This window comes from Prionailurus viverrinus, chromosome B2 (genome assembly GCF_022837055.1).
Source record: "Prionailurus viverrinus isolate Anna chromosome B2, UM_Priviv_1.0, whole genome shotgun sequence".
NCBI classification, from domain to species: Eukaryota; Metazoa; Chordata; class Mammalia; order Carnivora; family Felidae; genus Prionailurus; species Prionailurus viverrinus.
In genome coordinates this window covers 133,520,283-133,592,371 of record NC_062565.1, presented here as the reverse complement: position 1 = coordinate 133,592,371, position 72,089 = coordinate 133,520,283, and the positions used below count along the sequence as shown (strand labels likewise).

General features: G+C 43.6%; 1 protein-coding gene across 2 annotated transcripts; it reads right to left on the bottom strand.

The window, feature by feature from the left end:
* Window positions 1-13,342: 13,342 nt before the first annotated feature.
* SAMD5 (sterile alpha motif domain containing 5) lies at window positions 13,343-70,007 on the bottom strand. Of its 2 annotated transcripts, XM_047859239.1 has the most exons (3): window positions 69,328-70,007; window positions 20,135-20,241; window positions 13,343-17,622 (listed from the first exon to the last, which is right to left on the bottom strand). In XM_047859239.1, exons 1-2 carry the CDS (start codon window positions 69,781-69,783, stop codon window positions 20,143-20,145), a joined length of 555 nt encoding a protein of 184 aa, XP_047715195.1. In that variant the 5' UTR covers window positions 69,784-70,007; the 3' UTR covers window positions 13,343-17,622; window positions 20,135-20,142. The 2 variants fall into 2 exon arrangements, with proteins under 2 accessions (XP_047715195.1, XP_047715196.1); XM_047859240.1 differs by lacking the exon at window positions 20,135-20,241.
* Window positions 70,008-72,089: the final 2,082 nt, after the last annotated feature.

The following is a 72,089-nucleotide window of genomic DNA, read 5'->3' as shown; positions in this document are numbered from 1 at the left end:
TCCTCCCCTCCAGAGCCATCATTTTCCAAGAGGTTGGCTACACTTGCTGTCTCTTACCCTCACCTCCCACCCAGCCCTCAATGCCATGTCACTTCTTCTTCCCAGAGTCTGTGCTTTCCACGTCATGAGGCTTAATCTAATGGATACTCTTCATTCTTACCTTGGCCCTTCTGCCGTGTGTGACACTGTCGAATATTCTTTTTCATAGAATTTTCTCTTCTTTTGGTTTTCGTGAATGTTTTCTCTTGGATTTTTCCTCTTACCTGGTTCCAAGCTCCCGTTCCTCACTCATCGCACAAATGTTGATGCAACGGCTACGTTCTGTCATTCAACCTTTCCTCTTTTCCCTCTGCACACTATCCCTGGACCATCTTATCCATCCCTCTGGCTTTAGTTAGTACATGACAATTACCCCCAACTATTTATCTCCAGAACAGATCATTCGCCAAAGGTGCAGACTTATGGGCCACTTCCAACCACCCATCTCACCATAATGACCTCAGACTCAATGCGTCCAAAATGGAGTTCATCCCTTTTCTGGCCCTGCAAACAGATTCCATCTCTGGTGTCCCGTTCGTGAATGAATGCACCATTTGTAGAGGTGTCTGCAAAGTCATACATGGTCCCTCCCTCTCCTTCACCCCCACATCCGTTAATGAGGAGTCCGTGACAGGGACCCATATTATTTTTCAGGGTACGCTTTTGTCTAAACAGAGCTATTTCTTGTCTCTTGCAATTCTTATCCTCAGGCATTCTGTTTGGAGAGAGAGGGAAAAGAAACTGGTCTTTTCCTTGACTAGAGAATGGCACGAGGTAGATGAAAAGAAAGAGCCACAGTGGAGCTTTACCCCTGAGGTGGCATCTCTTTCTTGCCTGTCCTATGACTACAAAGCCATATGCAGACCAGGCATGACCAGTATGCCATTTTCCTGCTCCTAGATCTAGGTGAGTATTAAAAAAAAGAAAAAAAAATCATAGGTTTGCTGCAAAAAAATAATTCCAGGTACTTTAAAACGTAGAGAAAATGCACGAATTTGCCCAATATATGATTGTCAAAGAAAAAGAATACAAAATTAGATATTTTTATGAACATCCAGACCTGTACTAATATATTACCACTAGCTACAACAATCTATTTAAATTGAAATTAATTTAATTAAGTGTGATTTATTCATTTCTTGGGGTGCCTGGGGGACTCAGTTGGTTAAGCATACAACTTCGGCTCAGGTCACGAGCTCATGCTTTGTGGGTTTGAGCCCCACGTCGGGTTCTACTCTGACAGAGCCTGGAGTCTGCTTTGAATTCTGTCTCCCTCGCTCTCTGCCCTTCCGTCACTCACATTCTGTCTTTCTAAAAAATAAACATTAAAACAAATTTTTAATAAAATAAAATTGCATCCCTCAGTTGCACGAGCCACATCCCAAATGCTCAGTTGTCACATATGTAATGGCTACTATATTGGGCAGTGCAGAATAAAACATTTCCACCACTGCAGACAGTGCTACATGATGGTACTGGTCTAGACTAATATAATTAGAGAAATAAGAATGCTACATAGGGGCGCCTGGGTGGCTCAGTCGGTTAAGCGTCCGACTTCAGCTCAGGTCACGATCTCACAGTCCGTGAGTTCGAGCCCCGCGTCGGGCTCTGTGCTGCTCTCAGTCCAGAGACTGGAGCCTGCTTCCGATTCTGGGTCTCCCCCTCTCTCCGCCCCTCCCCCATTCACGCTCTGTCTCTGTCTCTCAAAAAATGAATCAACATTAAAAATAAAGAATGCTACCTAAAGTAAAGGGGGGTAGGATATAATGAGAAGAGAAGGTCAGTGGTAGATTCGCAAAGAGCCGCACCCTTGGCCTTTATGGTCTCAGGAGAGGCGCTCACCACAAGGAGGAGGTCTTGGGGGACGCCCAGGGAAGGACTGCCCATGGATGCACAGAATGACAGCGTTCAGAAAAGCTTGAATGAGACTAGTCCGGATATTACCGCCCACTGGTTCGTCCTCAGACAACTTCACTGCCCTCCCCCAAGGCCCGAGCAATGGGTGTCACTGCTGGGGTCAGGCACTCAGAAGAATGGCTGCTGGTTCTGAGGTACCAAGACTCTGCTAACAAGTACACCTGAAGGGGCGGTTTGTGCCTGATTGGCGATTGCGTGCATTCGGCTCTTCCGTCATAACCAGAATGTCGTGTATTTGCATTTTGACGTGCCTCAGTGAGTGAACAAGAAAGCAGTAGCCACCACCAAATAGCCACACCTATATTTCATTACAAATGCAGTCTCCACGATGGCAGGATTTAGGCCTAGTTCCTCCTAGCACTCAGAACAGTGCCTGGCACACGGAAGGAGTCAGTACACATTTGTCACATGGAAAATACTTTGGGCATGCAAATACCATCAGTCATATACCTCAAGAAAAAAGAAAATAACAATACCCAGCCTATAAAATAAAGCACATCCTCTTAGTAAATCTGAGAATCGGAAACCTGCTCCCAAGCTCTGAGAGATGTATCTTCCCTCTTACTCACCTACTCATCCTAGACTCCAGAGCCACTGGCCAACGTCCATTCTTCCACAAAACAACCATGCAATTCTATCCCTTTAGGTGTTTGCTCATGCGGCTCCCCCATCTGGAAATCCCTCCCTCCTTCAATAGTTCACAATCCGGTCCACCTTTGAAGGAAGGTGACTACTCACCTACATGATATACATCTTCTCTTTACTTCTGCCGTTGGGTACTAGGAATTTATCTGGCACCGTCATCGCGTTTTCATGGAGCTTGAGTTGAGTTCTCCGCACATCGTCTCCTCCTCCACAAGGTAAATCCTTTGTTCATTCCTCCTTGGGTGCCCTCGGAGCCCAGCACGGTACCTGCCGGGCACACCGCCCAACAATTTCTTCTCTAACGGGAGCATTTAGGAATTGGTTGGGCCTCCGTCCATCACACAGTCTTAATAGCGTATTGGTCAAACATGAAAATGAATTATGACGACAAACGCAATTATTGGTCACTTACTGTATGCAAAGCACGGCACAAATAGTTCATATAGTCCCCACAGAGGCCAGGTAACTTGCCCAAGGCCATGTGATTTAGGTGGCAGAAAGCAACTCAAATCCCTGTCCCACCCCTTCTTTTCCACACCTGCTTGATCATCTGTAGTAAGTATGGCCTCATTTATTTGTTTTCACTTTGTTAACATTATTCTGGATGCTATTATACATAGCATGTATGGATATGAGTGATTATTACCCACAAATAACTTTCAATCTCTGCCATATGCTTTCCTATGATTATTAACTCCCAAATTTTTAGAAACATTTTTACTACAAAATGCGAGCTACAACCTGTTAATATTTTCTCATTTGCCAGCCAACATTACCATCAAGGGAAACATCGGATTAATTTTTTTTCTACAACTAGGTAATTCCTCAGAATCATTTTTGAATCATGCAAAGAATAAACTCGTCCGTTATTGTACAGATATATTTATTCTCATATAAATTTTTAGAACTGATATGATTTCAAAGCTTCCTCAGGATCTCCAATTGCCCAGAGCAAGTTACCCTCCTAACTTAAAGAGCATTCTTTGGGAAACAAGGTGGAAATGGACACACTACATTTGTTGCTCAGTATTATTTCCTATTTACGAAGCCACATAAATTATAAATAGACACGGAATAGTCTACTAAAAACACAACTAAGTAGCGTAGTATCAAAATAATTAAAGCTAATAATTGAACCTAACTATTAGTTCGAGTCAAAAGATCCAAAGGAAAGATTAAAAAAACTTGGGGCTCCTGGCTGACTCAGTCAGTAGAGCATGAGACCCTCGATCTTGGGGTTTTAAGTTCGAGCTCCATGTTGGGTGTAAAGATTACTTAAAAATAAAAAACTTGGGGGGGGGGGGCGCCTGGGTGGCTCGGTCGGCTAAGTGTCCGACTTCAGCTCAGGTCATGATCTCACCATTTGTGGGTTCGAGCCTGCATCGGACTCCGAGCCTGGAGCCTGGTTCGGATTCTGTGTCTCAGTCTCTGTCCTCCCCTCCCCTGCTTGCACTCGCTCTCTCAAAAATGAATAAATAAAATAAAATAAAATAAAATAAAATAAAATAAAATAAAATAAAATTAAATTAAATTAAATTAAATTAATAAATTTTTACCGTTTATTTATTTTTGAGAGAGAAAGAGAGAGAGAGGGAGAGCAAGAAGGGCGTGGGGTAGAGAGAGGGAGACAGAGGATCTGAAGCAGGCTCTGCACTGGTAGCACAGAGCTCGACGCGGGGCTCGAACTCACACACCGTGATCTCATGACCTAAGCTGAAGACAGAGGCTTAACCAACTGGGCCAATCAGGCGCCACAAAAAAATCTTCTTAAAAAATTATAAAACAGTGGGGTTATAAACATCTGACAGGCACTAAACTAAATGTGTGGTTCTTTCTTGGCCTTTCTTACTCTCTCAGTTGTGTACGAATTCACTCCACGAAGCAGGCTTTGTACAAATGTTTCAACTTCTCCCAGTGGTAAGACACAGTCAGAGGCTCTGCCTCCTTCCTGACACTGCATTCAACAGACCTATTATCTTTGTAGATTGGACCTTTGTAATAGGGCACTCGATGCCAGAATACATCCCTCATTGGCTTATTTTTTTCTAATTATCAGTTGAAATTACACTAGAGTTTATGACACAAAAACACTACACACGAGATTTACATATACACATATATATTCAGTCGTTACATGCTTGTTTTGTTAACTCATTCATCAAAATTACATACAGCCTGGCTATTTTCTTTACTGAAAATGGCTACTTTGGTTTATATCAATGTTGTCTCTGGGGATTTTGAGCGTAAGTACAGATTTAATTTTTCATTCAAAAATCACTTTTGTGCCAATTCTTTCCTCACACCTCCCAAATGTAGGAAACTGCCAAGATTTTCAGAAAATATATTTACTCATTCTTGGAATGTACTTGGAAGGAGATTAAAGTATGGAAAAATAAAAGCAGATAAATAGGATTTGTGGGCTAAAAGAGATATATTTAGTTCATTTTGTTGTCAAGTTCAAGAAAGAGAGGAAAAATAGGAAGGACGGAGGGAGGGAGGGAGAGAGGGAGGGAGGGAGGGAGGGACGGTAGTAGGGAGGTAGGGATGGAAGGAAGAAAGGAGGGAAGGAAGAGAGGGAGGGAGGGAGGAAGAAAGGAAGAAAGAAAAGAAGGAGGGAGGGAAGGAAAGAGGTAGGAAGGAAGGAAGGAAGGAAGGAAAGAAGGAAGGAAGAAAGGAAGGAAGAAAGAGTTCCATAATTTGAGCAGCAATTCTAATGTTTCTCAAAACTATACCTTAATCAATTACATCCATCAAATTATTACAGAAACTTGTCTTAACATGTATATAAATATTACCCTATTTTGTATTCGGTGGAGGCAATGAAATAATTTTCCAACGGGAGTATTTCTCATGCAGACACTGGAATTTTATTCAGATAAGACTATTGGAAGTTATGGTTTGTTATGTATCCAACTGGATAGTTATGATTCTTTAAAATACAGAAGATATTATGTAGTCTCACCCAGAGGCCCACTAAAAAAAATAATCTGGCCACTAAATTCCTTCAGTTTAGTCATCATGGAGAATATTTCCAGGGAGTAGAAAGTACCGAGCATTGGTATAAAGCTGCCTACTCATTTTTCTAATTAAAAACAAGCCAAAAAAAAAAAAAAAACACCACCACCAACAACAAACAACCCAACAACTTTTAAACATTGTCACTTAAGACAAAACAGGGAGAATCAGTCTGTGTAACCGAAATGGATTGGAGGTGGGAGGGGGGGAGCTTTAAAAATTCCAAAATGCTCATTTTCCTCTCAGAATCCATAAGGCGATTTCAAATGGCAATTTCACACTCTTTAGGGAATGGGAGAAGAAAAGGCAATTTAAATCAGTGTGATAAAAATTAGTTTCCATTTCAAGCACCTGATAATATGCAATATGCTGTATCCATAATATGACTGGTGCCCACTGGAAGTCTTCCTCTCACAAATTCTAAGGACATCTAGGATAGCAGAGGTGAAGTGAACTTCCTAAGGTATTTAGCTCTGAGCCTTAGTTCCTGACCTGTAGAATGGAACAGGAACAGTAACTACTTTATTGGGTTATTTTATGAGGCTTCAACGGAATTTGTATAGAACTTGATCTGCCTTGTGAGTGTACTTGTGGGGTTTTTTTTGTTTGTCGGTGTTTGGTTTTTGTTTTCATAAGGTCACCTAGTAGGGAGTTTAGAGTTTCTTTCCTCCTGGTCTCAAGGCCCCGCCCTCTTTCCACTATACCGCACATACGCTGAGCACAAAGAACGGGAGCCCAAACTCCCGGAGACATTTAGAAACTCCAAACACTTTCACAGGATTCCAATATTTAAAGGCCAAATAATAAAGTTTTAGCTGTCACGTGGAATTCTAATTACAAGAGAGAGTTTCTCTTACCCTAAAGCATGAGTGAGAACAAACCCCTACTTCCAACAGTAGGCATGTATACTGGTGCTCTATCATCAGCCATCATTATTAAAAATTGAAATACCCAACACACACACACACACACACACACACACACACACACACACACGGAATATTACACAGCCAGAAAAAAAGGAGATCTTGCCATTTGCCACAATAGGGATAGACCTAGAGGGTGTTATCCTAAAGGAAATAAGTCATACCAAGAAAGACAAATACCATATGATTTCACTAATAGGTAGCATCTAAAAAAACAAAACAAATGAATAGCAGATAAAAGGCAGACTCGGGCCTATAAATACAGAGAACAAACCAATGATTGCCAGAGGGAAGGGGGTACAGGGATGGGCAAAATGGCTGGAGGAGAGTGGGAGATACAGGCTCCCAATGATGGAACAAATTAGTCACAAGAATAAAGGCACAGCGTGAAGAATATAGTCAATGATACCATAATACCATTGTATGGCGACAGATAGTAGCTACACTCGGTGGCCAGTGTGGCACACATAAGAGAAATTGAATCACTACGTTGAACCCCCTGAAACTATAGTAACATCATGTGTCAACTATACTCAAAGATAACACTTTTTTTTTTCAACGTTTATTTATTTTTGGGACAGAGAGAGACAGAGCATGAACAGGGGAGGGGCAGAGAGAGAGGGAGACACAGAATCGGAAACAGGCTCCAGGCTCCGAGCCATCAGCCCAGAGCCCGACGCGGGGCTCGAACTCCCGTACCGCGAGATCGTGACCTGGCTGAAGTCAGATGCTCAACCGACTGCGCCACCCAGGCGCCCCAACACTTTTTTTTTTAATTAAAACACCCAGATAAATTATTATCATTCCCTGGGGCAAGGTGCTAAATTCTATAAAATAATTGTTAAATCATTGTTTAAAGACTTCCCACAAGCCAGCGATGTCCGTGTAACACAGACTTCAGTAAGCCAAGTATTACCAATATGTAATATGTGTCTGTGGGATAAATCACGTCAGAGACGCACTGGAGAACAACGCGTCAACTACACGGGCTCAACTACAAAAAGAAACAAAAGACGTTCTTATTCTGGGTCCCAGTCATTCGAATTTTGTTTGAGACAAAATTACTGCTACGTAATTATCAACAAAGTAGGAGGGCAGAAGGTAAAATGAGATGGGCGGGCAAAATCCCCTTGTAACTTGAGAGACCAGCGTATTTCATGGACACACGTTTTCCCAAACACGTATGAAACCAGGGTGGAGAACAATACGTGGAGAACTACAGTCGATTTTGACCAGCAGCGAGTGAGGTCGTGGCCACGTATGCACGTGTGCAAATGTGCCTGCCATTCCTGGGGACGTGACTGCCAAGCCACAAGCCCACAACATTTCGGCTGACGAACCATTTAATAACCATTTGAGGAAAGAATCGGTTCCTGTCTGAAAACCTGCAGACAACTTCCGGTAAGATCAACAAAAGTGCCCGCATCCAAACTCATAGACTGATTTGGATGAGATCCAGAAGTGACAAGGCGCTCGGGGCGGCTACGTCGACAGGGCTCCTGCTGGCCAGATGGTGACACCATGGGGACAACAGGAGCAGGGACTGGAGGGACCTGAGTCGAAAGTGATTCAGAAGACTGTCTAAAAAAAACCTCATAGGATTGCCTCACATTTACTTAGTGATCTTTTATGTTTATGTATGTCTGAGTGATAAATCATAAACATCTGTGTGTAAATATATCTAAGCTAGTTCTTTCGAGAAGTTGAAAACAAAAATCCTAATTGAGGGGCGTCTGGGTGGCTCAGTCGGTTGAGCGTCCAACTCTTGACTTCAGCTCAGGTCATGACCTCACGATTCTTGGGATGGAGCCTGAGTCAGGCGGTGTGCTGACAGCCTGCATCCTGCTTGGGATGCTCTCCCTTTCTCTCTACCCCTCCCCTGCTCGCGATCTCTCTCTCTCTCTCTCTCTCTCTCTCTGTCTGCCTCTCAAAATAAATAAATAAACATTTTTTAAAACAAAGAAGAACAAAATCCTAATTGAAAACCATGCCGTGTAAGAGTTGGGCTGGAGGACTTCCTCTTGCTCAAGGGCACACGCTGGTGGTCTTGCCCTCTTGGGTCTCTCAGACTTGACGAAATGCAACGTATTTCCTACCTTCTTCACCTAGTCTGCTGACCTCCCAAACACCCTCTTGTAGGACAAACCCTGCTCTTGTCAATCTGCCCTCTCCTACTTCTTAATTTCTGATCCTCACGTTTCGTCTCATGTTAAATTTGGCCCCATAAAACATAAGTACAGGTTAAGAGGACAGGCTTAAACTTACACTGTTGAGATTCAAATTCCAGTGTTCCCAATTAATGGCTGTGTGGCCATTAATTCACAAAATCCGTCTTTACCTCAGCTCCCTCATCTGTAGAATGGGAATAATGATGGTATCTACCTCACAGGGTGACTGTAAAGGTTAAAGGAGAAAATACACGTAAAGTGCCTTGAACTGTCCTGGGCACACGTTAAATGTCCTTTTAAGTGTTGGCAGTTCTACTTTTTTTGAGAGAGAGAGAGAGAGAAAGAGAGCGCACGCGTATTCAAGTGGGAAAGGGGCAGAGGATTCGCAGGGGGCTCCGTGCTGACAGCAGAGACCCCCAGGCAGGGCTCAAACTCGAGAACCACGAGCATGTGACCTGAGCCGAAGCTGGACGCTTAACCCACTGAGGTGTCCCCGCCATTGTATTGTTTAATGTGGTTGTTTTGTCATCAATTCTGGAATGCGAGCTCTTTTTCTGACTTATCTTGAAAACAATTCAAGCTCACGAGTCGGAAAGCTCTCCCCTCTGGCCCAGGCCTCCCCTTCCCACCTGCCAAAGACACTGCCTTGCTGACTGTGGGGAGGACTCCTACTTCTCCAACACCAGACCCTCTGTGGGTTCTCTTCCTCGTTGGCGTGTTCACCTTCCACAGGACCTCTTTGAGGGGGTGTTATCAACCTCACTTTTCTGGTGGTGCAACGGACTGGCAAGGACTCAGTAACCTAAGGTCACTAAGGTTGCGATTTGCATCCCGGGTCTCGTGAGTCCAGAACATTCATGCTCTTCCCTGCCTGCCACCTGATGCATGCACATCCACGGGGCCAAAGAAAGACAAGGCATGTTACCACTGTATACTTGCCGGTTTCTGCTTACATGGTAAGCAGTCATGACAATACTCAGCAGCTCTGTGGGATTCAAACCCAGATCCGAACATCCTGGACCGACACTTCTTAATTTCTTCACCTTTTTTTTTGGCCTTCGTATGGGTTAGAAAGGAGGAGTAACCTTTAAGAAGAAATAACTATTTCCAGGGACAGAATCATGCGTTCACATATTTACGTTAAATATAGCTAGAAGGGGAGCGTGTCCAAAATGCAATCTAACAGAGAAGTTAATGTTTATGTAGGGAAGGTATCAGGATATGTTCGCATTTTGTCTAGCAGCATACCATACGCTCGCGTGGATGCCATGAATACATTAAACATAGTTTGATTATTTTTAATTGCAGGAATTGATTGCTATTTTATTAGCTTTAATTGCAGGAATAGATGATACCCCTCTCACAATTCAGATTAAAACAAAAATAGGGCCAAAAGAAAATTGTAATTCAAATAAGCGTGTCATTTTAGTATTTTCATGTGCCTTCACAAATTGCCATATTTAATACCTGCTGGCACAAGAAAACCTAAATGAGTATGTAAAATTTTATTTTTAGTGTTTTATTTTATATTAGAGAGAGAGACAGAACATGAGCAGGGGAGGGGCAGAGAGAGATGGAGACAGAATCTGAAGCAGGCTCCTGGCTCCGAGCTGTCAGCACAAAGCCCGATGCGGGGCTCGAACCCACAAGCAGTGAGATCATGACCTGAGCCGAAGTCGGACACTCAACCGACTGAGCCACCCAGGTGCCCTTGTAAAATTTTATTTTATAAATTATTTTCATTTATAGTTTTATCCAAAGGACAACAGGAAAGTCAGAGGCCCTGAAGAACAACAAAATCCCACCCCAAGGTGAACTTCTGATAAAGAGAAGCTTGGTTTCCAGGGTTTTGAGGTGAAAGGCAAGTTCTCCTCTAAACACAAAGGCCACAGGTTTCCTCCCTGTTCTCAGAAACCAGGAAACGCCCTGCTAGAACCAACTGGCACAACTTCAGGTTCGGTCTCCTTAGGCTTTAGTCCTTCACTCATATGTCAATGTCACTGAGCACCTGCAGTGTCCCCCAAAATACACAGGAACTACGGAAGTATGGGGAACACTAGTGGGGACAAATCAAATGAGCACAGAGCCTCGTGCAAGCCACGGTAAAAACCAGACCGTGTCACTCCATGACTTTTCTGCTGAAGAATGTGAAGTTGTACAGATAACTGTCGCCTAACCCCTCCGTGGCTGTGTCTACGTGATGCTGGGCCCTGGACACATTTACAGACCAGAGAGCAGCGAAGGTATAAAAAGTATGGGACTAGACAGCTACTCACCAGGAAAACCAAAGCTGCATTGAGGGCTTCCGATATATAGGTCGGGATTTAGAAAAAATGAAACGTATCTTCTTCACCCGAAATGGCTACTTTTGTACATGTGGTTACGTAGACTAATTTCCAAAATGAAGTGGATGTTAAATTGATCGAGCTCAACGGATGGAATGCATGCTGAAGATCTACAGTTCACCATCGGTGCCCATTATTCAACCAAGAAACAGATGAGATTCCACAGACATCCTGTTACTGGAACATGGAGAGATTTGAAAGTGGAGGAAGTTGGCCAAAAAAGTGTCCATAATTACACGAATACACTCTGTCCTCGGGGTAACTCTGGGAGGGGAAAAAAGGTAAATTTTTCATTTAAAATTGTTCAAGAGTACTCTTTTAAATTAAAAAATCCTCAGTGGAGCACCATATGGCCTGGAATGAGACTAGAAGGTATTCATTTTCCAGTTTCAGATGAAAGACGTTAAAAGCTGCCTTATGTGAAGCGATTTTATTAATGATATAAACCATCCCATGTTTTTTCACCAAACACTCCTTACTTGGGATTTCTATTTCATGCATGCAACTCCCCATTAAAAAAAATACATTCTAGTGCTGACTGCCAATATCATGGACTTTTCTAAATATGCTTGATAGACCAAGGAAGACTTGAAGCCTAAGATTTTAGAGCTGAAAGATGAGGCTTTCATAATGTGATGCTGGCCCCTGCAGAGCCCTGGGGCTGCTTGGACTTTTAGGATATGAGTAAAAGTGTTCTGAGGCTATGTCTCAAAAACTATGGAGCTAAGTTGAAATTAAGGCCAGTCTAGAAAGATGGGTCTCTTTTGAAGATGCCACGGATCCCTTTAGGTAGACTTTCCAGACTCTGAGACAAAAAGCCAGGATTTAGAGGGTCTGGGAGAACAAACGTCAGGCCACAAACTCCGGGCTCGCCAGTGTCTGAACCAGATTATGTTATCCTAGGATGCTTTGCACTTCTAACATTCTAATTGTTACATATTTCTTCCTAATAGTTACCCTGCATCTTGCTTGCTTTAAATTTATATTCTGCTCACCTTGAATTCAGTGGGAATAAAAACAGTCCTTCATCATCACCAAATATACCACACGTGGTGCCATTTATACAGAACCCACAATGCTACTACTGACTTATATATGTGTGTGTGTGTGTGTGTGTGTGTGTGTGTGTGTGTGTGTGTAATTGATGTTTTGGGCCTGCTTATCATGTGCTAATTATCGTGCTAAGGTCTATATTTATTTATTCCATTTGCTCAAGATCCTGAAGCCAGAAGGCAGTGAGGCCAGGATCTGAGTCTGGTAGACTCTAGATCTAATGATCCCTGAGATGCCGCTTGTCTGTGGATGCATCACAACCTGTGGGTGATGGATATTCAAGGCTGTGGGAGCCTGCCACCTAATAGATCCCGCCATCCCACCTCCTACTCTGGTGAAGCACAATTACTGGCACAAAATCGCATGCTATCACCCTCGGGAGTACTTTTTTAGTTGGAAGTGGGGAGGAGGGGGAGGAGAAAGGCACGACACACGTGTCTATAACAATCACACAAATGCATCCAAGCACACATCGTAACGATTTATTTGCATTTTGCATGGTGTGTGGGGAGCCTGGCTTTCTCCTGTCTTTCAAGTTGGAACTCTGATTTCCCATGCTACCCATAATGCTACATTACTGTAAACATTTATATATCGTCAATTTAAACAACACACATACTCTACGCCATTCACCGAAATGTAAACGATTACAAAAGAGGCCAAGGCGGAACCGCTGTGAAAGCCATAACATTTATTGAAGAGCGGACATATGTTTGCAAATCACAGCGCTGCACGGGCACACAATCCACGGTTCATGATGCTGTTCCAATTAAGCTTTTAATAGAGCCTTCTCATATAATCCGTTTTAAAGACAATTAATGAAAGGGGAAAAAAGGTGTCAGTTGCAATTACATTTGCAAAAACCAAACTGCAGCTTTTATTTAGAATGTATCTGTGCTCAGCTATGTAGATGTACACATGTGCATTATTTGGACCTAGGCATGCATTTCTGGATGGGCAGAACTTCTCAATGAATAATGGCTGTAGTAACCCAAAAAGTATCTCAGAGTGTTGTCAGTCTTAGAGACCAGGGCAACAAATGCAATAGAATTTCTACCATTTGCCCCAATTAACACACCACTTCGCCCTGAAGATGTTCAAGTCAGCATTTTATTGTTGGAATAATAAAGAGAAATTCATCTGACAAAGGGCATGATACAGAATACATCTATAGAAGACACTTCTCATCTTAATGTTGACAAGTGGATGTCCTTCCTTTTGTATCAGTGAAAGAAATTTTGGTCAAATTGCCAAAAAAAAAAAAAACAACCCCAAAAAACCAAAAAAAACCCACCAGCTCCTAATGTGGAGTTTAACCTCCCATTTTCATCTAAAAGTTATCTTTTAACAACAACGACAATAAAAAATAAAACTTCATTTCCAGGAATTTAAAAAATTGAAAGAAAAACATCAAAGTTGATAATTAAAAATAAAAATGTATATTATTCATTTTTCTGAACTACTCCTGTTTTGTTTTGTTTTTTATGTGTACCTTTCATGGAAATATCTGTCACAGTGATCACGGAATAGAAATTTGATTTTATATCCTTAGAGGTTAATAATATGATGTTAATGACAATTTTCTAATCAAAGAATCTGATAGTGTAAAACATCTGATGTAGGAATATCTAACCGATGACCACTGAGATTGCGAAGAATCTAGAAACTTCAGAAAGAGAAAACCTAGCTGATTTGATTGGCTCTGTGCTGTACTACTTACTTTGTTTAATACAGCATCTGTTATTAAAGATGCTTTGGTCAAAGCACAAGTTGTCAACTGACTTCTAAGCATTGCCTATTACTTGGCCCCTGGTCTGAACAGAGAACTGGCAATTTAAGGTCAGGCTCTTGCTCATTTCCTGTATATGTCTCTGGATATAATATTCTATTGTTTATTCCCTATTTTACTTTGAAATTCAGAAACCTTCTACCTGCCTGACCCTGATGTTTTGATACCTAATTTAATATTACATGTAAGAATTTATATAAACCAAATATTTTGTCTAAAAATGTAATTTTCTTTAACCTCTCTTTTTGTTATTCTTCAATGCCCAGGCAAGGAATCTGTTTACAGCAGTCAGGCTCTTTCCAGAGAATAATCCAGATAGGCTCAGCTCAGTTTTCTGGCGGGTGCTTCCTAGTCACTGGTACATCTGGTTTCTCTTCACATAGAAAAGTTTGTTGATCTGCCATCATCTGCCAGGTACCTTGCTGGATTTATCCCAGAAGAATCTATGGGGAAATGCCCATTTGCACTCCTAATTTGTAAACCACAGTCACAAAATCAGATACACTACTCACTAACCTATACACCAAATTTATAAATCTAAAGCTGTAAAAAAAGAAGAAAGTTGAAGAAATACCTTCCTATGTGTCTATGGGACTATTTCCTCAGCCTTGAAAAGTGCTGGCCTTACACATTTGCTCACTGTTTTTAAAAAATCACATTCTTTTCATTCAATCAATAAACATTTACTGAATTCCTACTGTGAGTGGCCACTGAAACCTTTCTATCCTTTCTAAAAGAAAGCAAAGGGGCCTTGTTCAGTGGGTCTAAGGCAGTAATAAGGACATGTCAATTTATGCTGGAGTTTTCTAGTCAGTTTTAAGGTAATGTCTTTCATATAAGAGGCAATCACAGAGTAAAAAATGGAAGAGAGGAAGGCACTCAGTACCTATTTGTCAAGCACTGGGCCAGGAACTCTGTGGATGTTTGGTGCAGAATGCTAATAAGCCTCTTAGGAATTATGGAAGGTATTTATTTTTCCTATTTTATGGACAAGGATAAAAAGCTGTTGATTAGTTCAATAATCGTTCAAGACCATTCCCCATGCTACACTATAGTTTATGTTCTAAATTGATTCACCACCTGAAAAGGCAATCGGCATGATTCCAAAATTTGAACTAAGAGCCAAGGAGCTCCAAAGTAAAAACTCAAGGCTTACTGTTTTTGTTGTTGATTTCACAACACAAGATGCTGTAAACTTCTCTGGACTAAGAAACTGCTTGAATACAGCTGTTCTAATTTGCTTAAATTCCTGTAGTGGGAGGGAGCCCTTCACATTATGCATTACCTAAGTCAAGAAAAGGCTGATTCCTCACCCCACAAAATTTTGTTGTAAGATGAACTGAACAGGAATTTTGCTATAATCCTCCAAATTCATAATATCCTCAATATTATGAAAGAAAAGTCTCTAACTAATATCTTTTGATGTTCTAGGAAATACAAATCAAGGTACTCCTCTAGTTCTGTTAACATATCTGTCCCTTACTTACCTTCTCTTAAAATATTAAAGATATCATAAATGTTAGATAAAAGAGAAAATGCTACGAAATAATTATTCATCCTAAGAGTAATTATCTCCAGGTATAATTCATGGTAAGACTCCTTTCTTTCTCTTATATTTTAACGCTTACCTGATCTTCATTTAATGCAAAAGAATTAATGAGCTGCCTTTAATATTTCCCTACTTAAAGTTTTCTTCCTCTGGCTTTAGGTAAGAAGTCTTACAAGTCCATTGGCTAGTTAACCATTCTAGATTGTGGCTCTTAATTTAGGTAGAGAATCATTATTTTCAAATTCCAACAGCAGACACAAAGAGATTTAAATGTAGCAAGATAACTGAAGTTAGACATAACACAAATAGAAAATAAAACTTTAAAGGACCAGAGTGCCCCCCCCCCCACTTTTTTCTTTTCCGGTTGCCATAGATTGTATCATGATGCCCCTGGTGAGCAGAGTTTTCAGAAATTGGGTCCTTTCTAGCAACAGGTCAAAGAATGCATGTAAATGTACATCTGTGAAATAAATCTACCACCGATGCTGCACCTGGAAATGAGGTCGTGAAGAGGAAGCCATTTGTTATCACAATAAATTATATCTGTAATCTATACAGACCTCCCACGCCTTAAAACAAAACAAAACAAAACAAAACAAAACAAAACAAAACAAAATCTAGCTTGGAAATTTTAAAGACTCTGGTTCCCTTAGAAAAAATGACGAAAAGGTTGACTGGAATATGATCCTTACTTATCTGCAAGCAACATAGAGTTTAAAGGACAATTTATACATGCTTTTGAGCTTAATCTCCTTGCGTTGCATTTGAGATTTTACAGTGTCTAAATTAATCTCTAGAAGTAGATAAACTATGTAAACCTTAGATTTTTAAAGCAGTACTGTGATAAAAATGCCCTTGGAGACCTTAACTGCTCACCTAGGGACCAGTATGCACCAAGAAGAAAATGAATGTTAATTGCTTTTCCTTTGAGAGTCTCCTACTCTTAAGAATCACAGTGCTATGTAAACTTACATATCGTGTCTATTTCCAAGTAGTGTGGGAAAGATTCTGTAATGCAGGACTGCTCAGGGGCTCTCAGAAGCTGCTTGCCCTGGGAGCCTGCGGTGTATCTGTGTCTTCTTTGATAACTTCCTTTCAATTATTTTTGATCCCATCAACATGGCTGTGTTTTCTAAGCAGGAAATAAAACTACTGACATCCAAAGGCAAGAAGAGTAAGAATCAGGAATATTCCAGATTTGTCTTCATTTCCTTCCCCTAGTTCCTTCTACTCTCCTTTCTGGCTGTGGTTATGCGGCCAGTGGTTAGGTCTACCTCCCTGCCCCCCCACAGGCCTGACATCAGAAACTTGGGGAGTGAGGTGCCATTGGACACAACACTGGCCTTGGCAGCCCCCCGGGAGTGAGGGAAACTAGCTATCAAGTCACAGAGCTGGCTCTAGCCGGGCTTCTGGGAGGGCAAGACGCTGTGACTGGTCTAAACTTCAGCCAGGTTAAATTTAAAACGAGAAGTTAGAAAAATTGGTCTTCCCTGGGTGATGTTCCTTAATTCATCAGCTTTATGATTCTACCTATATATGAAATGACTATAAAAAGCACCTTAAAAATAAGAATTCCATCACCAAACTATTCTATATTGAATTCTATAAAAAAAATCTCAACCCACAAAAACATGGTCCTATACGAAGCGAGAAGAAGATGTATGTTAAAATATAAAATGAAAGCTCCTAATTCTCAAGTTAAAGGCTAATGTGGAAACGACGTAATGGCGAGCTAATGCCAGAAACCTGCTCTGTGTCTTATATTACACTTACAATCAGTTATCACCCAAATGCCTCAGCCAACCTCATTTATTTCCCCCCAAGAATTTGGAGAATGGACAGGAGAGTTCCCAAAGTATGCACAAGACCTTATCTCAAAACTGAACTCAGTTCTTCTTTATGTGATGTTTCACTGCCTCATTTCTAGCTGTTGTAAGTTAGTTACCCAGTATACTAAGTTGATTATTCCAGAATTTTTCCAAGCAAAAAGTTAAGCTGATGAGTATTTCCAGGGTCATCATCCATGTCCCTTTTTTGAAAGAAGGTTCTAAATATGCCCTTTTCCAGTCTTCAGGCACCTCATCAGTCCTCCACGAGTTCTCAAAAATGATATCTAGCGGTTCTGTGATGACTTCGGCCAATTCATTAAGTACTCTAGGATGCCAGCCATGGGGACCTGTGGATTTGAACATATCGGGGTTATTTAGGTTCTCCTTTACCCATTCTTCCCCTAGTCCATCATGGATTTCTGCTCCTAGTTTTCTTTTAAGTAAACTCCACACCCAGTGTGGGACTCGAACTCACGACCCTCAGCTCAAGAGTCACATGCTGTACCGACTGCTGCTCCTATGTTTAAGTCACAATTGTCCTTTCTGGTTATCAAATGGACTTTTAAAACAATAGTTTTTTTTTTTTTAATGTTTACTTTTTGAGAGAGAGAGAGAGAGAAAGTGGGGGAGGGGCAGACAGAGGGAGACACAGAATCTGAAGCTGACTCCAGGCTCTGAGCTGTCAGCACAAAGCCCGACGCAGGGCTCAAACTCACGAACCATGAGATCATGACCTGAGCTGAAGTTGGACGCTTAACTTACTGAGCCCCCCCAGGTGCCCCTGAAAAAACAGCTTTAAGTCTCTGGGTTTTTTTTAACCTATCAATTCTCTCCTGAAGCTACTAAATGAAAAATGTAATTTTTTTCAGGCCCAAGTCTTATTTGTCTTGTTTAAAAACATTGTTCTTTTTTTCCCCCCTTTTATGTTTCTTGTAAGAACAGGCAAGTAAAGCAAAAAAATAAATAAATAAATAAATGAAAGTATATCTTGCAACAGTTTGTCTCCTGACGTCACCTCGCTCCCTACTACGCGGGAGCGTCCTTAGTAGCAGAAGTAACAGCAACACTTGGAGACGTTCTAAAGGCCACCAATCTCGGGCTCAGAGGGCACATATCTATTCAACTGGTGCCTGCAACTGCTAACTCAAAATGCACCTTCTGAAATAGAAAAAAGATTCACAGTCATCCTTAGAATCGTCTGTAGGCACACACAGTCACTTTTTCACGTAGGCATTTCAAAAGCGTAGTCATACACGAGCTGGAAAGAGATGGAGAACGAGTTCTTAGGAAGCAGCCCCCTCTCGGAGAAATTGCCTGCTGTCGTGCGGTCATCTGTGCCCACGTTCTGGGATTGCTGTTACACTAATTATCACCGAGCTGTGATAGGCGTTGACAGTTTTAACCCCTTCTTTGTCACAGACAGTCCTCAGAAACCGAAAGCCAGCGACAGATTATGGCTTCCTGCCCATATGTCGCCGCATGCCCCAAATCCCCTGATGGATCTGGAATACATGCAGGGGAGGAAGAAAGAGAGTGCAGAGGGGAAGAATGAGGACACGTGAGTCTTCCAACGCGATGTCTGATGTGACAGGCAGACCGTGCCGCTTGGATTCGACTGTTAACTTGTTTCATTTTGTTTTCTAATTGGAACAGCTTTTGAAAAAGGTTGAATCAGTTGTGCGGTCTTTTGTTTTGCCTTTCTCGTCTCCACCTCTCCAGCCTCACCCCTCGTTTTAGCTCTTAAAAGAGCTGTGTTAAGTGCCAAAAAAAAAAAAAAAAATGTATTCTAGACATCACTAAAAGACTCTTTTAAAGAATAATTCTGCACATTTCTCTAGGGTACAACAATTTGTTTTAGCATGTGCCATTTTCACCCCTGCTCAAATAGCCACCTGCTGATGGCAATATGTTAACTAATATGTCATTATTAATTAGTGTGGGTAATATCATCCACCAACGGCATCTAAATGGAGAGAAAGTATTACTATCCGTGCTCAGAAAGTTTCTTTCTCCGGGGAATCAAGCTCTTTCCAGGCCCTTTTTTTTTTCTATATTACTAAGTAATAATATCATACTACTAATTTACATATTCAAACAGTCACTCCAATAAATTCACATCTAAGCCAACGCCTCTATCAAGATCACTTCCTGCTAGGAACTGTGGAAAAATCATGTTCAATCTATCTTGACAAACTATTTTTGCAGGGCGGTGGGGCGGGGGGGGGCGGGAACAAGGGGAAGTTCCGTAGAGGAGGGTAGTCACCCTAATATAAAGACGGCAAGACTGTTTGGTGTAACGTTGTCATAGGTGAATGAATGGAAAGGCATTTCACCAAAAACTGTCTTGCCTATGCAGTGTAAGAGACTGCATTTCAAACAGAAAAGGCAGAAGAAAGAGCTTCAGGTTACAGCGTTAGGCGTCAGGCATTTCTCAGATGGCAGGAAGACCCCAGCTAGGATCAGGGCAGATTCACAAAGGGAGGGATAAGGCAACACCCATGGTGAGGACATTCTTCCTACAACGAAAGAGTCTCTGATGTCTGCCCAAGCTAGATACAGTTCCGTCTGAAGTCAGAAAGATGGCCTCACCTACCTTGAAAGGTCATTTTTATTCTAGGAACCTACGAAAGTAAGGAAAATGCCTTTGGACAGGTTATCACCAGCAAATGCAGACACCTTCCATATTATTAAACCCCTTAAAGACGTGGGGCGTGAAATCATTCACAAACCCAGCACCGAGCTGACAGCCTCTGAAACCTCGTGTGTGCCTTTGCTTCAACAAAAACAAATCACATTCATTAAACAAGCCCAGCCTTGCAATTTGCTTTGTTTTATTTATTTATTTACTTACTTACTTACTTGCTTGTTTATTTATTGTTCTTTGGGGGAGAAAGCAGGAGGCAGACAAACAGGATTTCCGCAGTTGGGTCAATGGAGAGTTTCAAGATGTGAGCAGTCGCAGAGAGCTGTAATGAGCCCAGCACATGTTGGTTCATGATTGCAAGGAAACGTCACTAATTTCTCTGTTACAAACGCGGCTTCACGCTCTGGCAGCTGACATGCATCGTGACGTCCCTGATCCGGCTCCTGATACAGCCCACTCTTCGTGTGGAATAGGAGCGAACAGATTTTGAAAATTCTGCCCGGCTTGCAGGGGATACCTGCTGGAAAGGAGTCTTCTGGGCACCGCCAGTCCAGCCTTATTTCGCACGGCTGCTCTCCCCGCCACACGTTTTTCATATTTCCTTTCCCCCCTAAATTATCTGGCAGATGCCTACCAAGAAAGAAGCTCTTTCTTCACTCCGAGAGAAATAATAATCTGTTTATATGTATTTATAGGCTTCTTTGGATATTAGGTTGACAAAAAAATCATGCATGGCATTGCTTCAAATCTGGTCCTTTCTCAAAAACCATGAAAAACCAAGCCTTGGAACAATAAATAGCAGGCTATATTTTTGGTGCTATCAATGCTCCTGAAGTGTTGCTATTTTTAAAGGTGGAGTTTATGAAAAATGAATGCAGTAGTTTGTAATGTGCCAAATTATATCTATTTCTAGGGAAACACTGCTAGAAAAGAAAAGAAGAGAAAACAAGAGAAGAGAAGAGAAAAGAGAAGAGAAGAGAAAGAAAAGAAAAGAAAAGAAAAGAAAAGAAAAGAAAAGAAAAGAAAAGAAAAGAAAAAAGCGTTCTTCCCCAGCTGGCCTAATTCTCCCCTAACCTGCCTTTGAAATCACTCTCAATAATAGTTATGGCCACACAAACCTAATTCTTGGGCTGAACGGTGACTTTTCAGTTTTATATGTTCTAGGCTATTATGGGGAGTGGGAGGGGCGGAGGGAAAGTCTTTCACTTCACAGATATTTGGCAATTCTCCTAATCAATGCTAGAGTTCCAATCCGACACGCTAGAGTTCCAATCCGAGAAACAGGGAGGGGCGGCGAAAGTTATTTAATGAATAAAGAAACTATTGTGCTGTAGTTAAAAATTAGATTTATGAGACTACATTTTTTCTCGGTTGATTATTCTGATTTTTAAGTGATTTCAAGTCTGTTACTCTTTTTAGCTTGTGATTTACCCCCCTAATTAAAGGCAATCAGAGTTACACGGAGGGTGCCCGATTTAGAAGTTATTTCTCTGTTGTGTTATTATTATAGAGGCTATAACTCCACTGCAGATATAGAGCCAACAGGCAGAAAATATCCACATTTGGGTGCTGGGATAAAGACATAAAACTGGAGAGTGAATATTAATAGCCCATGCAGTTTCCTTACAATGGGGGTGGGGAAAATACTCTCAGGAAAAAGTTAAGATTGATGGTACAAATGCCACGTTCTCTCCTTCTGGATGACACAAGGGGCACAGAGCTGAATGTGGTCTGGTGGTCCGGTGACAAGATAAAAGCTTTTTTTACCTCATGACTTTCTCAAGCTAAGTTTACCAACATTCAGTCACATCACAATGCCTATCGTTATGGAACGAAGGATGGTTGGAATTTGCTTAGAGAGACAGGGCTTAAATACAGCTTGTTTTTGTTTTTTTATTTTATTTTTTAATGTTTATTTAGTTTTGAGAGACAGAGAGGGAATATGAGCGGGGAGGGGCAGAGAGAGAGGGAGACACAGAATCCAAAGCAGACTCCGGGCTCCAAGCTGTCAGCAGAGATCCCGATGCGGGGCTCGAACTCATGAACCATGAGATCAAGACCTGAACCGAAGTCAGACGCTTAACTGACGGAGCCACCCAGGAGCCCCTTCAGCTTCGTTTCAACTGTAAACTTCTCCAAGGGCAGAAACCACATTTCATTCTCTTTATGTCTCCAGTGGAAACATACATATAACGTCACACACACGACTATCGCTGACCGATGGGATCCCCCACAGTGTAACATTTACGTATCATTCCTCAGTAAGCTAAGTTCCTACTGGAAAATATTAGTCCGAAAGTCAACTGAGAGTATCTATTTCCAACAGAGAAAACATTTTCAGTATATGCCCACTCCACCAGTATGTATTGTGATGGTCACCTTTCTGTTCCTCGAAAAGCCTGGGTCCCCTCGGCTGCTGCACTAGGAAAGGCCAAGGCTGCCTCCCAGACCCCAGGAAGCTGGAGGATGCCTACTTAAGGTCACATAATTAGCTGGCATACATGTCCTTTTGCTGCTAGATTTCCCAGGGGATTCTACAGACTAAAAAAAAAAAAAAAATAACAACTGACTTCGGAGTGACCTACGTATATTTTCTTTTTTTGACTTTAAACACAAACACCCAATGGGGCTCCTGGGTGGCTCAGTTGGTTGGGCGTCCGACTTCGGCTCAGGTCATGATCTCACAATCCGTGGGTTCGAGCCCCGCATTGGACTCTATGCTGACAGCTCGGGGCCTGGAGCCTCCTTCGGATTCTATGTCTCCCTCTCTCTCTCTGCCCCTCCCCTGCTCATACTCTGTCTCTGTCTCAAAAATAAATAAAAACATTAAAAAATTTTTAAAAAAAATAAAAAATAAACACAAACACCCAAATGCTCTGCAAACTGTTCTGCGCCACTGTCCCACCTGTCTTCACCTGTGGTGCTTCCTCGCTAACTACTCCTTTGCCATCTATTCCCAGGGAAAACCTCAAGTTGGATGTAAGAAACCGCGCTGCCTCTCACTACCTCCTCTTGACTCCCACGGGTTCTAAACTTCACGCAGGACTTATCCGCCGGTTTTTCGGCAAATGGAAAACATACTGGAGAGGCTGGAAATGTTCTTACCCGCTCATTATTCAGAAAACTCTCAGGAACAAATGCAGAGGTTAAAGGACAAAAGTGTCTTTGTTTACACTATCCTCGGGGCATCTACCGATTTGACCATTTTTCCAACAGAACAGCTACGTAAATTCCCGATTTCTTAAAAGCACTTTGTTACACTCCTCACCGAATATTCTGGATGTGCTAAACGCCCACACGTTGAGAACCCGTAGAGTTGTGGTCTGAAAGCTCCAGGAGACCAGGTTCCAAGGCCCCAACCTCCTCACTGCCCGGGGTCAGAGCCACATCTTACCTGTACCAGGAAGATGTTATCAGGATTAGCTACTGGGAATTCCGTATTGTTCTTTCAATAATTTTATAATAATTAATAGCTGTCACAACATGAAGCTGGGGCTAGGTCAGCGCACTTTGAAGAAGTTGGATAGTCGAGCTGAGGAAAATGGTAGCTGGAGGGGACAGTGGTTTTAAGAACCAAGATGGAGCTTGGACATATTTACAGACTGAATGGAAGGATTCCATGGAGGGAGACCAAACGCCAGGAAACAAAGGGATAATTATGGATCGTAATTATTACTTGGGACAGGAGTAGATATCCAGGGGAGGGATTCGTTTTAGAGGGGAGAGGGCCAATTCCTCATCAGAAATAGAGGAAAAGAACAAATGGGCAAGAATAAGAATATTCTTAATTCTTATTGGAATAAGATACGGATATTGTGCCCACGAAGGACGGAAATGGATGGAGCTCACGTGCATCGGGGTGCTAGCTCTCGGTGAGGACCAAGCCAAGGCTATCTGCAGGGGAGAAGGGAGGTGCGAGGGGCAAGGGCAGGGTTTTAAGGAGAGGGGAGGAATCTGAAACAGCCACCGAGGGAACAGTGGCAGGAGCTCAGCATGACAGCGGCAGTAGGGTGGACTCAGCTGGACTAATGGGATTATAGAAAAATGGGCTTCAACGTCTCCAAATACCACCCAAAGTCGTGATCAAGGCACAGGCCTAGAAACGAGCGATACAAACCCTGAACAAAAATAATGATACATGCTGGAGCGCTCAATACCAGTGTTCTGTCCCCCAGGGCAGCTCTTAAAACATACCTGGTGGGTCCTGTTGATGACCGTCTTAGTCCATTCGGGCTGATACAACAGAATACCAGAGACTGGGTGGTTTATAAACAACAAAGGCTGGGAAGGCCAACCTCAAGGGGCCTACAGATTCGGTGGTGAAGGCTCTCTTCTTGGTTCACAGACACCATCTTCTCGCTGAAGGGGTGAGGGAGCTTTCTGGGGGGCCTTTTATAAAGGCGCCGACCCCGTCACCGATGCCTCATCCTCACGACCCAATCACCTCCCAAAGGCCCCACCTCCAAATACCATTCTAGGCATTAGGTTTCAACCTACGAATCTTGGAGAACACAGACTCAGTCTGCAGGAATGTTTGTCTCTAACCAGACTCAAGGCTGCCCACTGAAGGGTTCTCCTCTCTCTCTCTCTCATCTACCTAGTCACTGTAAAAATCATCCATTATTATGTACTAATGGTCTCTGAAGACACCATTAGCACTAATCTGCTAACTCTTACTATGATTATCATCAATATGATTGCCCTTAATGGTATGTTTACAGTGAATACTGTAATTATTATTACCTGCCTATCCTAGCAACAGTAAACAACTGCTAATATTTATTAAGTGACCTTCCTCTGTGCCAGGCACTGTGCTGAGAACATCGTGTATTTACGCGAAATCTCCATCACTTGTCACCAGAAGCCAATGTGATGCCTATCACAGACCCAGTTTTATAGATGAGGAATCTGAGGCTTTGAAGTGTAGGTAACCTGGCTGGGTTAAAGTGCTAATCAGTGGCAGAGGGGGTCTGTCCAACAGCAGAGCCTCCTCTTATAAAAGGACGTCTGCACCCTATCATTTTTTTGAATTTTTTAACATTTTTATTCATTTTTTGTGAGACAGAAAGAGACAGGGTGTGAGCAGGGGAGAGGCAGAGACAGAGGGTGACATAGAATCCAGAGCAAGCTCCAGGCTCTCAGCTGTCAGCACAGAGCCCGATGGAGGGCTCGAAGCCATGAACCATAGAATCATGACCTGAGCCAAAGTCGGATGCTCAACTGACTGAGCCACCCAGGTGCCCTAAGGAGGTCTGCACCCCATCGTTTGTGATTGGGAATGTATAATAAATGGTGTTCCCCAAAGTGCCTATCACTTAGAATGTGAACTTAGAGATACGGGCTTTGCAGAAGGTTCAGGATCTCAAGATAAAATCATCCTGGATTTAAGGCTCACCCTAATCCTAAATCCAGTCACTGGTGTGCTTGTAAGAGGAGAACAGTACACAGAGAGACATACACAGAGGAGAAGCCCCTGTGAAGACAGAGGCAGAGAACAGAGAGAGAGGCAGCCATAAGCCAAGTGATGCCAGGAGTCTCCTGACGCCGGAAGGAGTGAGGAAGGATTCTCTCCCGGAGGCTTTGGGGGGAGCACGCCCTCTCCCCCAAGACCTGATGTTGGACTTCTGGATTCCAGAACCATGAGAGAATAAATTTCCGTTGGTTTAAGCCACTCAGCTTTTGGCACTTTGTCATAGAAGGCCTCGGAAATACAGAGCCCTCTCACAGAAAGATATAATTTCTCAAATGCTCTTAGGAATATTTTTAATCACTTCATTGTTTTAGGCAGTACATGCAAATGTGATTTTAGGCAAAAGGTATTTGTATTCAGAATATTAAATGCTGAGCGTAATGCTTACTTAGATATTATATGCAATGTCATTCATAATATATAAGGGAAATTTTGCTTCTTCACATTAAATAAATGATGCAAACTATTTAAATTAATTATATAAGAAAAATACGACTTATGAAAAATACATTAAAGACGATACACTGTGTTTATACATGAACTCCGTGTATATTAAAAAGCCGACTGAGATTTAACCACTTGCTACAGCATCAAAAATAGAAAATAATCAGAATTTGAAATGACTGCTTTTCTTTTGCTTAATGTCCACTGGTTTATTATTTGTTTGAATACTTATGATTTGCTTTAAATTGCAGGACAAGAGAAGGGTTCAGTGGCTATTTGCAAGCATTTTTCTACAGATAACAAACCATGTATGTGGATACTTTGATTTCCAATGAGTTAAAATTGCACATAATTGCCCATATTTTTCTGTTTTAATATCAGTTATTGATGAATGAGAATTTAATGTGCAAGGTAAGCATATGTGAGCTCTATGAGGTTTTCATTTTAAAGAGGACAATATTTAAATAATTTTCAATATTTTCATTACAAAATACATTTAAAGGTCTGTAATGAAACAGTCACTATTCCCAACCTGGAAAACTTTTTTTTGATTTCTCTGACAGCTCAGAACGCTCTAGCTGGAAAACACTGCAATTCTCTATTAGCAGTCACCAAACATTTGGTTCCAGGATCCATTTGTATTTAAAAAAAAAAAAAAAAAAAAAAACCAAAAAATTGAGGATTCCAAAGAGCTTTTGTTTATGTGGGTTATAACTATTGATATTTACACTATTTGAAATCACAACTGAGCAATGTTTGAAATATTTAATTCATTTAAAAATAAAAATAGTAAATGCATTACATGTTAACCTAAGTAAGATTTTTACGAAAAAATACATTTTCCCCCCAAATTAAGAAGCATGGCATTAATTTTCATTTTTGGATATTTATTTAATGGCTGGTTCGACAGACTACTGGATTCTCACCTCATCCACATTTGATCTGTGACAATATGTTATTTTAGGTGAAGTATCTAAACAAAATCTAGCCTCACACAGATATGTCATTAGAAAAAGACTAAAAAAAAAAACAAATAAAAAGGAAAATTATTTTCATAGTTTTATTTTTTATTTTCAAAAAATTTAATGTTTATTTACTTTTGAGAGAGAGAAACAGAGTGCGAGCAGGGGAGAGGCAGAAAGAGAGGGAGACACAATCTGAAGCAGGCTCCAGGCTCTGAGCCATCAGCACAGAGCCTGAAGCGGGGCTCGAACCCACAGGCTGTGAGATCATGACCTGAGCTGACGTAGGACACTTAACCGACTGAGCCACCCAGACACCCCTGGTCTGTTTTCTACTAATGGACCTCTTTCCATATATGACTTGGTAACATCATGCATGCATTGGTCATTTGGAAACTGGTGGATTCATGGGTTATGCAGCTCTTCCAAACAATACACATCATTATTCGATATCAAAAAAGTAATGTATTTGGTTTGTTTTTGTTTTTGTTTTAATTTTTTTTTTCAACATTTATTTATTTTGGGGACAGAGAGACAGAGCATGAATGGGGGAGGGGCAGAGAGAGAGGGAGACACAGAATCAGAAACAGGCTGCAGGCTCTGAGCCACCAGCCCAGAGCCTGACACGGGGCTCGAACTCACAGACCGCGAGATCGTGACCTGGCTGAAGTCGGACGCTTAACCGACTGCGCCACCCAGGCGCCCCAAAAGTAATGTATTTGTTAATGTCACTGCCCATTTCATCAAAAAAGCCTTCGACATGGGAAAATTGTCAATCTCACTGTGACAGATGTAAGTTTTCCAAAATGTACTTTTATTTGAATATTCAGATTTTAGCATTAACCATAAATATCCGTCACTCACGTTCAAAAAGTTATCTGCTAAAAAAAAAAAACAAAAAACAAACAAAAAAACCCCGAAAAGTTATCTGCTAAACACCCAAGTCTAAATAACCACAGTTTGTTTCTCAGTCACTCTTTGAACTGAAAGTGATGTTCCACGAATAAAGCAGCCAATTCAGCAGGTAACTCAAACAAGAAGAGACTTGGTTTGCAGAGTCAAGGTTCACACACACTTCCATTTGCAAAGGAAGTCTTTATGGGTATGTAGGAGAAAGAAAATAAATTTCTCCCTACCCTCTAGGTTCTTGGCTGAACTCACCGCCCCCCACCCCATAATAAAAGAGAGACTAAAAAGAGAAAAACAAATTTAATATTGTACAGAAGCCAATTTGACAATAAGTTATATTAAAAAATAAATAAATATAATATTGTGTGCATGAAGGCCCCAAAGATATGAGACCCAAAGAAGTGACAAAAACAGGCAGCTATTATACCTTTTTGGCAAAGAAACAATAAATGTGTAAAGAATTGACAAGGCAAAGAAGTTGAGGCTTAGGGTAGTAACTTAGTAAAGAAATATCAAGCTTTGTTTACAAAGGCTCTTGGCCTTGAACTCCCTAGCTCTGATGGTAAGGATGACTCCTTTCCTCCTGGAGCAGGGGCCACCATTCACATGGAGATTTATTTTCTGCCCTCAGAGAGACAAAGGACAGCCAGAGCATCCTTCCTGCATCAGCTGTTTCTCATGGAACTTTAATTCAAAGTAATCAATATGCCAAAGTGGCATTATTTGGGGGAACCCGGCCCCTAACCCCCATGAAACAGTTTTCTCTTGGTCAGATAGAGTGGGTTTTTTTTTTGAAATGTACGCAGAGATTGTGATTTAATAAACATACGTATCTCCACTACTCACCAAAGACATTTTAAGGCAGATGACTTTCTGGGGCATGCAAAGGTGAGGAATAAAATAAACCCTAATACAGCTGGTGTCACTGCCTTGATCGGCACCAACATGCCTGCGTTTTTACTCCCTGTTGCTTTTGTGCAACTGGTGCAAATGTCCACGGGGCGAAAAGGTGAACAATGTCACAGTGTTGCTATAAAGTAACTATTACCTTGCAGAACCTAAAAGGGTCTCAGAGACCCCCTAAGGTCTGTGGCTCACACTTTGAGAAACACCGCTCTATACCACTTCTAGACGCAAGGGTCAAGTTGATATCGCAAAATCAGCACCAATCTCTGACCAACTCCTCAGTCTGGAATAGAATTCTGCCCTTTGAAATAAAAGCTCCTTGCTAATAATTGCTCTGTGTTTACCCTCCTGGCTCCCTATTTGCCTCAGCCCCAAGAAACTAGAAAGTCTGGAGCCTTCCTGCCATGAAAGCGAGTTGACTTTCTTCTCCTGTCTGGTGAGAGAGATTGCAGCGATAGCTGGTCTGAGGGGGTCGGGGGCGTCTCTAAGGCACTGTGCCTGCCAGCTTTCACAACAGGAGCTTTTGAAGTCACTTGGGCAATTCTGAACACAGCCAGCCTGCCACATCAAAATAACCGCGGTCTCTTGGCATCCCATCCTGGCTTCCCGAACACTGAAGCGTGGCCTCCACGGGGCCTTGACCTCACCTGCCAAATTGGAATGGGCAGGGAAGCAAGGCAACTGTCATAATCCTCTTTAGCAATTCCTTGCAAAGCATATTTGCATGTTTTGCATGCATGTTTGCATGCAGCCAGAATGAAGGACTGTCCAGGGCATCTGTGCGGTTTGCTATCTCTCTACCTCTTCTCTGGTGTTGGCAGGGGAAAAGAGGGACAATTTCAAGTGTCTCACAAAGGCCACACTCTCTGATGCCGTCACTCAGAGTCTCAGAGGCCATTGGCTCATTGTCTTAAAGGAAGAGTATTTATAAAGGCATCCGAAGAATCCTCAAGATGCTGGCCTTGGCCAAATAAACTCCGAAGACATGTGAATGGGTCACCGGAAGCCGCAAAATATGTAACTAGGACTGAGTTGCATCACACACCGGACGCCTTTACCACACATACTTGCTGCTAGGAAGTGACAGTTCCAGAAGGTTTGGGAACAGAGCCCAGATCAAAGGACTCCACAGTTATAGTACAAGGTAGCTTAATGTCATTGTTTCCAGAGTAAGCCCAGGTGACTGTGTGTGTGTGTGTGTGTGTGTGTGTGTGTGCGCGCGTGTGTGCGGTGTTGAGGGTTAGGGATAGGGAATGGAGAACACACAGGGGTACACTACCTGAAATCAAACCAGCTTACCCTCCAGGTAGTCCTCAAGAGCCATCTATCCCTTTCTGCCAGGAAAGAAGTGAAATCCTCTGTGGGGTGGGGGGGGGGGGGGGTGGGTGGGGCGGGGGAGCGTCAGAAAGCAGTGCAGGACCAGAGATCCAGGCTCAGAATCTGAAATGAAACCCTAGGTTTACTGCTTCCTGATGGGTGGCCATGGGCAATCACTTAATCTAACCATTCTGTGCCTCAGTTTCTCATCTATAAAATGGGAACAACAGCAGTACCTACATCTCAGAGTGTTATTAGGATCATTAAACAAGCTGGCTAATATTTCTAGACTATTTAGAACAGTATCAGGCACAATGTAAGCCCATATAAGTGTCTGGGTGTTTTTTTCCTAACACCCCATAAAAGGCATGGAACTCTATTTCTTCATTCAGTCACTGAGTGATATAACCCCCCCCCCCCACCCCGCAAAGGAGCACAGATACTTAGGCACATCTTCAGGAAAAAAACAGAATGGATGTGCGGCAGCATTAAGTTAGTCATCCACAAATGTTATTAGAATAAATCATGAGTAATGTGTATGCTTTAAGCACTATCTAGCCATTAACTTTTAAATATTTCATTTAGCTTTGTGAAGCATGCCCTATAGAACATAACTACCATAGGAGTATAGTTCTCAGCTTGTTCAAGCACAAAGACCTCTTTAATTATTTTAAAAACATAGTACAACATAGTACCCCCGGCACCCCCACACACAGGGCATGTTAATAAAAAAGTAATTTTACTGTTATATATACTTTTTTTACTTTCCTCCTGCCCTTTGATTGAGAAAAAAAAAATACTGCTTTAAAAGTGACCAAGAACCCCTTCAAATAAATGTATGCAAAGCAGGTTATTTACGTGGATATCCAACTGAGAATGTTTGGTACCCAAACAGGTTCTACGACTCTTATTCCCCAAGGGTCCTATCTTCTTTGGATTAGGAGCAACTTTGCCAGAGGGACAGAATCCTCAGAAGCTAATATCACATTCTTGGGAACATTCAAATGTATTAAAATGAAGATGGGTTAACCAAATGAAAGTCAAACCCCAGAATCCCAACCTCCGTGTCACCCTTGTGGCCCCTACATTCTTGCATTGGTTAGCATTTGCCAGGCAAGACTTTTTAGAGCAGTATTTCAAGAAGCCAAAGGCCAACATTTTTTATGTCTTAACTCAGAATAGCCTGCTTTACTCTTCACACAATCTTCCACAGTTGGGCCTTACAATTTTTCATTGTTTACTCCTTCAGGAATCCAAACCACTGTAGCAAAGACGTTAAACAGAGAAACAGATAATCCCACGTAGTTTCTGCAGGAACCATGCCTGTTTCCAGAGATAATAGAATGGATCCAAATTTCATGGAACTAATACAGATCCATGGAAACCTCCCCAAGCAAAAAACACAGAAGCTCAATGGATTGGATATTTTCCAGAAAATTCAAAACCAGGATAACAAGGGATTTTAGAACTCCCCCACCCCTTCCGTTGATAGGAATTTCTCTCCTATGTGACCCGGAACACAATTCCAAGAACTGACTTTTGTCCACCCGGTAAATAGTATTTAAAATAGATATGTCCATCGGCTGAAATCATGTTTAAGAATGACTTCTTGTCTGTTTCTCATTCCCTTTGAAACCAAATGTAAAATAACCTTTCACATGGCTGTACTTTACTACCACTTTAAAGGAGTTGTTTTTATTTTAGGATATAATGTGCAAAATCATGCTACTTAACACTACATTATATTCACAGATCATGAAAGTTAAATACAGACACCTTGCTGATTTCCTAATATAGATTCAGCTAAGATTAGTTATGCATCCACCACCTTAACATTCAGATTGGGGGGAGGAAAAGCCTTAGTTAAAAATCACACTTGCATTGTAAGTGCTTAGATTTTCATGGTTCATTTAAGAGCTTCACAATCAAGAATTTAATTATGTCAAAAAAAAAAAAAAAGAATGGTATCTTCTTAACAGGCAGGATTGCATCCCCCTCAACTTCTCCCCAACCCTCCCAAATGGATCATTATCTTTAACCTCTGTGGACTTGTTTTCTGACCTATGAAATAAGGCATTTGGTTAGGTGATTTTAAGATACCCTCTGGTTCTATCATGCTGCGATTTTAAGATTTCTAAGGAACAGACTAATGAGGAGGCGAAGAGGAAACAGAGCCAAGATGCTATGGGAACCTGGCCAATTCAATTCCTAAACAAGGTGATGTTTCCCATGATGCCAGACAAATGTCCCACACCTCACTGTCGGGGGACTGGCAACCGGGCTGATGGGTAACAAGGCACCATAGAACAACGGAGACCCCAAAACCTCAATTTTGCTTTAATATTTGAACACTTGCCTCACAATATGCTATTCAACAAATCACTGACTCTCAAAAATCATGGCCCTGGGTGTTAAGGCACCAGGACGGAAGGAGAACTAATAATAAGAGACTAATCTGGGCGGGGGGGGGGGGGGGGGGGGGGGGGGCTGGGGAAGGTCTTGTTTTTGGATCAGCAAATCTAACAATAACTTCCAGGCTGAGTAACAAAGTGTTTATGCTTTGCAAGTTTGTATCAATGCACAGTATAATCCTTTACTTAAATTACTTAAATAATTCACCCTGGTGGTAGCCAGTGTTCTGACTGGTTCGACTAAATGAAGGTCTGACTCGTGAGGGGTCTTGCTCCCCCACCAAACAAAGCCTAAGACACAGGCTTGCGTGTGTGTAGTTTATTTGGGAACACGATCCCCGAGAGTAGAAGTAAGGGCCAGGGAAAGTGAAATAAAGGAAGGAAAGCCAAAAGGAGGATGCACGATGGAGTTGGCCACTTGGTGAAGTGTTCGTTCAATCCTGCAGGGCCTTCTGAGGAGCCTTGGGAAACGCATCTCAGAACCGTGCATGTAAGAGAAGAAAGAGGGAAACATTTATCCCTCCGAGTTTCTTGCCCATATGTCAAGGTTTTGCCTCGTGGGTGTTCATTTCCCTGCACTTCCTGTTCATACATGTGAGTTCTTAGCTCCCACAGGAATGCATGACAAAGCCAGAGGAGCCCCTGGACATGAAGCAAGAAGCACGGGCTTATGCCAACGAGCTGTCAGCCTGCACCTATGTGCTGCTAGCTAAGGCCTGTGTACAAGCGCTTGTTTAGCAGTGCCTGGAATATGAACCAAGGCCAAGATGATTTGAACTGGCATACACAAGCATCCAGGCATGTGCAGCAGTCAGGATGGGCCAGTTACGCTGCAGGAACAAATGCCCCCACAGTGGCAATGGCTTACAACAACAAAGGTTTGTTTTTCAGTCATGCTATAAGTCCAATGTGGGGCTGCTATGGTTCTCTGCCATTTTCTCTACTCCAGGACCAAAGGGGACAAAACGGTCTCCATCAGGAACATTGCCAGTCAATATGACTTGAGAGAAGAGGTTAAATTTATGAACCATGCATAGTTTTGTCAAGCTTTTGCCCACAAGAAATTCATCTTCTACTCACCTTTCGTTGACCAAAACAGGCCATACACCTATTCTCGGTTCAGGGCTGGAATGTATGATACTCTGGCAGGGGGAGGGGGGCGATGGGGGGGATGGGGGCGGGCAACGCAGGAAGGATGATGTGGAGCAGAGTAATTAATACAATCTAGCACACTATGCCTTCACTTTCATGGAAGAAAAGCCAAGGGTAGGAGGAACAAATCACTTCAGGGAATCCTGTGGAAATTCTTTAATAGCACCAACTTTTCCGTGGGCACATGGCCAGCCAGTATTTAGAAATATGAAGTCCCAGGGCACTTGGGTGGCTCAGTCGGTTAAGCATCTGACTCTTGATTTCAGCTCGGGTCACGATCTCATGGTTCACGAGATTGAGCCCCGCGTCCGGCTCTGTGCTGATACAGCGTGGAGCTTGCTTGGGAGTCTCTCTCTCTCCCCTTCCCCTGCCCTCCTGTTTTCTCTCTCTCTCTCTTAAAAATAAGTGAAAGAACATTTAAATTTTTTTTTAACGTTTATTTATTTTTGGGACAGAGAGAGACAGAGCATGAACAGGGGAGGGGCAGAGAGAGAGGGAGACACAGAATCGGAAGCAGGCTCCAGGCTCTGAGCCATCAGCCCAGAGCCCGACATGGGGCTCGAACTCACGGACCGTGAGATCGTGACCTGAGCCAAAGTCGGAGGCTTAACCGACTGAGCCACCCAGGCGCCCCTAGAACATTTTAAAAAAGAATAGAAGCTTTAAAAATAAAAGCAAAAAAACCCAAGAAGTATTGAGTCCCATTCAAAGAAAGCAGATCTTTTACCAATGAGAGAGGAAAAAACAAAAACAAAAACAAAAACGGTGGTGGGTGATTCCTCAGGGGGAAGCATTAGAAATTATCTACTTCTTATGCCATAAATGTCTTCATTTTATAGATGTTGAGATGGGTCAGTTCTCAGAAATCACAAATGAAGTGACTCGTGCACAAGTTCGTGACAGAGCTGGGACCAGGTGTCAATCAATTCTCCAAATTCCCATTCCAGGGCTAAGTTGAAGCAAACATTGCGCTTATAACTTTATATTCAAGTTGCCTGAAAGGTATCTCTATTTTACAGAAAATATATTCTTTTCAGATTTAACAACCTCGCGTAACAATAAAACAATTTTAAATAGCTAGGTTAGCCCTACACTGACAAGATAAAGTCCAACCTAATTTATTAGTAAGTATTCCTGTGAGTGAGCATTTTACGGTCAAGGCACTTATCTACCAGCCTCGTGACCAGAGACATCAAGTGCTTTGTATCAACAGTTAAGAAGCATCAGAATTCTGTCGGACGAAAGGACCAAGAGGGAAAAGGCCAGACGGGCCTCCCTCTAGAGGAAAGCAAACGTAACCTCCAGGCCCTTCCTTCACTTCATGTGCTTCACAGACCAATGGGGAAAGGGTGGCAAACCATTTCATTCGGTTATTGATGCAATCAATATTCACTGAGCCCCTACCACGTGCACAGGGCAGTTCGAGCCACAGGGCTTACAGTGAAAATCTGAGGCAGCCGAGGTCCCCGCCATCGTGGGGTGCACGCTTTAGGGAAGGGGTGCAGAATGCAGAAGAGAAACAATTAGACGTGCAGATAACCAAGATCATTTCAAATTACAGCCTGTCTGTAAATCTAGCAAAAACAGTGACATGGAAGTGAGAGGTGGGGTGCCAAGCCGTACGTGATGTTCTCCCTGAACAGGCAATAGGTAAGAAAATTACAAAACCGCTTCGGTAAAATCACAACATGGTTTTCAGCAGCAGTTAGCAGCATTATCCCATAAGGGCTATTGTTCCTCTATTAAAGATCTTGGGATGAGTTTTACCTTCTGTGCTCTCTACCTCCCGTTCCCCACTAAATCTCTCCCTTAATTGGCCATTACTATAGTTCTTCTGGCTGTATGTATTAAATGCAGTTTTGTGATTATGGTTCTTAATTTAAAAATCAAGCAAGGAAGCTTTTTATATGCCCCTTACCTAAATTCAGTTGCTTTTTAAGTATTTTCTGTATATCACAAAGCCTTTGAAAGAACATTCATCCTTTCTCCTCACAAACCCTAGCCACCCTACCGGCATCTAACTCTTGTTGTAGAAAGATCTCTTACCTTTCAAAACCATAGTTTGGGGCAAAAATGAAAACTTCCTTTCTAAACTATCTTGGGCAACACCCATGCCTTTGTCCAAAGCCCTCCCTTCCAAGTATGGGTGGACCTGTGACTGCGTGAGAGGTTCCTCTGATTAGGTTACATTATCAGACAAAAGGCAGATTCTTGCAGTGTCTTCCAGTGCCTAATCTAACCCTCGTGTTTTAAAAGTATGGTGTTTTTCTGACTAGAAGACAGGAAGTCAGAGGGATTGACCCAACCCACCACCACTGGCTTGAAGATGGAGAGGATACTTGAGAAGAAATGCAGTTAGCATCTCAATGCAGAGTGGCCCGGTCTAATAGCAAAAACCTGGGGACCCTGGACGTACAGCTGCAAGGAACTGGATTCTCTCAATAACTTAATTAAGCTGAGATACAGATTCTCCCCCAAATCCTCCAGATAAGAGCTCAGGCTGGCTGCTCCCTTGACTGGCCTTGTAAGACCCTGACCCGGTCCAGCTTGCCCAGAATGTTGACCTACGGAACTCTGAGATACTAACCGGGTTATCTTTAGCCATTAAGCTTGTGATAATTTGTCATGCAGCAATAGAAAACTAATAGATGTAACCAGATTTATCAACGGAAAGTGTTCTGTTAAACAGCTGAACGACTCTTCCCCGCCTTCAAAATGTGCACCATTAATTCTAATGAAAGGAAGGGAATTCTCTGGGGGGAAAGGGGAGGATGGTCAGTGATGGAAAACCAGGACCCAAGGTGGGACAGACCAATGGGAAACACGGTATCATTTACCTGCCCAGTTGCAATGTTACACTTGGGCTGGACCACCAACTCCTCTCAAGGAAGGAAAGAGATAGATGGACTTCGATAAACTGAAATGCTCCAAGCCACAAGTGATGGGGATTTGGAGACAACCAACTGATTTTCTTTCCTATTCTTACTACATGGGGTGGGAGTGAGAAGGATGTTGTCGTGTCATGTGGATCATGCCATCCTTGTCACGCCTTTATGGCATTTCTCCAATTATAAATTCACATGCTTGCATGCAAAGAGTTCAAAAGCATTTACAGAATGCAGCAGAGACACTGCTTATTCACCTGACACCCCCCTCTCCCCCCTTTTTCTTGGCACAAAGGAAGGCTACAGTTCTCAGGCTCCTCTACAAATAGGTGGGAGACATCTGATGGCATTCTGGCCAACGGGGTGGAAGCAGAAATAACTGAAGTCATTCCCAGGCCATACTTTTTAAAAAATATCATGAGTCAATATCTAGTTCTCTTGTCCCTGAAGAGGCCATGTGTCGAGATGATAGGTCGCTGGATGGAGGGAGCCTGGGTCTCTGAGTCACTAGATGGAAGAAAGTCTCCACCAACACACTGGACTTTGCAGGAGCCAGAAACAAGTATTTGTTATATTAAGGCTTTGAGAGTTGGGGGGAAGGGGTATTTTCTTATTACAGCCTAGCTTCCTAATGCAGGAGTCCCTCCATCTGTGATACGAATGTGGGCTCCCTCTCTCTTACCACCTTATTCCACCGAGCTCCCCCTTCTTCTTGTGATGATGTGAGATGATAAATTGCCTATGTGATGAGGTGAAGCGAGGTAAGCAACGTAGGCACTGTGACCTAGCACGAGGTTGCTACTGACCTTGTGAAGCTACGTCAGAAAGAGGATCACCTGCTTCCAGACCCTGATTAACCGTGGGTGATGCAAACCGCAGACGGCAAAACCACAGATAAGGGAAGACTACTGTCTTAACCCACCCTGAATAAATCACACACGTTTTCTCATTGGATTCGATTTAACAGGTTTAGACAGAGTCTCTTCGTCTTCGACTTTTTCTTGATTTGTACAACAACCAAGCATTTACACAAGAACATTAGCACAGGCATTTGAATATCAAATTTAATTACTGTAACAAGAAATTCATATTCTGACACATCTGATATTTACGCTGGGTGATTTCTGTCTTACATAAAACCACAATGAGGAGCATATAAATCCTGATCTTTTGTATACATGTGTAAATATACTATATGTATACACACACGTAAATTCACACATATACAATAGTTATTAATAACAGGAATGATGGAATAACAGTGGAAACCATGACAAACTCCTTGCAATGCCAAATGAAAGTGTGCTCAGCCAGGGGCACCTGGGTGGCTCAGTCGGTTAAGCGACGACTTTGGCTCAGGTCATGATCTCACAGTTTGTGAGTTTGAGCCCTGCATCGGGCTCTGTGCTGACAGCTCACAGCCTGGAGCCTGCTTTGGATTCTGTGTCTCCCTCTCTCTGCCCCTCCCCAACTCACACTCTCTCTCTCTCTCAAAAGTAAATAAACATTAAAAAAAAATTTAAAAAGAAAGTGTGCTCATCCTTAACTACCGCTCAGTCTCCCACAACTCCACCCCCAAATCAAGAGAAGGGCCTACCTCTCTGATCCTTTCCAGACCAATCTAAGCAATGTCAACCTAGAACAAGAATAAGTTTAAAACAAAAAAACTAGCATTTGTTTAACAGGGAGAAGGACCGGCAATGAGAAGTCAAAATCACTTTCCCAAACACTCAGAAAAGGTGTTAACCATTTATAAACCAGGAAGCAGAAGTGAAGGCACCCGTCTCTTCCAACCCCATCACCCATTACCCCACTTACTTGAAATGAATTTCAAAGGGCCTAGGAAGTGGCAAAGGGCTAATACATATTCTTTAATGTACAAGATTATAATTAACCTAACGTCTGTTTCAAATTTACTATTATCTATTAAAGAATAAATAATTTTACAGCCCTCTAATATAGGTCTTAAGCTTTAAATCACTGACCATAACTAATAAGCAACTTAATAGCAAGAATGCCCTAAATAGAACCACAGACTGCAATTTCACTGAGCATAAATCATCGTCATTTTTAATGCAAAGGCAACAGCAAATCTCGGTAATTACTGGGTGCATTTTGAATCACTTTTATTATTACTGCACTGGCCCCATTAAAAATCCAAAACACTGAACTGCATGGAATATAAAACTGGAATTATGATACCCTACAAACTCTAATTGAAATCCATAAATTTCCTACTAGTATTCAGAATTATTTTGTTGCCAAAGAATTTCAGCTATTCAGAATTAATTTTGAAAGCGTTTGCTTTGTCTGGAGCCGTAAGTAAGAAGATTTTATACCGCCAAATTTGGAGAGTCAGACCTAAAGCAAAACTATGTGGATGGTTTCTTATTCATTCAGGACTTCACCTTTCTCAAGCAAACCAGAATTTGCAAAAAAAAAAAAAAAAAAAAAAAAAAAGAAGAAGAACAGAAAAATAAAATAGAATATACCATCCACAAAAAGAGTATTAATTGGTGCATCCCTTCCAGAATCACTGCCATGCCTAAGGAAGCCCTCACCCATTGTACAACAGGGGTGAGCCTCCACGGCATCAGCATTAATCTCCTTACTACAAATGAGAGGCGCCTGGGTGGCTCAGTCAGTTACGCATGCGACTCTCGGTTTCAGCTCAGGTCACGATCGTACAGTTCGTGAGTTCGAGCCCCATGCCAGGCTTCACGCTGCCCGTGCAGAGCCTGCTTGGGACTCTGTCTCCCTCTCTCTGTGTCCCTCCCCTGGTCACTCTCTATCTCTCTCTCTCAAAAATAAATAAATAAACATTAAAAAAACAAACAGCAAAAAACCTCCTTACTAAAAACGATAAAGACATGTCACTAAATTCATGAAAGGGTAATAATGGCAACATTATTTGTGTGCGTAATAAGAAGTGATCACAGGATGGACCACGAGCTGTTGGTGGGGGGGCAGCGGTGAAAATACTATGCACATAACTTCCTGTGTAAATTTAATGGCCAATGATTTAATAACGACCTCATACATATTCCATAAATACTGGCCTTCATATGAATGTATGTATGTAAACAGAATGTTTACTATTTTACATCATGTGGCTGAGCACGTAGTGCGATCATCCTATTAAAATCAAATTCTCTATCCGTTGACTCTTACTAATTTGCCTGATGTCCACAAAGGAGGGTACCGCCCTGGAAAACCAACAATTTTCTTATAATCAGGTTGTGCCACCATAGGGAGCCTTTTCATAAATTATATGTCTCCTAATTTTCTATTCAAAGTACGCTGGCATCTTAAGGGCCGTAATCTCCCTGAAGGATCTGTATTTTAAACATCCCTTTTCTACCTTTAAAAAGAGAGGACTTCGTTCCTTTGAACACTCCAATCCCACTCGGCATCACCCTGCTATCTTACGCTCTCCAGGACTGCCTTGGCTGCTCCTTCCTCCCCACATCTGCATCCGACTCAAGTCCCATCCTTTCTGTTGGAAATACCCAGAGCACCCCATCTGAAAGAATTCATCCTCCTCATTCTAAAGATTATTTGTAAGGGAGCTCAAACTCACGACCCCGAGATCAAGAGTCACATGCTCTACCAACTGAGCCAGCCAGGGGCGCCCATTCTCCTTATTCTAAATTCTGTCTTCGTTTGACAACCATCCTGATTTCCTATCTTTGCTGCCTTAAGCTCTCTTTGAACTTACGCATTTAATAGTCCACAAATTTGTTTTTCTCATCAACTCGAAGTTCATCAACAGAGACCCTATCTTAGTGCTGAAGCATCCAAAAAAACTGTTCATGATTCTTTTTTTTTTTTTTAATGTTTATTTTTGAGAGAGAGAGAGAGAGAGAGAGAGAGAGAACGAACGGGCAAGGAGCAGAGAGAAAGGGAGACACAGAATCCAAAGCAGGCTGCAGGCTCCAAGCTGTCAGCACAGAGGCCAATGCCGGGGCCTGAACTCACAAACAAGAGTAAGCTACACCTTTCGGTGGAGAGAAAGGATTTTGCGGAGAGAGGGAACGTAACCTCAAATCTGCTCTTGTCCTTCTGTGATCTTGGGATGCTGGTTCATTGGTTTAAAAAACCGTGATTAGAGAGTACGGTGAGAATGGCAGCGATCAGTGATTCTGGCCCCGGCTGCGGCGGGGAGGCTGGGTCCCGTTCCTCGTCCTGCCCGGTCATTCAAACTCCTTACAGCTCTGTTTTCAAGTTTGAGACTCCTTGAGAGATTCTGCCTCAAAAAAAGTTTCTACAGGAAACAAAAGACAGAAACCTCCAGTCTTTTCGCCTCTGACATGCATGTCTCTGCAGACACCCCCATTTCATAGAGCAGAAAACTCAGGCTGGAAAGGTAAAAGGGCTCCTCTCCCTCAGGACCGAAAATGAAAGCAGCCAGTGGCCGAGCGGGGGTCTGCCTGCCACGTTCCACCTGCGGTTCTGCTCCTCCATTCTGGGTGCAGAAGGCCATCTCCACAGTGTGGGCGGAGGCAAGCTGCCCTCCTCGCCCTCTGTCGCGGTCTAAGCCACAACAGAAGCTGCACTGAGGCTTGTGATGAGTAATTCTATGTGTCAACCTGCCTCGACTATGGTGCCCAAGTCTTTGGTCAAACACAATCTAGAGGCGGCATACCTGGGTGGCTCAGTCGGTTTAAGCATCCGACTTCGGCTCAGGTTCGTGAGTTCCAGCCCCACGTCAGGCTCTGTGCTGACAGCTCATTCTGGAGCCTGTTTTGGATTCTGGGTCTCCCTCTTTCTCTCTGCCCTTACCCCACTCACTCTTTCTCTCTCTCTCTCTCTCAAACATAAGCAAACAAAAAAACAATCTCAAGGATGCTGTGAAGATATTTTTTAGACATTTAAATTAGTACATTGTGAATAAAACAGATTATCCTGCATAATATGGGTGGGCCTTATCCAATCAGTTGCAGAGCTAAAGAGCAAAGAAGGAAGAAGGAAGGAATTGTCCCTCTGGGCACCAGTCCTAGTCAAACCGACAATATCACCTCTTCCCTGGGCCTCCAGCCTGCTGGCCTGCTCTGCAGATTTCAGACTTGCCAGCCCCACAGCTGTGGGGCCAATTTCTTAAAATCACTCAATCCCTCTTCCTTCCTTTCCTTTCTTTCTTTCTTTCTTTCTTTCTTTCTTTCTTTCTTTCTTTCTTTCTTTCTCCACGTATCCCACCCCCACCTGGTTGCTTCTGTTTCTGTAATACAGGGCTCTTCCTTCTGCTGGATTCACAGTGACTCCCTCACGGGCTGTTGCCACCACTGATGTTCTTGAGAATCCTGCTATCTTCCCATCTCAATCTGAGAGCTTGCCTGATCTCTTAAATGCTTTGTTTGCTTGAGCAAAGGCAGGAAGCCTCAGGGCTTCTTACTGGGGCTTTTCCCAGGACTTTTACCTAACTGCATATGCCCTCAATTTTCTAAGCTTCACCTCCATACACCCAGCTCCAGTGGACTGATCTGGGCTCCTACATTGGAGTCTGAGCTATGAATGTCACAACCTTCTGGAAGCACGGCTAGACTCCTCCTCTGCCCAAGGCCTGACCATTCCAGGGTGGGGAGGGCAGACTCTCACTGTAGGTGCATTGAGCATGGAGAATAAAATAAGACCGCGCCTTCAAATCTCAGTTCAGGAGTTAATAATTAACTGAAGTTAACCTTTACTATCCCAAGTCTTAGATGTAACTATAATAAGGCCTCCTCAACGGGGCACTGATAAATATTTGGAAACTGGCTTTCTGGGAGACCGGGGGCGGGGGGGGGGGGGATATGCACATATACATGTTCATACATTTATTATTTTACTGATATAAAGGATGTATATTGCACAATAAAGCTTATAATACCCCTTATTGTGAATTCTATATCTCCACCTGATTCCCACAGAATACTTTTTGATGGTTTGGGCTGAACTCATAATTTTTTCTTAATGTTTTTTTGGGGGTTTTTTTTGTTTTTTCTTTTTTGAGAGAGAGAGAGAGAGAGAGAGAGAGAGAGAGACCCCGCACGTATGAGCGTGAATGGGGCAGGAGCAGAGAGAGAGAGGGAGACACAGAATCCGAAGCAGGCTCCAGGCTCTGAACCGTCGACACAGAGCCCGACGTGGGACTTGAACGCTTGAGCTGAGCCATGAGATCAGACCTAAGCCAAAGTCAGATGCTTAACCGACTGAGCCACCCAGGCGCCCCTGGGCTGAACTCTTACATTAGGAGCCAACATATATGATAATAATGAGTATATCTGTGACGTGAATGTTGGTTGATATGTTTGCTCACGCTAACGAGCAAGATGAAAATGAAGGCAAGTGCCCTGTTAGTACACATTCCATTCAGTGTGACACTCACTGGGAGCCTGCCAGGCACCAGGCATGGTATCCTCTGGCCTTGGGGCTACACGGATGAGTGAGACATGGGCCCACCTTCGCGTCTTAAGGAACTAACGAGACTTAAAACAGCAATTATCTTGCCAATAATCTAAAATTACAATCACCTACTGCAATTTCAGGCAAAATATTTTAATTTTTTTTTTTAACGTTTATTTATTTTTGAGACAGAGAGAGACAGAGCATGAACGGGGGAGGGTCAGAGAGAGGGAGACACAGAATCCAAAACAGGCTCCAGGCTCTGAGCTGTCAGCACAGAGCCTGACGCGGGGCTCGAACTCACGGACCTCGAGATCATGACCTGAGCCGAAGTTGGCTGCTTAACCGACAGAGCCACCCAGGCGCCCCCAGACAAAATATTTTAAATGCTTGGCCAAATTCACATCTACAATTTACATAAGCGTAACCGACTATTATGGCTTTGGTGTAGCTTTCACATGTGGACTCAACTTTATTCACATAAACAAGATTAAAGTATTTTTCTAAGACAATGGAGCAAAATGAATTGAGCATTTTAGACTCTGAAGAATCTCTTTGATCTCTAAAATTGAAAAGAGAGAGAGAGAGAAAGAGAAAAGGAGGGAAAGAAACAAAGAAAGTAAACTATTATTTTTAAATCCCTGAAAGTTTAAATGTCTGGGATAATTGAACTATATATTCTGGTTTTCTTGTATAGACTTCTCAAGCCAAAAAGGATCTACAGTAGGAAAAGAAAAAGGTCTGTGTTTTATAAACAGAGCACTATTTAACGTGCTGTAGTCAAGACAGTTTACAATTTTAAATAAAACTAATTCCAAATGAAAGTAGGCCAAGTTCGGAGGTTAACTTGGATTAACTTGGATCTGTGCACCATGACTTTGTAGTTCTCAGAATAACAGATTAAGACATCAAACAGCAGAAATTGCAAAGAAGGCTGATTAGGCAAAACACCCAGGGCTCAGAACCCAGAACGCGACGCTGCTCCCAGAGTTTGGGAACCACTGACCTGGCCTGAGTCTCCCTAAGACCTCACCTCCACCCAAACACTTTGCACGCCTACTCTCTCCCTCCCACTTGGTCATCCTCTGCACTTACAGCAAGTCCTTTTTCTGCACGGTTTGCATCTCACTGGTTGTTCTGCTTTATTAAGTTAATTACACAATCCTCAATAACCACCAGAGAGATTTAAAAACAAAACCACAAGCCAGTGGTGGCTGAGGAGGCAGGGGCCGGAGCTACATGGCAGGTAAGATGTCAGCTAAGGAAGGAGTCGGTTGGCCCCAGAGGGCACCGTGGGTGGCTTCGCTTTGTACTTCTCTGCAGAAAGGAACTGAGCCTTGACATGCCCTATGACTTACAGAAAGCTGTCTGCACCTGCCTCCCGCACACTGCGTGTAGGCTCTGCTCCCAGGGAAAGGCCAACAAGTCAATTGTGCGTGTGTGTGTGCGTGTGCATGTGAGCGTGCGTGTGCATGTGCACACAGCAGGGGAGGAAGTCACTGTGTTGCCAAAAAAACATGCCTCCGCTAATATCAATGTGGTTCCTATCCATATCACTGCTACGTAGAATTAAAACTCTATGGTTCTTACTAAAGAGAACTCTCAAACACAAACAACAAATATTTCCCTTCCTGCAGCAAAACTTACGTTTGACAGTTCTGTTTGCAGTTTTTTTTTTAACAGAACCTCAATATCAGAAAAATATCTTCCCTGTATATTTAAAGACCGATCCACTTTAAAGAAAAAAAGAAAACCACAAGAAGAAAAAATACTGAAATATCCCAACTGTATATATGTTTTAATGTCCTCTCAACCCATCTCTAATAAAATTTTCTTACTAACTTGATTCTTTAATTTTTTTTAAGTTTATTTTGAGAGAGAGAGAGAGAGAGAGAGAGAGCGAGCATACATGCACAAGCATGCATGGGGGAGGGGCAGAGACAGAGAGAGGGAGAGAAAATCCTGCTAGGGTTCTGTGCTGTCAGCATAGAGCCTGACGGGGGGAGCTCGATCTCATGAACTGCGAGATCATGACCTGAATGGAAATCAATAGTCAGACACCTAACCTTGACTGAGCCACACAGGTGCCCCTAACTTGATTATTTTAAACACCCAGTTTAAAGCTGTATTGGAGATACGGTCTCTAAATAGATACTTAGGGTAAAACGAAGTCATAAGAGTGGGTCTTAATACACTACGTCCAGAATCCTCATAAGAAAAAATGAGGAGATTAGAACACAGACTAAGGGGCCACCATGTGAGCACGCGGCGAGAAAATGCTCGTCCATAACTGAGGAGGGAAATGTCAAGAAACCAAGTCTGCTGACACGTTGATCTCAGATTTCCTGCCTCCAGAACTGTGAGAAAATAAATTTCTATTGCTTCAGCCACCCAGGCTATGGTATTTTGTTATGGCAGCCCTAGCAAATTAATACGGTCAGCAATTAAATCCACCTCCAACCCTTGCAGGGAGTCCCTGTTCCTGAGTTACATGCTTTTGACAAATACAAGCAGGAAATTCAACTGCCATTGGAGCCACCTATACCAAAGATTTTTAAGCCAAAGCGAGAAGATGGAGGGTAGGGTGGGACACAATAAATGGGGTGTCTGTGAAAAAGAGATTGAAAACTCCTGAGGAGAGAATGGGGAAGAAATCAAGGAATGTTTAAGTCACAAGGAGATTTGTAAAATAAATAGGTTTAAGTAACTCTCCAGGTCAAATATATCCGATGGGTTCCAGTCAGTGGGATAAATCCTAATCCCCTGGCATGACAGAAGAGTGTCTCAACAACTCAGCCCAACCCTATGCTTCAGCTGGCACCATATAACCAGCCCCCAACCTACCAGCACCGACAATGGACCACTCACCAATCCATATCATATACTTTCTCTACTCTGAGACTTTGCTTACACGAGCTCCTGTGTTCATTCAACAAATACTTGCAACAGGTGCTGGATATACCAAAGTTTATAAAGATAGGTAAGATCCTTGGTGCTGAATATACCAAAGTTTATAAAGATAGGTAAGATCCTTGTAGAACAATCTTGTTCCCTCCACTTCTGGTTCCTAGTCTACCTCTTGGCTCTGCCTTGTGAAATCCTACCTATCCTTCCCACCCCGGCTGTTCTCCAAAGTTCCTCCAAACCCCCAACCACTAGGAACAGTTCTCACTTTGGTGCTCCTAGAGAATTCTATTTATATTTCACTCTGGCACTCACATTATATTGAAATGTTATATATACGTGCTTAATTATATATTTATCATGTATGGATTTGTGAATATATATGTGTGCGCGTGTGTGTGCACGTGTGTGTGCATGTGACTAGAACAGATACTGACACTGACACAGATCTCCCTCCAGATTATAAATTCCATGAGGACATAATTATACTTGAGTTATCTCTGAATTCCCCACATGACACCTACCCTCTGTGCTCAATAAATATTTGCTGAAGGTAATTAATAATAGTAATGAAGAATAGTCAGTAATATGCTAAGGCACAGAACTAAACAAAAATATGAAATTCACCAAATCCAAGCCGCAACATTTCTAGGTTTCCAATGCTTTCTCTGCAAAACACTGGTCCTCATTCCCTCTACAACTGTTCGTGCTTTTCAGATGAATTGCAACAAGTCTGTATCATCACGCTTGAACTCTGCCCCAGGAATTCATTTCTAGCAGGTCATTTGAAGAGTGTGGTGTCGAGGTGACATGAATGAAAATGTCAAAAAGTGGCCAGGTGCAGTCTCTGTGGTATATCCAAGGATAACAGCCAGAAGGTTGGACCTGTATCTGCTTGTTGGGAACTTATATTGGTTTAGAGACTGATGTCTTATCGTCATCATGAAACCATCTAGCTTTCCAGAAGGCACCCTGGCTTTCTCGGTTGTGTTTTTCTACCTGTAGACAAGCATATCAACAGACGGATTCCACCAAGCAGCAGAATTTGTGTAGCACATTCAGGGACATTGACGGTTCCCAGTGCTTCCCTCGAACCTAGGCTGGCAGACGTTTCTCTCTTCCTCAGACTGTGACACAGACAGGCATTGGCTGATTCTGCCTGGTAAGAACCAACCACCATGGTTCACACCTCAATTAAAATCTTAACGGCTGGGGGTGCCTGGGTGGCTCAGTCGGTTAAGCGCCCGACTTCGGCTCAGGTCATGATCTCACGGTCCGTAAGTTCGAGCCCCGCGTCGGGCTCTGTGCTGACAGCTCAGAGCCTGGAGCCTGTTTCAGATTCTGTGTCTCCCTCTCTCTCTGACCCTCCCCCGTTCATGCTCTGTCTCTCTCTGTCTCAAAAATAAATAAACATTAAAAAAAATTTTTTTTTTTAAATCTTAATGGCTGTCTTTAGGAGGTTGATGGCCGTGTTTTAAGTTTGACCTTTCCACTGTGACTAACGACAATGCCAAGTCACAAGTGAGAAAAAGTTGGAATCCTATTCCTTGGAACCTCTAGCTACCTGTACTTTGTGTATCAGTTGATTGAAAGATCAAATACTATTTACACAGATTTAGAGGGCCTTTTTTGTTTTGTTTTAGTGTTCCAGGGACTTTAAAAAATGTACTCCCACTCCCAGATAGGCCAAACTGATGGCCAATTTGCCTCCAACGCATACTCCTTAGGGTTCAGCCATATCATCACCTCCCCCATAAAATCTTTCTCCCCTCCAGATTAGATACCTATTCCACAGACTCCCATAACAGGCTCCCACGCCTACTCATGCTACTTACCACAGTCAATGCACTGTAATCCCCTACTGATTGGCCTGTTTTCACAGTAAGTTCCTGGAGGGCACAGACCAAGCCTTACTCTTCGAGATAATTCTACCACTCAACCCAATGTCTGACATAAAGTACTCAACAAAACAAAACAAAACAAAACTCTGAAGGAACACAAAAATGATCCCATACAATGGTAAAACAGTAACATTCATCTAAGTTCTTCGATCAGGCCGTCAACAACAAGTGGAGCTCCGACCACTTTCACATATAGAAGCTAAAGCTGCCTCTGGGAACGCACGCTGGTGCAGCTACTCTGGAAAACAGTATGCAGGTTCCTCAAAAAAACTCAAAACAGAACTACCCTGTGGCCCAGCAATTGCACTACTAGGCATTTACCCACGGGATACAGGTGTGCTGTTTCGAAGGGACACATGCACCCCCATGTTTATAGCAGCACCATCGACAATAGCCAAAGTATGGAAAGAGCCCAAATGTCCACCGATGGATGAATGGAAAAAGAAGATGTGGTGTGTACACACACACACACACACACACACACACACACACACACACACACACACTGGAGTATTACTCGGAAATCAAAAAGAATGAAATCTTGCCATTTGCAACCACGTGGATGGAACCGGAGGGTATTATGCTAAGTGAAATTAGTCAGAGAAAGACAAAAATCATGTGGCTTCACTCATATGAAGACTTTAAGAGACAAAACAGATGAACATAATGGAAGGCAGACAAAAATAATATAAAAACCGGGAGGGGGACAAAACAGAAGAGACTCATAAATATGGAGAACAAACGGAGGGTTGCTGGAGGGGTGGTGGGAGGGGGGATGGGCTAAATGGGTAAGGGGCATTAAGGAATCTACTCCTGAAATCATTGTTGCACTATATGCTAACTAATTTGGATATAAATTTTTAAAAACAAAAAATAAAAATAAAATAAAATAAAATGTAAAAATTGAAGTAAATAAATAAAAAGAAGCTAAAGCAGCCTCAACATCCTCATGGAGAGCATTATTTGAGGACTTACTATGTTCTGGGAATTTTTCTAAGCCCTTTATGTGTACTATTTAATGAATGCTCACAAAAAAAAAAAAAATCAACCAAGATCTGTAGGACTGGTACCTCATTTCATAGACAAGAAAAATTAGGCATTAAGAAGGTACTTACTCAAGGCCACTCAGAGAGCACATCATTATCAGACATTGCCCACCTTTTTAAAATCCCATTTTAAATCATTTTCTGAGAACCTACTACATGGGCTTCTGGAATTTCACGGCATTTTTTTTTTGGATGGGTTTGTTGATATAATTTGAACACAATTTGCCGTTTTTATCTATTCAGCTCAATGAGTTCTTGCAAATGTATAGTCACAGAACCATAATCACAATCAAGATTGTATAGGCAGTCTGTAGTCAGTCCCCTCTCTAGCCTAATCCCTAGCAATCACTGATCATCTATGATGGTCATCATAGTTTTGTCTTTTCTAGAATATCACATAAATGGAGTCAGACCCAACGTATTCTCTTGTGTCTGGCTTCTTTCCTTTTGCATAATGCTTTTGAGGTTTATCCACATTAGGTAAGTATCAGTGATTGGTTCCTTTTTTGTTCAATAGTATTTCATAGTATGGATATTTGACTATCTTTTTCCATTCACAAGTAAAGAGGTTTGAGTAGTTTCCAGTTTGGGGCTGTTTTAAGTAAAGCTGCTACATATCTACACAGCAAGTCTTTCTTATATATTTGGTTTTAACAGGCTTTTTAATTCTAATATCCATTCTAATGATGTCTTATTGTGGTTTTAATTTACTTTTCTCTAATGACTAATGATGTTGAGTGTCATATGCACAACTAAAATCCATAGATCTTCTTTGGTGAAGGTCCAAATGTCCATTTTCCTGGTGAATTGGCTTTCTTCTTATTAGTAAATTGTAAGAGTTCTTTATAGATTTTAGTTTGAAGTTCTTTACCAGTTTTGTGCTGTGCAAATTCTTGCTCCAAGTCATTGTCTTGACCTTTTCTTTCCTTAACAATACATTTTAAATGTATCCCTTGACAGTGTAATTTTTAATAAACTTTATTTTTCAAAAACAGTTTTGGATTTAGCTGAAAAGACAGTACAGAGGATTCCCTGATAATCCTTCCCTCAATTTCCCTAATTATTGACATCTTACATTAGTATGATAGATTTTTAATAATTCAGAGCCATTGTTTAAGTTTTTACCTGGCAGTTTCAACATCCGAGCCATTTCTGGGTCTAGTTCTATTGACTGCTTTTTCTTTTGGTAGGTCAATTTTTTTTTTTTTTTCCTTTTTCATTTGCAGGTCTTGTAATTTTTTTTTTTTTTATTAAATGCATAACATTGTATGTAAATGAACAGCCAAGACTGAAGGAAACTGAGTTTACTTCTAGAATGGGCATATCTCTTCTGCTGTGAAGCTATTTCCGGAAGTGGGTAAGTCAAAATAAAAGTAGTTGGGGTAGCTTTATATTTGGTGGTTGCTATAGTACTCTTCAGTTCAGCAAAGGCCGTGAATTCCTCTAGTAGTGCATTCGAGCCACCTTGCATTTCATGTGAAACCTGGAGTGACAGAGGATTTTTCTTAGCGTTCCTCCTCCACACTTACATCACAGAGGGGGCCTCTCTGTGCCCACGTCCTTCCCCAGCTTTAGACTTGCTATTCCACGGAAGTCTCATAGTGGAGTCAAAGGAGTTTTCTTTAATCTCCTGCTGCAGCCTCTGTCTTTGATAGACCTTGTGTACCTAAGCTTTAGCTGTATGGCTTTCTCAGCATTCCTACTTCTTTTAAGCATGAATAACAGTCAAACTCAACCTGGTACTGTTGGTGGCTGTTGGGTCTACCCAGTTGTGGTAGACCATTGTGTAGTATCAGTTCTGGCACAAGGGATTTCCCACCCCTCCCCTGGCACAGATGACATTTATCTAGTGTCAGTGCAGTGTCTAGCTCTTGAAGAGGGCAAGAGCATGTTTTCTATTCCTATCCCAACAACTATCCATATTTGCCCAGATCCAGGTGTTTGGGCAGGTTTCCGGCCCTCCCTCTATGACAGCCTCTATGTCCTCTGATAGAAGTCCTGGGACACTAGTGGATTCTGTGCCTACCTCGCAAAGGTAGCTGATCATTCTCTGCCAGCCTGTTCCACCGAGGGGCTCTCTCTGGCTTCCTGCTCCAGTTCTAATGTTGCTAATGTTTCTCATGAGCATCTAATGGAGGCCTGTGGGCAAAGAGCCGACAAGTGGATACAGATCTTCTGTGCGTCTAAAGTCCCTGAATATTTGAAATTATCATGCCAGCCCATACTTGGCCTTTAAAAATTCACAAAAATTTTAGTTGTTTTCCTCATATTTTCTTTAATGGTTGCCAACCCTCCCTCACTTGGGCTCTGCCAAAGACAGAAGGCTCTGTCCCTTCTCTCCTTTAGATCATGTGGTTGTCTTTAGACCTCAGGTCTCCAATGGAATGAAAAAGGGCATAATGTAGGTTATTCATCCTTTTCTCAAAGTTAAAGAGCAATGTCTTCTTATGGCTTTCTACACCCTATATGAAAGGAGATTTATAGAGTTCCATATCATGTAAAACGATAATCCTACAGGAAGTGTTGGTTCCATAGAAAATTATAGTATAACCAAACACTTTCTTGTTATTTTGAAACTCCCCTTTCCTCTCTTCCTACGCAATGAAGTCACTAATCAGGATGTGACTCTTTTGTTCACACTCAGATGATCTGAAAATATCCTAGACATATTTCCATTAAACACACATGATGTTCATAGATGTAGCATGGGTCTCAGTCTTATTGAACTGTACAATATGGCAACTAATTCTTCAGAGCAGGTTCACTCCCCCTTTCCCAACTAAGGTCTAGGAGAGAGCCTGTTTCCTCAGATTTATATTTGCTAGTCACTGAATTGCTAATATTTATTCTTAATTTTGATAGTAAAATAAGACCATTTAAAGGGGATACTTATTACAAAGGGGTAAGTAGATCTTTCAAGCAAACAAATAAAAACTTGAATGCTAAAAAAGTATCTTTAAAAGCGCTTTTCGTTGGGGGGCGCCTGGGTGGCTCAGTGGGTTAAGCGTCCAACTTTGGCTCAGGTCATGATCTCACAGTTCGTGGGTTCGAGCCCCATGTCAGGCTCTGCGCTAACAGCCCAGAGCCTGGAGCCTGTTTTGGATTCTGTGTCTCCATCTCTCTATCCCTCCCCACTCACACTCTCTCAAAAATAAATAAACATTAAAAAAAATTTTTTAAAGAGTAATTTTTGTTGGGAGACTATTATTATTATTATTATTATTATTACAACAGCAGAAACCACATACATGATCAAGATATTAATGAACCATTTCCCCTTGGAAGTGTCCATTTCTAAGAAAACTAGCCTTATCGCTTTGTAATCACATTTTTCTTTTCTTTTTTTATTTGATTGGGATGTGGTACTAAAAACAGGACTACATACTACCTAACTCATTTACCAAAATGACTTTCCACTGTTACCAAATCTTACCTCAAACACCGAAAATGCCATTACAGATATTTAAAAGCTGCTGGAGGCTACAAAAGCAACTCCAATTAACTTCTAGAAGGATTCTAAGAAAAAAATCATTTGCTAAAATGTCTGGTTCCCAGGGGTGTCTGGGTGGCTCATTCGGTTAAGCATCTAACTCTTGATTTCAGCTCAGGTCATGATCTCAACGGTTCGTGAGTTTGAGCCCCACGTCGGGCTCTGCACTGACGGTGTGGAGCCTTCTTGAGGTTCTCTCTCTCTCCCTCTCTCTGCCCCTCTTCCACTCACGCTCCTTCTCCCTCTCTCCCTCTCTCTAAAAATAAATTAAGAACATTTTTTAAAAAGTCTTTAAATATTTAAAAATAAAATAAAGTACAATAAAATAAACGCCCAGTTCCCATATTATTCTCCCCTCTATCTAAAAGAAGGAATGCCTCTGATCTTAAGAAGATACCATAAACTAAATTGCAAGGTATGGATCTAGCAAAGACATTATCATGGTGAAAGTTCCTAAAGGGCTCAACCAAAGAGAACCAATATTTGTTTGCACTTTGGGACACAGTTGGGATTCAAACACAGTTAATGTTTGCTAATCACTTTGTCAGACGATAGAATATGGGACAAGACATTAGATCCTCAAGTTGAACAGGAGCTGGGTTTTTTTTTTTCACCAAATTGGTGCAATTTAATTTACGTATGACTTTCTTTCTTGTCTCCTTCTGTTGATGAGTATTTGTAATATGTGTTGAAAGAATGAAGGAATTCTCTTTGACTTAAATCAAATACAAATTATGGACTCATTGTACCATTAATGTCTTTGAAATCTACACTAATTAGCATGCTATTATATTTTAAAAAAAATTTTTTTTAATTTTTTTTCTTTTAAGTTCATTTATTTTTGAGACAGAGACAGACAGAGCATGAACGGGGGAGGGTCAGAGAGAGAGGGAGACAGAATCGGAAGCAGGCTCCAGGCTCTGAGCCATCAGCCCAGAGCCCGACGCGGGGCTCGAACTCACGGACCGCGAGATCGTGACCTGGCTGAAGTCGGACGCCCAACCAACTGCGCCACCCAGGCGCCCTATATTTTTTTAAGTAAACGTGAAAATCTCAAGACATTCCCAGTCCCTACCTCACACCTGCTTTTCACCAACTGAAAGGCAGCTGCCAAATCCCAAAAGCAGAGTTTGAGGCAGAACTTCACAGCAAAGATGATCATGGGCTCTGGGGTGAATACACCTGGTTTCCAAAGAAGATTTGCTAACTGGGTGACTTTGGACAAGTTATGTAAACCCTTTGAGCCTCATTTCCTTCATCTATAAAACAGAGATGACAAAAACATTACCACAGAGGCTTGTTATGAGGATTGAATGAAACAATATGGGAAAGCACTCAACAAATAATATATATTGACCGTTATCAGATATTATTATTATTCTGCATACGTCAAAACTGTTTCCTTATGTTCTATCTGAAAAAGTTACCAAGAGCAAGAAGCTTATCCTAATTTGTGCGAGTCTGACTGAAACAGTAATTCTAGGTAGGAAGGAAGATGATATTTTAGCTTTCTAAACTCCACGGGGAGAAAAAGGGAGGAGGTTCAAGTAAGAAGAAAAGTCCTCTCCAGATGTGAAGAGTAAAGTCAAAATATCCGTAACTAATGGCCATATGGTTGGATTAAGAATAAATCGAATTTTCACAATTAATGAAATCAAAGCACAGGGGAAAGGTTTTTAGAATATGGGTTGAGTTCATTACCCTAGGGGCTCTTGCTCTTTCAATTTGCCTGCTTTCAGAAGAACAACATCACTCTCTCTCTTTCCCCACAAATCACATTTAATATAATTGAGCACGTGCATCCCCAAATAGCAATATTGGGGGTGACACAGGATGTCATACTTCCTGTCACAGAGCGAGATTGATATGGCTCAACAGTTGAAGCATATTACTGTCCCACTGCTTTAATAAGCAATCAGAAAACGATCAGAGGATTCAGTTCACCACCATTTTCAAGGTAAGTATATCCATATGAGGGGTCATGTTAACAGAGATAAATACACTGGCCCAAATTGCTGTGCCAAGACGTGGCAGGAAAAACTCTGATTTAAAAAATGACACCGCAATAAAACTCAAAGTTAACGCCACCAACCTAACTCCAACTCCCCACCACCTCTGGGTAATGAAGTACATCTCAAAGGAGTAAAATTACTTTGCATGCCCTCTGGCACAACTCTAATCTCTAATGGATGCAATGTACCTATCTTGAATTTTCTCCTACTGTATAAACCTAATGAAGCCAGAGACACGGTGGATCTGGGTGATCCCAGATAGCAACTAATATACCACCTTTTCTTCAGATGACTTATGAATGACCGTGACTAGAGCACCAACGTTGGATGCAATTAACAACTTACCAAATTACCAGTTTTTTTCCTTTCACATTTAGGTAGAGCTCCTTTTCACCTTAACGGGATCTACTGTAGGAAGCAAGTCTTCTGGCTGGGTGGCGTTTCCTTATGTAAAATATTTTCTCTTCATAAAGATTATCTAGAGCTTTATTACTTTCTGGCCATGAAAATATTGCCCCTGCTTAATGCAGCACCACTTTTGTCAATCAAGAATTTCCCAGAGGAGCATTTCATAACACAGCAGTGTTCCATTCTGTGTTGATACATGGTTACTTGAAAGTGGTTATATCTTTATTGCCTGATTGATGGCTAGCTTGGGAAGAGCTGGGTGCATCCTACTCTGCAAACCCAGCTGATTTCTGCAAACCCCGCCGAATTCAGCATCTGATAGAGGTATTTTCCCCAGAAACATAACATTCGTGGACTCCGTTGTTAATTCTTGCCTCAACGACCTTTTAAGGAAGTCATTCTATTTGACCAGTCAAGAAATGTTGAGATGTAAATCAAGGACTCGGTACAATATTTCTTACTGCGTCTTCCAATTGTATCTTTGTTACACATTGGGCTGTTGTTTCTATGCAAAATCAAAGACCCAAATTAAAATGAATGCCACATCAATTTCCTTTATAAGGGTTTTCAATTTAACACGGCATCTGGCAAGCAGCCCCTTGTATTTTCCACCAAAAGGCCTTGGGGGGGGGGGCGGGGGCAGGAAGAGAGCAGGTGCCCTGTGAGGGTTGGGGGTGCAGTGGGTGGACAAGAGGGAGAATTCTCGGAAAACAGTAAAACCAACAGGGATTCAAGTTCAACCCGACTCCCTACCCTCCTCAGAGTTTCTGCTCTGTGGTTCAAACACAAAATGTCTGCACAAACCAGAAAAATAAGTAGTTACCCACAACTATGCAGCTGTTGCCGTCTGAGCCACAGGCTGCGGGCCTAGCCCCATGTCTCACCGCTGTGACTTCCACAAAGCCATTGGCACAAAGTCAACTGTAATAATGTCATGACGATAACTGTCGAAGGAGTTAGCAAACTGAAGGTAAATGTCAAGCATTATTCATGAGAGAAAAGATATGCAATGTAAAAAAAAAAATGTCATCACAAACTGGGAGTAAGAACATAATTCCTCCTCCCAAACTCAGGTTGCTTCAGAAGACATTGCTTCATTATTGACTTCACCTCAATGATGTAAGGATGGTTTAATATTTAAAATCTATTAACGTAATACTGCATCACAACATTAAGCCCAGTAAGAAAAGCACTGTTGATTATTTTTAAATTGTTGAAAATAGGGGCGCCTGGGTGGCACAGTCGGTTGAGCGTCCGACTTCAAGCAGGTCACGATCTCGCGGTCCGTGAGTTCGAGCCCCGCGTCGGGCTCTGGGCTGATGGCTCGGAGCCTGGAGCCTGTTTCTGATGCTGTGTCTCCCTCTCTCTCTGCCCCTCCCCCATTCATGCTCTGTCTCTCTCTGTCCCAAAAATAAATAAACGTTGAAAAAAAAAAAGATTAAATTGTTGAAAATATATTTAATAGAATCAAATATCCACTGCCAATAAAAATTCCCACAAATTAGAAAAATGAAAATAATTTTTAACATTATGAGGAGAATCTTACAATGAGAACTAGTGGCAGAATAATTGCAAAATGTCTGCAGCATTTCCATTAAAATTTGGAACAAGACAAGAACACAGGAATGAAAGCTAGAATTCCTATAAGGTGCACGATAAAATTGTCATGTATGTATGATTACATATAACATCAGAGCTTTACCTTATCATATTTATACCTTGTATCATGCACCAAAATAAACTTCAGATGGATGAGAGAGTGAAATGTAGAAATTAAATGAACAAACAAAAGGAATAATGGGAGATGTAAGTAAATATGAACTTATTTTGGACTTGAGAAGGGGTTTATAAGGGTAAAAGTGATCACAAAGATAGAGATTAACTATATATATATTCTCTACTAAAAAAAAAAAAAAAGGAAAACCTAAAAAGCAAATGATCAATTCAGCAAAATATTCTCAATGGTTATAGCAGGCAAAAATATTATACATGTTGCTATGATTTAAAGAGCTTTTTGAAATTATGAAAAGAATACTTAAGTTTCAATAGAATGGTAAGGATATAAACTAACTATTTAAGGTCTTCATACAGAGAATAGCTTCATAATCATAAGGTTAAGAAGTAGATAATATTATACCTATTTTATAGATGAGACAACTCAGATTTAGAAAGATTAAATGACTTGTTGAAGTAAATGGTAAAAAAAAAAAATAATTCAAATTCAATTATATCTGAGTTTGTACCTTCTATATTCCACCAGTCTGAAAAAAAATACTAAAATTATTGGCAAATTAGAATACATAAGAGTTTTAATTTTGGGGGCATACGGAAAAAAAAAAAACATAAAATTCTAAGGTACACCACCATTCTGGGAAATAGCTCTATAAACCACTATGCAATAATGATTGTTTTCCTTTATATATAAAAAGTTCTTGCAAAGCGACTGGGAGTAGTCTGAGACCACAGGGGAATTAAAAAATAGGCAAGCACCATGAACAGGCAGTACATAATTATAAATATTAAAAGCCATAAATACGAAATTATGTAAACTGATAATCTAAGAAATCTAACTCAAAGAACAACGAAATACTCTTTCTCAAACATGCCATCTTCAAAGACAAAAAGTTGTAACAATCAATAATAATATGGGTAAGGTTTCAACCCAATAAGAAATGATTATAAATTATGGTATTAAACTCAGACTACTTAGTATAAAAATCATTTTTCAAATGATATCTGAGATACAGGAACAGCCTGACCCTTATCCATTAACAGTGTAACACGAAATTTGTGCACATGTACAAAACAAATATTCTTATATATAAATGACTTTTAAAGAGATACACTGTATCACTAGAAATTGCAATGTAGACTGTTTTAAATTTCGTCCTGATCTGCTTCAGTGTTCTCCAAATTTTCTTGGTTCAGGATGATTAATTTTCAATCAGAAATGCTTTCAAAATGTTATGATAAACATAATGACTTATCCACTATCTATAAGCACACCTTAAATCTGTAAAGTCCTCCTAGAACTTAAAAAACAACTTCGTAAATATTATCCCATTTCATTCACACTATAACCCGGTGAGAGGTGCCAGCACCACTTTACAGAAGAAACAGCTTCTCTTAAACTAAAATGATCACATTGTTTAATGTCTCCCAGGCAGGTCAGAGGAAAGGGTTCACCTCAGTTGTAGGCAATAAAAAGGTACCTAAAAACTAAATAAACCTTTTAATTATAAACATGCCCTACAGACAATTCTAAACAATGTTAGTGGTCTAACACTTCTCCCTGAAAAAGTCTTTGGTCTAAATTACTTACTGTAGCTGCTGCAATTACTTACTGTTCAGTTTTAATGGTATGTGTATTCACTTCCAATTAGCATCTTTTTATGACCTGTCCTTTAAATGAGCACCGTGTTCTACATGACAGTTAACTCCGAGAACTCCCGGTGATACAGCTGGCACCAACCCACAGACTTGGTTCACAAGAGTCCTTTTCTAGAATAAGTACAAGTCTGTGGGTTGGTGACACGTGTCTCTTATGCTACTATTATATATTCCTAAATTAAACAGGATATTTGAAATAAAGTGATAGGAACCATGATTTATAAAAACAAAATAAAAAATAACAAAAACAACTTAAATTGTTTCAGTTCTATTTGTCTTATGTGACCACTTAGAGTTTTTGTGTTGAAAAGTCAAAACAGGGGCGCCTGGGTGGCTCAGTCGGTTGGGCGACCGACTTTGGCTTAAGTCACGATCTCACGGCTTGTGAGTTCGAGCCCCACATCGGACTCCGTGCTGACAGCTCAGAGCCTGGAGCCTGTTTCGGATTCTGTGTCTCCCTCTCTCTCTCTGCCCCTCCCCCACTCGTGCTCTGTCTCCGTCTCAGAAATAAACCAACATTAAAAAACACTGTTTTTTAAAAAGAAAATTCAAAACAGTGAGACAGCACAAATTGCAAAGCATAATACTTCAGTCTGGTTAAGTGCAAGTTTTATTTCATAGATAAAACGTTTGTTAAGTTTGAACACTTTGTTTTGTTTTGTTTTGTTTTTAAGTTTATTTAAACTCACGAAACACGAGATCAATACCTGAGTCAAAATCAAGAGTTGGATGCTATACCGACTGAGCCACCTGGGCACCCCAAGTTTGAATATCTTAAAATTAAAATCTATTCCTTATTTTAATTGTTAATTGCTTTAAAACTAAAGAAGAAATCAGGAAAATCATTACTATATACTATCCCATGACTATTACTTAAGATAATTTTGTCAAACAGAAGTGGGGTGTTAAAAAATTATACACCCTGGGGGTTAAATACAGTAGACATACCTCCAGTCTTATTATAAAAGTTATGACAGATTCTAGGGAAAACACCTTAAAATTTGGAACAGCTGTTCCTTCTGATTTGGGTAAACAAAAAATACATACCAATTCTTTTCCTTATGTTTTGAACGTGTTCCAAATAAAGTAGGTCTTATTCTGTTTGTATTTATAACCTTATGGAAACCTAAGAGTAAGGTTTTTAGAGCTCATCGGACCATTTATTTCGATTAGAAGCAGTAATGAAATCTCTTTAAACTATTAGATGTCACTTAATCTCTATGTAAGACAGATTGTATCCTTAATGTCTCTTGGCACGATCCACAGTTATTTACCCTTAATAGTTTTTATATTGACTGAAAACGAGAATTCCCTTCCGATCCCTCCCAGGCCTCTCAAGTCCAAATCAGCAGTTGATATGAAATAACATTTTTTCATAAAACTTAGAATATAGCTGTTAAAAACCTATCAACTCAAGCTTGGGTGGCAGCGAGAATAAGCCAAGGACTCCACGCCATCTAGCTCTGCACAGGCTGTGACGTTGAGAGGCCATGACCATCTTGGTTCCTGGTGAACTTTCCCTCGCTATGGGCACTGTTTCTCCAAATATCTCAGGGCACCCTTGTATGTTTCGAGGACCAGCCCTGGTCAAGCCCGTGGCATCTGACCCACCTTCCTTTAAGAACATTCACTTCAGAACACACTTCCAGTGAGTTCATGTCATGACATTCATGACACTGGCGTGCCTGCCCTTAGCATCTGCTCTGCACTCAACAGTGAGAGGGAAAAATGAGAACTCTGACTTCCGCAACCCTGGTGAAAGCAGCCAGAGAGCAGAGCTTTCTAAGAGCAGCAGGATGGGCAAAGGAAAAGCCACACACACCCCCAGGAGACTACCCACACCCCGGTTAGCCCATCGAGTGCTGAGGCTGACTAATATCTACGGAGTTACCAAACTCCTCCCCTTTAGGGCCACAAGCACTGGGCACTAATTATCTCCTCGCGGAGCCCATGACTAGTGCCTTACTCTTCGCAGATACGCAGGGAATGGACATTGGTATTTTACACAGCTTTGTCGAAGGGTTTCCATCTTTAGGACGTGGGTACACCATAAAAGCATATTTTTAAGGATGCAAAAGTAGGAAAAGGATTATATCATAAAATGTAAAACTACTTTACAAGTCATACCAAGAAAAAAAAATACTCCATCTGTTGTCAGATGCCGTCTTCCATTTCCTATTTGTATCGAATGTCATTACTCCTAATTGTCAGATTTGATTCCAAATCATTCGAGGTATTTACCCCAAACCGGATCCACCTTAGAAGAACGAAGGCTTGTCGCCACTGAAGATGTTCTAGAGTGTTCTGCAGACGCCAGACCTTCAGAAATGTTTTGAGTAATGGAAATGCTGTGATGCATCAAGCGACTGTTTTAAAGATTACGATCTAATTTTGAATGTCTAAATTCTGAAATGTTTACACTTTTATTTTTTTAATGTGTATTTACTGCGGGGGGGGGGGGGGCGGTGTGCTCCAAGAGAGGCAGAGAGAATCCCAGGCAGGCTCCGCACTGTCAGCACAGAGCTCGACATGGGGCTCAACCTTACGAACGATGAGATTGTGACCTGAGCCGAAATCAAGAGTGGGACGCTTAACCAACTGAGCCACCCAGGCACCCCTGAAATGTTGATATTTTTAAAAATCATTTTCATTATTGTATCTTCAGGCAAGAAATGAACGGACATCGGTTGTAGTAATAATCTGCCACTCATTAATTACCAAACACCCCGATAATCAGGAAGGGGACCTGAGCCAATGGGATTTTCTGTACAAAGCGGACAGAAGGCCACTATGACGGAGGCTGCAGCATCTGAGCAAGATGAGGTATGTGTGGCGGAACAGGGACTGCAATAGGGGGGCACTTAACCTGAACAAAGGTTCCTCATCTGGCAAACGCAATTTTCTCAATGCCCAGAAAATCCACCAGGCAAGGCCAGCAGCAGACCTTCAGTGACCTACCCCCCAGGGGCCATAGCAACTCTCCAGCGCCTCTGTCGTCATTTAGTTCACGGGGTTCTCGATCACACGTCCCTCCCGCTGATGATGCCGTGCCGCCTGGAACTAGCGGACAAGGAGTCGCAACTCCCCTAGACTTCGTGGTACGAAATTTGCACGTCAGAAGGTGAGAAATCTGACACGCACTGAGGGGCCTTCCCGTGAAGTGTTCAGGGGCCCTGGAGTGCGGGGCATCTTGAGACATCCTTTCATAAGGGAGGAGAAGTTATGCCATTGGGCCCCTCCTAAAACCAGAAGGGAGGCACGGCGCCTAAATGGGCCCCTTGGGGCTTCAGAGGCAACCTCTCCCTCACTGGGAAATGCCGCCCCAGCCCTTTCACCAAGCTGCTCGTTCTGAGTTCGGCCCAGAGCAAGAGAAGGTTCTGCATGGGCGGCGCTGCCACCTGGGCCACGCGCTCCAGCAGACCCAACGGCGCCCGACGTGACAGGTGGCACATACAGGGATGCCCTCCAGAGACTTGGGCGGCCCCTGTAGGTAAACCACAGTGCAGACCCTTAGGATTTTGGAGCAAGACCCCACGGACACGTTAAACTGGGACCTACAGCCCCCAGAACCATGAGAGAATAAATGTCTGTTGTTTTATGGACCCCGTCTGTGGTACTTTACGACGGCAGCCCCAGGAAACGGATACAAATTATAGCCTCCTAAGTTCTTGGCGCATCTCACCTCCGTAAGAACCTTGTGACCTAGTCACTGGTGTTGTCCACTTTTCGCAGGGGGGCCGAGATGACCCCGCACGGAGCACAGCTGGGGCCTGGACTGGACGGTCTGGTTCTGAGCCGGTGGTCTCACCCACCGCAGCCCGGTGTGAGCGGCGAGGACCGACGAGGATGCACAGAGCTCTCTCCCATCTGGATGAGCTCCACCAGCTGCCATCATGCACAGAACGCAGGCCAGTCCAGGGTAGGTGCTCGGGACAGGTTTGAAGCGTGGGAAGAGCAAGTGACGGCTTTGCAGGTGACTGGAGGGCGGCCGACATGCCCATCGATACCTGAGCTTCCATGACGACTGACTTCCCCCGTTAATGGCGGCCAGCCCGCTGGCAGGGTCTAGACTGCACATCCCCAAGGATGAGCACCTTCTTAAATTTTGTACCCTGGTCCTGACCCTGCTTTGCAGGTCTGCTTTTTATAAATTCTTCTTACTTTTTTTTGGAATGTTTACTTATTTTTGAGAAAGAGAGAGAGAGAGAGAGAGAAAGAGAGAGAAAGCACAAGCAGGGGAAGGGCAGAGAGAAAGAGAGGGAGACACAGACTCCGAAGCAGCTCCAGGCTCCGAGCCATCAGTGCAGAGCCCGACACGGGGCTCGAACCCACGAGCTGTGAGATCATGACCTGAGCCAACGTCCGTGCTCAACTGACTGAGCCACCCAGGCACCCCAGAGGTCTGTTCTTTAAATGACCTGTCCAACCAGCCATTTTAATTCCCAGCTCTTCTTTGATGATACTTAACAAATAAGCATTGGATTTTAAATTTCTTCACTGATAATCTGCATTCAAGTTTTGACCAAAGTTGATCTTTTTTTTTTTTTTTTTTTTTTTTTTTTAACATTTGAAACCAACCTAAGTGCAGAATTCACCAACTCTTGGCATTTGTGGAGACAACGTTGAACTGTTTTGTTTGTTTGGAAAGGCAGACTGCCCCATGCACAAAGACTCACTGGGATGTGTCTGGAGTCTTGGAAGCCTGACTGCCCGACGTTCCACAAATGGACCTTGAGAGCTTGTTTGGAGGTTCTAGGAGGGCAGTGCAGCTATTCATAGACCCTTGACCCAGGAGCAGCCCTCCCCTATCTGGGAAGGTCATCCTCTTAGACTCAGTGTCGCCTTGAGGAGGAAAGCACATGGAGTGGTGAGGGAGGAAGGGGACACCTGCCTAGCCAGCCAGATCAGCCCCATCAACCCTGGCGATCAACAGGGTGACAGATGTCACAGCCAGATAGCCTTCGCATCCTACATTCAACTTTTATAAGGTGTCATTTTTGCATGTCAGACACTGGGTGAGGCCCTCCAACATACACATCCATCAATCGTAAGCAGGAACCATATCTTTCCGGTTCACTGCGAGAATCCTAGGGCCTGGCCGCTGGATGGTGGTCATCGAGAGAAGCTGACCACCAGTGGACCCGAGAGCTGGACCCCAGCAAGCGGAGGCTCCTCAGACTCACCCCTGTCTTTGGAATGAATACCCATTGGTACGTTCCCATACCAGGAACCACTTCAAGAACACAGCCTTTAGACAGTAATGTGCTGTTGAGAGCATCTGGATGATATGTATGACCATGCCCCATTATGACCTCTGTACAAACTTTTAAGATTCTGGCAGGTGGGTGCAGAGAGCTACTCAACACACAGCACCCATGACAAGCCTCACTTGTCAGTTCCCTTGCTTATATCAGACCTGCCACCTACCAACCTGGACTGGTCTGCCTCTCTCTCTGGTCTCTCTCTGCACTCCGTGGACGGGGGCCAGTTTCAAATTTCACCTGAGGAACTCTGGAGGGGATGTTTGCTAAGTAGATGGACGGACAGATGGACGGCTAGACGGCTGGCTGGCCGGCTAGGAGTCCATGTATGTGGAAACTCTCCGGAAAGTAAACTATAAAGAGCATGAGGAAAGTCGTCTCACTCCCAGCCCCTTCTTTCTAGATGGATCTTCATTCGCCAAGGCTGCAGATACTTGAGGACATCGACTTGAGCTGGGAAAACTGAACTTTGCCAGCTTCCGATCTGTCCCTGATAACTTCACGAAGGTGGAAGAATTCTTCAGGAGGAATATTTATGGTCAGTTCAGCTCTGCCAGGACCCAGGGCCGGACTCTAAAGTTATTTTCACCAACTTCTGTCTTTCCTTTCTATTTCTTCCGTATCCTCACCCTGGCACAGACACAGAAGCCCTCATGCCACCTGTCCCTCATCCCAGGCCATCTCTCCCAAACATCCATTAACAGGCCTATTACCACAGGCGTCTTGTTACATAATTAAATTCACGCTGAGGTATGAAAGAAACCTAACACTCTGACGGCATTATTAAATAAGGTTATAGTAACTCACAGGTTTTTCTTAAAGTTTATTTATTTATTTTGAGAGAGAGAGAGAGAGAGAGAGAGAGAGAGAGAGAGAGAGAGAGAGAGCACACACAACCGGGGGAGGGGCAGAGAGAGAATCCCAAGCAGGCTCCACACTGTCAGCGCACAGCCCCATGCGGGGCTTGAACCCACAAACTGTGAGATCACGACCCGAGCCGAAACTACGAGTCAGACGCTTAACCACCCAGGTGCCCCTAATTCACAGCTTTAACTGGAAAGGAGATGTTTTTTAAACGAAAAAGTCAAGAAGCCTACCCCGTCTGCTATCTATCCTGCGGCCTGCTTTCTGCTTTTCCAAGTCTGCTAGGAAACAGGATACCTTTACAGCCCCATAGCATTCCCCTCTACCACACCACAGTCCAGAGCACCGCCAAACTCCACAGGACTCGATAAAACTTACGCACAGCCTGCAACTTGCACCACACACATATGCACGACGAGGGTGCCTTCTATACATGTGTGGTTACGCACATCCTATAAATACTATGTCATGTTCAAGCATAGCCATAGCACCAGATCATAACACCCAATACTTGTATATGACCACAACCTTCTCCCCTAAACCTCTAATCCCTCCACTTCCCCCTCACTGGCATCAGGCGGTCAGAGAAATGAGGACTTCTCAATGTCACCCCCACAATGTTCCCAGTCTCCTTGCCCATCCTTCCTGTGCTCCCTCCCACTACGGAGGAGGAACTCCTCTCCTACTAGAAGCAAATCCACCTTTTCCTTCCAACGCTTTGGGCACGATTCCCTCCCACCTCCTCCAAGACTTTGACCTCCTGGGTGTCTCCCTTTCTCTGGCTCCCTACCACCAACGCTTCGACACGACACGTTTGAGTTGTTCTCATCCTTAAAAATAATTAAACAAACAAACAAAAACGCAACCCGCAAAACCCTTCCCATGACGGAGTCTACCTTCTTCTCTAGCAGTAGCCTTGGTTCTGTCTTCTCTGCCAAACTTCACCATGTCGGTGGTACATCTGTTCAACGGAATATGGTTCAGCGCTAAAGAGAAATGAGCTGTCAGGCCACGAGGAGACATGGAGGGGCCTTAAACACACATTACTAAGTGAAAGAAGCTAATCTGAAAGGATTACATACTGTGTGCTTTCAACCATGGAATGTTCTAGAAAAGACAACACTATGGAAAGAGTAAAAAGATCAGGGGTTGCCAGGGTTTTAGGGAGGAGGAAGAGCTGGAACTCAAGAGGATTTTTAGGGTAGTGAAGACACTGGAGACACTCTGTATGTTTATACCTGAAGGCAGCCTCTTCCTTCCCAAACTTGCTCTTCTGTCAGGTCCTCTACCTCGTCAGGGAACAGCATCAGAATCCGAATCCTGAAATCCGCAGGTCCTCCCAACCTCTCCCCTCTCATCCCTGTCAGCCAAACGGCCACCATGTTCCGTCCATTCCACCTCACAATTCCCTCCACTGCTCCTCCCCCACTGTCACTACCCAGTCCAGGCCACCAGCAAATCTCTCCTGACCCTACAACAACCTAAACTGTTTACCCTCCCTCTGGGCAGGATCCATCGAGAGCTCCCCTCTTAAGATACTCTGAACTCCTAAAGATGAGTTCAAGGCCATCCAGGACCAGCCACTGTCTGTCTCTTGTATCTTGCCGTTTCCTCCAAGCATTCCGGGCTCCGTCCAGACTGAATTCCCTTAAGTTCCTGTTGCCAGGTTGCATACCTCAACCTCCTCCCTTTCTGGCCTTTGCACATACTGTTCTCCCTCTCTAGAACACTCTTCCCTTAGGATCCTTGCTCATAGCAAACCTTCAAGCCAAACCCTTCCCAACCTTCAGCTCTCTGACCCAATGTCAGTTCTGGAAAGCCTGCCCAGACCCACCTCCCTGCAAATGAAGTTGGACGCACCTGTCCATGGCATCATGTGCTACCCACCAAAGCAATCGTGTCTTTAGCATTACTGTTCACTCCATTTGATGTCTTCCCTGCTAGACCAAGCTCCTCGAGGGCAGGCTTCTGCGTCCTGCCAAGCACAGGGACCGGGAGCCTAGAGGCTTGGCACAGGGCTCGGAGCTAGGTGAGTATGGAGATAATATGTGTAAAGCTTGACCTAATATTTACCCTGTGAAAACATAACCCCATTCCACTGAGGCAGGATTCACAGCAGTCACAGAAGCTAAGTACAGGACAGAAAAGGGACCCATCCAATGCTTTTTTATTTCAAGCAGCGTTCGTTCTTTGCAAGCTCCTGGTTTTCCAAAGCTGCAGACTTGCTTTGGGAACCAAAGGGGAACCTACTTTGAACTTACATTTTAATTACTTTCTTTGGAAAACCAAAGGGAAACTTACTTTGAACTTGTATTTTAATTACAGCCTTTGGAAAACAAAGAGGAACTTAACTTTTTACTTACATTTTAACTCACCGAAGAGGGGAAAGTGGCGACAGTTGGTAAGATGCACAGCACCCCCAACATTAACCCCAACATTAACTGTTTCCTGAGGCAAATCCTACAATCCTAACGTCCTCTCAAGTGATTCTTGGGAAACCTCCTCAATTTACTTTCCTCTCTAAAGATTTGCTATCCCTACCTTGATCATTCATGGTATGACCCACTTTCAAGCCACCTAATATTCTTACCAAAATGCAAAAAAAATAATCACAGGGATCAACGATGCAAATGACTATAAAGGAAATGTAAGGCCTGCTTGAATAAGCAGAATCCCAAATGCACATAATGAACCACCTACACGCTCTGACCATGACCGAGCCAAGGAACTTGGAGCTATTATAATGTGGATCACATTCTGAAGGAAAAGTCCTAGCACTATCTGCCCACACACAAGCCGTGCCAGAAAACAATTCTTAAATCATGTAAAACCCAAAACTTTACAGGCAATGCACACATAAGTGACACATTCAGAACGAGCAACGTGATTTGGCACTGTGGCTCACTTGTATGTTCAATGCAACGTTAATTACACCTTAGTTCCTATTATGTGTTTTTCTTACAACAGAACAGCAACACAACTTTTTTTTATAATTCAATTTGTCATCTCTATGTTTTTGGTCCCCAGTCGGAGCATCCGTGGAGGTCCAAAAACACTTCTGCCCCCATTTGATTCTTCCATCAGTTTAAGAACCAGAATTAAGTGTATACGGAAAGTGAATAGGGTGTTATCTTTTTTATCAAGGATTGTTATCGGATTTATATGGAAGTTGACTGAAATCATCATTTACACGGAAAGTAAACAGTATTGCAACACGAGGTGAAATCTTCTTCTCTAAATCGCACTTGCTCAAATGAACTACCATATGGACACCATGATCTAGGCAGGAGGATTCAGTCCAAAGTCTGCACCCAGACATTTCACATCCATAGAATTCTCGACCGCTTCTAAATGGAACGAGAATCCTTCTCAGCTTCTAAGTTTGATATCTATGCCTGTATGTTTAAGTCTCAGGACCAAATGTGATATTTCCTGCACATCACTCCCTCCAGCGCACGCTCTCCTCTGCCCTCTTGCCCGTACTCAGCTCTGTTCCCGAAGAATAAGCTAGTGGCACAGTGATACATCTTAGTCTCTGTATCCCATTCTGGCCAGGCCTTGACCTATGTCCTCACCATGTGCCCACCTGCTCACATAGTCTCAGCCCACACCCACTTCACTTCCTGGGATGTAAATCACAAGAGTCTGACACCTTGAACTCCTTTGATCTGCTGTCTCCGGGAACGAGCCTTTGGACTAATGGTCCTGTCCCTCTATCCACACCAGACAGGACTAACTCTACCTGCCTGGGAAGAGCGTGCTTTCCTCTCCACTCCCCGGTTTGGGGCCTACATCGGTTATATCGGTAACACAGGGCGGGTGACTGGGATACAGGTTTAATTTGAGGCAAACTGTCCTCCGGACCTGCCCTCTCTATATTTTTATAAGACGAATGTCTACTCTCAAGCAAGTTATCCAAATTGCCTTTCTTGCAAGATAACATGTGGATAATATCAAACGCTTTATTCCCGTCTAGTCTATCCACTTTTTACCAAGTTTTCGCTTGCCCTTCCTGAAAGCTGGACATTATGACCTGTACTTAAGAACATAACGCAACGCAAGTGACCAAGATGAGCACAGAACATGTAGATAATCCGCGTTCCCCTGTTAGGGTGGTGTGTTTACAGCCATTCCCCCCACCCCCACCCCCCCCCTCACCCCCCAGCTGCAGCTCCTTTACCACCATTCCCCCCCCCTGAGCTGCTCTATAGGATTTCCAGCTGAAGTCCTCCCTTTCCTGGGTAAATCCAAGCAAGTTTGAGGATCACCTGTGCTGTCTACTTCTCCCTTTCAAGGCAAAGACCCTCAACTTGGAAGGCTTCAGGAACCTAAACGGAACAGACTCGGCTGGAGGGAGAGCTCCTGTGTGAAAATAAGACTTCCTGTTCATTATTCAAGGCCCAAACCTGTATTTGAGCCTTCCTCACAGGGCAGTTTCCAAAACCTCCCAGTTCCTTCCCCCCCCCCCCCAATTCCTCACTGGCCACTGAAAATCTCACTTCCTTGGACTGTGCTCTCCCCTCCCAACCGCGAGTCCGCTCAACACTTTCTAGAACTCAGAGTGGCTCCTCCTTTGTGGCATCTGGATTAACAGTAAACCAAATCGGTGACCCAGCACAGACCCCGGCAGCACACCCTCCGCGGCCCCATTATCTTCAGTGTCTTTAGCACAGATTACCTCCCTGTACTCCAGGTGAGGGAACTCATCCCAAGTGGCCACACATTTGTTTTACCCGCACCCCCCCCCCCCCGCCCCCGGTCCGTGTCAGTGGTTCACTTTACAAACGTGCAGCACTGCTGGGATTTGACTTTAAGGAATTGGGAATCACAGAGCTTGACTTCCCACCCTTTAAAGAGTTCGTCAATTTCCCTCTGGAAATTTCTCAAAAAGGAAAAGGATGAGAAAAAAAAAAAAACAAAAAACGACACCAAGGTAGGTATTAGCCACCGTTCCGGTACCTGCCAGACTTAAACACTACCACAGAGGGTGTCTGGACTTGCCCTTCGCTCCTGGAGAAGCGCCGCTCATTCCGGTTCCTGGCAGGTGAGCCCCAGACCTAAGCGGAGACTTAGTCCTCGTTTAGAACTGACACCTGGGTGCGGGATCTTGCCTTACAACCGCGGGTGACACCGGGAAGGAAGGACCCAAGAGCGAATACGGAAAGAACAGACCAGAGCATCCCAACTACCCAAAGCATCCTTGGCCTCCCCGTCGTCCCCTGGCATGCGCTGCCGCCGCTGGGCCGTGTCCCCTCCCGCCGCGCGCCCCGCGCGGTCCGGGCGGCGCCTCCTTACCTTGCGGGAGTACGGGGGCTTGCTCAGGTGGATGCCGTCGCGGACGAGCTTATCCCTGATCATGATCTTCAGCTTCAGCTTGGGGTAGCTCACCAGCTCCCTGCTGCGGGGGGCGGTCGTCTGGCTGCGGGGGTCCCCGCGGGTGCCCGAGGCCGGGCCGCCACACGGCTCCCCCCGGCGGCCGGTGGGGACGGTCACCGCGGGCGGCACGGGCGGCGGCTGCGGCTCCAGCGTGAAGTAGAGGCCGGCGGCGGCGGCATCCTGCTCCCGCAGCCGGCGCACGGCCTCCAGGATGCGGCGGCGGTGCGCGGGCGCCAGCACCCCGATGGCGTCCAGGTCCGGGTCCCCGATCTGTTTGCACACCTCCAGGTCATCGTAGCCGTTATCCACGAAGGACTCCGCGTACTGCGGGAGCTGCAGCGCTTTCAGCCACTCGTAAACTATGTTGGTGCACATGGTGGGACTGGAACCCCGCCGGCAAGCACCGTCCCAGCGCCCGAGCGGCACGGGCGGCACCAGTTCTTGGAACTTTTAATCCTCTCCTCCAAGGGGAAAGAGAAACCGCCGCGAAGTTCTCCGTGTAAAGGAAAGGAGAGGGCCGGAGCCAGAAAGCCAGCAGAAGAATCCCGAAGAGGGAGAAGCGTAAAAGCGGCAAAGTGAATTCCCCAAGCAGCCTGGAGCTCGCAGGCACTGGCGGCTGTGCGAGCCGCTCCGCTCCGCGCCGCCCCTGGATGCGCCGCCGCCGCGGGGAGGGGCGCGCGGCGGGCGCGGGAGGGGGCGGAGGCGGGCGGGGCCGGCACAGCCCTCGGACTCGCGCCGGGTCAGCGGCGCGCGGTGCCGCCCCGGAGTTTGCTCCGCGGGGACCGGCCGGGAGCCGCGCGCTGCATCTCGCCTTCCGGCGGCCGGTGGCGGCGTCTGAACGCGCGCCCCACGCTGGGGAGGCGGCTCCTCCGCGCAGCCCCGCGGCCGCCCTGGAGCGCCTCGTCTTCGCGAGTGCGGGTCACCGCCGTCCTCCCGGCGCGCAGCGGGCGGCTTCTAGGCTGCCCGGCTCCCGCGGCTGCCTGGGATCGTTCTGTGCATTTCTTTTTAATCCGATTTCTCTAGCTCGTGGAAATCTCACTTGGTCGCGAGCCGCCCCGACTTCGGCCGGCGCGCCCGCGGGCAGCCCAAGGGCACGTCCCGCTGCCTGACCCGGCCGGGCGAGGCCGTGAGGCCAAGTTGCCCTCCTCCTTGCCCAATCCGAGTTAGCTCCCCTTCCTCGGAGCCGGCGCGCAGGCCGGAGCCAGGCGGTCTGGCTTCTTCCGTGGACGCCCGCCCAGAGCCCCGAGCCGCGGCGCTTTAGCCCGGCGGGTGGGCGCGACGAGGGGACCGCCCGAGTCCAGCCGGCGCTGCGTGCCGCCCCTCCTCGCTGCGGCGGGGCGCGCGGGGCGGCGGAAAAAGCTGGCGCTCCTGCCTGGCTCTCCCCTCCGAAGCCCCCGAGTCTGCGAAAGTTTGGGATGGGTCGGACCTTTCCCCTGGGCCGGCGCGTTCCACCCGCCCCCCCCCCCCCCTACTTTCTGCCAGGTTCTTTCATCCTCGTCTCCAGTGTGCTTTCAGTCCGGTCCGCCCACCATGCATTCCGCCCGAATCTCCCGGGTGGCTCTGTCCCCAGGGACGCTTCCGGCGACCTGTCCTGGAGCCCAGGGAGCAGAGCTCACACCTCCCGCCCGGGATCGCGAGGACACGGATACACCGCCACCCAGCCGGCTTTAGAGGAGACGCTGGGACACCTTGGCGCGCCGCACTTTCTCTCCAGGGAAGAGAATCAGCCGAGTTTCCCCTTTTTTCCCAAATGCCTGGGCAAACGCCTGGGGGTGGGGACCCGAGCGGCAGGTGGAACAGAGCGAGTGCCTCGACTACATTTCCTGAATTATCTGATATCTTCTTTGGGATAAGAGAATTTTGGTCGAGGTACTCGATGGGGCAGGTCTCCTCTCTTTTCGCAGAAGGGCGATTCAACTTCGCGCCTGAGATATTTGAGGACCGAAACTGGGCGCTGTTCCCGGAGGAGTCCCGGTGGGGAGTGCCATCCGCTAACCTGGACCTTGGAGACAGACTACTGATGATTTCAGAGTCGTTTCCAGAATTGCGCATTTGGCTTTGGGGGGTGGGGGAGGGGAGAGTCCTCTTTCCCTAAATCAGAAAAGCTTAACCCCTTAAGGGACACAGCCCTTAAAGAAGCAAACGGCAGCTTTGACCCTTTTGCCCGGAAAAGCACCCCACCTAGGCGCACCCAAAATGTTCCCTACAGTTCGGGGAGGGGGGGTCCCGGGGCTAGGGTGTCCGGGTTTCTGAGCTCAGGCACTAGCGAGCGGATCCCACGTTATGAAGAGCCGCCAGGAAGAACCTGCCAGGAAGGGACCTGTTGCAGGGTGGGAGGAGAACGAGCTCGAAGAGCTGTCGGGCTACCTGTAGCCCCTCGCTCCTGCTGTGATCAAGGCCACTCCTTCCGGAGCCCGAGCTGGGGCGGGGCGTTTCTCCCGGACGCTGGGATCCAGTCCTCGCGGCCCGGCGCTGCTGTCGCCTCTCCCGCGCCAGGGCAGACTCACAGTGCCCCCTTGCGGTCGCGCAGGCGAATTTTAAGGCGTTGTCCAAACACGCTTTATTCGGTGTAAGAGAGTGAGCCGAATCAATCTTTGTATTAGTTCCCTGCCCCACCTTTTAAATGAAGAATTTTTACATCACGTTTACCTTTGTACCCCAACGCTCTTTCCTAAGGACCT

What these genes read in the sequence shown, in the direction of transcription:
- SAMD5 (XM_047859239.1), bottom strand. Translation starts at nt 69,783, where the DNA reads ATGTGCACCAACATAGTTTACGAGTGGCTGAAAGCGCTGCAGCTCCCG. An exon ending in AGCCCCCGTACTCCCGCAAG is followed by an intron (nt 20,242 to 69,327) that starts GTAAGGAGGCGC and finishes GGCTCATTACAG; the next exon opens with CTCTCTGCGACTGCTCACAT.